Source organism: Xenopus laevis, chromosome 9_10S (assembly GCF_017654675.1).
Source record: "Xenopus laevis strain J_2021 chromosome 9_10S, Xenopus_laevis_v10.1, whole genome shotgun sequence".
Classification (NCBI taxonomy): domain Eukaryota; kingdom Metazoa; phylum Chordata; class Amphibia; order Anura; family Pipidae; genus Xenopus; species Xenopus laevis.
The window spans coordinates 34,523,757-34,585,096 of NC_054388.1; the positions used below are offsets into that span (position 1 = coordinate 34,523,757).

At 42.3% G+C, this 61,340-nt stretch overlaps 2 protein-coding genes and 1 long non-coding RNA gene across 4 annotated transcripts; 2 read left to right on the forward strand and 1 right to left on the reverse strand.

Annotated features, from left to right (window-relative positions):
• Window positions 1-3,425: 3,425 nt before the first annotated feature.
• Window positions 3,426-7,002, reverse strand: LOC121398859. Its single transcript, XR_005964551.1, has 3 exons — window positions 6,580-7,002; window positions 3,863-3,894; window positions 3,426-3,743 (listed from the first exon to the last, which is right to left on the reverse strand). It is a non-coding gene; the product is annotated as an uncharacterized LOC121398859 (long non-coding RNA).
• Window positions 7,003-7,270: 268 nt separating this feature from the next.
• On the forward strand, window positions 7,271-17,675 carry fam83d.S (family with sequence similarity 83 member D S homeolog). 2 transcript variants are annotated; one of them, XM_018238416.2, is made up of 4 exons: window positions 7,274-7,828; window positions 12,963-13,130; window positions 13,366-13,490; window positions 14,181-17,675. In XM_018238416.2, the coding sequence occupies exons 1-4, from the start codon at window positions 7,379-7,381 to the stop codon at window positions 15,121-15,123; spliced, it is 1,686 nt and encodes a 561-aa protein (XP_018093905.1). In that variant the 5' UTR covers window positions 7,274-7,378; the 3' UTR covers window positions 15,124-17,675. The 2 variants fall into 2 exon arrangements, with proteins under 2 accessions (XP_041434245.1, XP_018093905.1); XM_041578311.1 differs by lacking the exon at window positions 12,963-13,130 and having other exon boundaries at window positions 7,271-7,828.
• An 11,768-nt stretch (window positions 17,676-29,443) lies between these two features.
• dhx35.S (DEAH-box helicase 35 S homeolog) lies at window positions 29,444-57,582 on the forward strand. Its single transcript, XM_018238417.2, has 22 exons — window positions 29,444-29,578; window positions 30,958-31,085; window positions 31,546-31,638; window positions 31,870-31,947; window positions 32,870-32,974; window positions 33,143-33,204; window positions 34,737-34,806; window positions 35,412-35,471; window positions 35,864-35,976; window positions 37,280-37,376; window positions 39,646-39,804; window positions 40,039-40,249; window positions 41,671-41,795; window positions 42,968-43,022; window positions 43,379-43,474; window positions 44,836-44,930; window positions 45,444-45,521; window positions 51,780-51,909; window positions 52,667-52,748; window positions 54,244-54,315; window positions 55,106-55,217; window positions 55,650-57,582. Exons 1-22 carry the CDS (start codon window positions 29,548-29,550, stop codon window positions 55,692-55,694), a joined length of 2,097 nt encoding a protein of 698 aa, XP_018093906.1. The 5' UTR covers window positions 29,444-29,547; the 3' UTR covers window positions 55,695-57,582.
• The last annotated feature ends 3,758 nt before the right edge of the window (window positions 57,583-61,340 follow it).

Consider the following 61,340-nt stretch of genomic DNA (forward strand, 5'->3'; position numbering starts at 1 on the left):
TGTTTTCAATAGTCGCCAAAAGTTGCCTAAAAATGCATCGCCCGTGTGCATTAGCGCAGGCGACTTTTCATTGTAGCCTATGGGGAAAAACGCTGAGGCAGTTCGGGGAGATAGTCGCTCAAAAGACGAGGCGATTAGTCGCCAGGCGACAAAATCTCCCCGAATCTCCTCGTGTGGACTAGCCCTAAAGGGGGTTGTTCACCTTTGAGTTAACTGTTAGTATGATATAGATGAGATTCTGAGCCAATTTGCCTTTAGTTTTAATTTATTATTACTTGTGGTTTTTGAGTTATTTTGCTTTTTATTCAGCAGCTCTCCAGTTTGCTATTTTAGCCATCTGCATTGATTCGAATAAAAGACTGGAATATGAATAGGAGAGGCCTGAATAGAAAGTTGATAAGCAATAACAATAAATAAGTAGCCTTACAGAGCACTTTGTTTTTGAGATGGGGTCAGTGACCCCCATTTGAAAGCTGGCACGAGTCAGAAGAAGGCAAATAATTCAAAAACTATAGAAAAGAAAAAATAAGGGCAATTGAAAAGTTGCTTAGAATTTGCCATTCTATAACATACTAAAAGTTAACTCAAAGGTGAACCACCTCTTTAAAGGGCATATTATATTAGCTATATGGAATACTTCCCATGTAAAACTAATTATCTATTGAACCATAACAATAATCCATTGAATAGGTCTGTGTAATTGCATAGGGCTGCTGTGTGGGTTCCCATGTACATCAGCTCTCTCTGACACTAAAGCTACAGGCCTCTGGTTGTTGTTAGCAGGGCTTCTGAAGAAGCAGAATAATAGTTACCAATACATTATATTTAACTGCATGCCAAACTGATCATGTTCTTATCGAATACCCATAGAGTTTTTGTTAGAGTTTGGTATAATCCTATGGATAGTAAACTCCAAAGAAATTAAGCAAATCAGCGCTAAAAAAAGCTCAGGAGATTGAGCACGTAGCAAATCAGGCAGTATGCAAGGGAAGGAAGAAGAGAAAAATAATATATAGTGTACTAAGTTACATGGGGCAGATTTACATAGGGTCGAATATCGAGGGTTAATTAACCCTCAATATTCGACTGCTGAATGTATATCCTTCAACTTCGAATATCGAAGTCAAAGGATTTACCGTAAATAGTTTGATCGAATGAAAAATCACTTGATCGAACGATTAAATCCTTGGAATCGTTCGATTCGAAGGATTTTAATCCATCGATCAAACGATTTTTCTTCGCCCTAAAAAATGTTAGAAAGCCTATGGGGACCTTTCCCATAGGTTAACATGGCACCTCGGTAGGTTTTAGGTGGCGAAGTAGGGGTTTGAAGTTTTTTTGTAAAGAGACAGTACGACTATCAAATGGTCGAATATTCGAACGATTTTTAGTTCGAATCGTTCGTTTCGAAGTCAAAGTCGTAGTCGAAGTAGCCAAAAAAAAACATTCGAAATTCGAAGTTTTTTTTCTTCTATTCCTTCACTCGAGCTAAGTAAATGGGCCCCTTAATGTTGTAGTTTAACAACATCATACACTCCCAATTTTATTTAGCCCAGAGAAGCAGCTACAGGCAAAGCTACACTGACAAATTAGATGTGTGCAGAGATTATTCGTGAGTACCCATCAATCACTAACTCGTGGTGCATCTAAAGAGTGTGAATTGTCATTTATACACACTCTGGGCTAAATATGATTGGAATGCGAGTGTATGATGTTGTAAAACTACAACATTAAGTAACTTACTACACTATGGGGCAGATTTATCAAGGGTCGAATTTCAAGTTCATGGGAGTTTGTAAAAACTCCCATAAACTTCCATGAACTCAAAATATGGGGGGAAAAAAATCTCATTTTTAAATTCGGATGAATGGGATCGACCCACAAACTTGATTCGATTCGAGTTTTTTCAAGTTTTTTTGTTTCCAAACAACTTCAAATTGATTCCTGGACCCTCATAGGCTAAAACAGCAATTCGGCAGGTTTAAGGTGGCGAATAGTCAAATTCAAGGGCCAGTACATGATAAATTTCGAAATTCAAATTCGATTTTTTTTTAAATACACGAATCGAATTTTAACTATTCCCTAGTCGAATTACACTAAAATAAACTCAAAAATTCGAAAATATTTTTCTCTTCTTCCTTCCCTTGCATACTGCCTGATTTGCTACGTGCTCAATCTCCTGAGCTTTTTTTTTAGCGCTGACTCGCTTCATTTTGGAGTTTACAGGGTATACACTCGAAGGGGAACGAGTTTTATACAAGTCGGATCAAAGGAGAACTACAAGGACTTTGGACAAATTATTTAAAGGAAAACTATACCCCCAAACAATGTAGGTCTTTAGAAAAAAACATTGAATAAAACAGCTCAAATGTAAAACCCTGCTTCATGTAAATAAACCATTTTCATAATAATATACTTTTTTAGTAGTATGTGCCATTGGGTAATCCTGAATAGAAAATAGCCATTTTAAAAAATAAGGGCCGCCCCCTGGGATCGTAGGATTCACGGTGCACACAAACAAACCATACATGTTAGGTCACATGAGCCAATTAACAGACAGAGTTCTGTCTTTTGCTTCCACACTTCTTCCTGTTACAGTTAGGGTAGAGCTCCACAAGCGTTTTTGGTCAGATTGACGCCCGCCAACAAAACGCACGTGACAAGTCAGGTGGCGTCGCATGCATGAAGATATAATTGGACTGAATGAAAAGTTGGAGATAACAACTACATGGTCCAACTGTTGGATGAATACGCTGCTTTCTGCGTCCACATCTGACAGTTGTGTCGAATTGTTACCTCCTACTTTTTAATCAATTATATCTTCACGTGTGCGACTCCATCCGACTTGTCCTGTGCGTTTGTCGGTGGGCGTCGATCCAACCAAAAACACTTGTGGAGTCCAGCCCTAAGGGGCAGATTTCTCAAGGGTTGAAGTGAAAATTCGAATGAAGAAAATTCTAATTTCGATATATTTTTTGTGTACTTCGACTGGAGAATTGTCCAAATTCGATTCGAATTTGAAAAAAATTAGGAAATCCTAATATCGAAATATGCCGAATTGCTGTTTTAGCCTATGGGGGACCTCCTAAAACCTATTTGGAGTCAATTGGTGGACTTTGAAAAAACTTTTGAATTTCAACGAAAACGGCCTATTCACCGAATTTTATTAATACATTTCGGTTGGTCTTTTTTTATTCTAATTTCAAAGGTTTTTTTTTTTTATTCGAAATTCAACCCTTGATAGCTCTGCCCTTTAGCGTTGTATTATTTCTGGTCAGGTGATCTCTGAGGCAGCGCAGAGACCAAAATGAAATGGTGGTTCAAGGCAAGAGATGTAAAAGGGCAAGATTTATTTAAACATATATACCAGTATGGTAAGATTCTTTAATATTGTATAGAAATACACTGGCACTCAAGGCAATTGAAATGCAGGGTTACCCCTTGCTATTTATTTCGTGCGAACGTGCAACGTTTCGGGGCGAACCCCTTTATCAAGCATACCACAAAATAGAAGTGCAGACATTATAACAGGTATCCAATTGTAATATAATTAGCATACATAATTGACCACCACCTCCTCCCCTTTGCTTGCCCTGTGTGTAGTCCAATCAGAAAAAGGTAAAAAAATTAAAATCCAATCCAAGGTGCTGTCCAAAAAAGATCAACAGGGCTAGCAATTGTAGGTCAAAAAAGGTTATCCAAATGTGATTACTCACTTCTGTGTATTAAAATACAATGTGTATCTAAAAGACAAGATAAAAAAGATACATAGTAGCTAAGTTACAGCCTAATAGTTAAAATTAAAACAAAGAATCTTTTAATATAGTAACAAACTGACCCTATTACAGATAAGGTAATTTACCTGTCCCTGGAGAATATATAAGATTTTCTTATCTGTGGAGAAACAAGAAAGAAACAATTTAGTACTAATCAGCTTCTTAAAATTTGAAAATACAGAGTATTCATATATAACAAGATAGGTTGTACTCCTCATTTAGACCTTTCGGACTTCTGGACTGGAGTAACCAAATCCAGAAGCATTCTCTTTGGAGTAAGAAGCGTTTTTTATTCTGACCTTGTTGAACTACATATTACCTTTTCTAAGATCTACCATCTTAATTGTGCCACACGATGGCCCTGTGTAAAAAAATGTTTAGCCAACAACGTTTCCTTTCTAGATTTTATTGTATCCTTATCTTCTCAGGTAATTGTGGGACCTGTGGTTTGTAGTTACGTATAGTACATTTATGCTCATTGAGCCTAATTTTTATTGGTCTAGAGCAGTGGTCCCCAACCAGTAGCTCGTGAGCAACAGGTTGCTCTCCAACCCCTTGGATGTTGCTCTCAGTGGCCTCAAAGCAGGTGCCTATTTTTGAATTCAAGACTTGGTTTTGGTTGTATAAAAAACAGGTGCACTGTCAAACAAAGCCTCAATGTAGGTTGACAATCCACATAAGGGCTACCAAATGGCCAATCACAGCCTTTATTTGGCATCCCAAGAACATTTTTCATGCTAGTGTTGCTCCCCAACTCCTTTTACTTCTGAATGTTGCTCACGGGTTCAAAAGGTTGGGGATCCCTGGTCTAGAGGTTTGACCAATATATGTAAGCCCACACGGGCATTTGATACAGTATATAACGTCACTGCTCTCACATGTAAAGCACCCCCTAATGGTGTGCTTTGAACCCTGTTGTGGGTGTGTTACGTAGTTCCCCTGTATAATGCTGTTGCAATGCCCGCAATTCCTACATGGGAAGGTACCATTCGATGTTATTTTAACAAGTGTATTAACCCTCGGTTGGCCATGTTTCTTAGGTTTGATAAGGTCATCAATACTTTTCCCACGTTTGTAGGAAAAAAGGGGAGGTTGTTGAAATAAGTGACCATACTTAAGATCATTACTTAGTATACTCCAGTATTTCAAAATTATATTACGATATAATTTAGAATTACTATCATAAGCCGATATGTATGGTATTCTCTGTATTTTATTGGGAATTACAGTTTTTTTGGACAGTAGTTGTTGTCTGGGCATACATTTTACCTCCTCTCTGAGAGACTCCAAATTGTTTTTATCATAGCCTTTCTCTAAAAATTTAAATAACATTTTATTGGACTCTGTTTCATACAACTCGTTAGATGTAATGAGTTTTACACATAAAAATTGGCTTTTTGGCAAACCTTTAATAAGCCCTGGTGGGTGGTAGGACGTGGGTCTCAACAGATTGTTATGATCAGTGGGCTTAGTGTATACGGTAGTAACAAACTTTCCCTCAGAATATGTAACATTGACATCCAAAAAATGCATTTCCATAGAATTGACCTCCATTGTAAATTTTATAGTTGGATGTATATTATTAAGATATGTGAGGAACTCATCCAACTCATCCCTGGACCCAAACCACAAAAAGAACGTATCGTCAACATATCGCATATAAGCGTGAATATGCTGAGAAAATGGTTCATTGGAAAAAATATAAGTCTGCTCAAAGTGATCCATGAATATATTTGCATAGGCTGGTGCCATGTTGGCACCCATGGCACAGCCTCACATCTGTAAATAAAAATCTCTTTCAAACTGGAAATAATTCTTTAGTAAAACAAATTCCAATAGCTCACAAATGAAATGAATCATGTGATTAGGTAGAGACCCCTTAGTAAGATATCTACGAATACTCTCAATCCCTTCCTGGTGCGGTATTAACGTATACAGATCTTTAACATCTAGTGAACACAATAGAAATTCACCTGCTGGCATATCAATGTCATGGAGTCTATTAAGAAAATCAGTGGTGTCCACTAAACAGGGTTTCAAGGTGGATAACACCTCCTGTAAGAATGTATCAATATATATATCTAAAGGTTGCCACATTGACCCGACATTGGACACAATCGGCCGTCCAGGTGGATTAGTAGGGTGTTTGTGAATCTTGGGAAGAAAATATATTTTGGGGATTTTAGGATGTGCAGTACTCAATAATTGATAGATGTCATCACTGATTATTCCTTCCATTACAGCTGAATTTAAAAAGATATTTAGTTCATTTTTGAACTTGAACGTGGGATCAGAATTTAATTGTCGATAATGAGTGATGTTATCTAATTGGCGTTTAGCCTCCGCTCTATAATCACAAGTATTAAGAATGATCATACCCCCACCTTTATCAGCTTTGGTAATGGTAATATTGCTGTTTCGCTGTAAAGTACTAAGTGCAATTTTCTCATTAACCGATGTATTTTTTATATGTTGTTTAGAAACTTTGTGCTTTACTTTATTCATTTCTGAGGCAACAATTGATTCGAACGCTTCAATACAAGGGTAATTACCTGGAGGAATAAAATTACTTCTAACCCCCAACTTGCTTTTAAGGGAAAGTGTCCCCACATCCTGTTTCGGTCTATCCTGTATGTCAGCAAAAAATACTTTAAGTTTCAAACAGAGTGTAAATTTAAACAAATCAATGGATGCTGAAAAGGCCGGAACAGTAAACGTAGGAACAAAACCCAAGCCTTTCTCTAACACAGTCAATTCGGGTTTGCTCAGTTCATGATTAGAGAGGTTAAAACACAGACGTTACCTGCGATAATGTCTTTTGTACTTGCCCCGGTGTCTGGTGCTTCGGCTTCCGATGTCCCCTTCGGATCTTGCGCTGCTTTTGGCAGCTTGACTTGGTGAAGCCTTTATTCCTTTTTTCAGGTGGTGGTCAATTATGTATGCTAATTATTACAATTGGATACCTGTTATAATGTCTACACTTCTATTTTGTGGTATGCTTGATAAAGGGGTTCGCCCCGAAACGTTGCACATTCGCACAAAATAAATAGCAAGGGGTAACCATGCATTTCAATTGAGTGCCAGTGTATTTCTATACAATTGTCCTTTGGGGGTTGCCATACCCTCTTACATTGTGCACCAGGCCACCGGGAGAAAGGAGGAAGTGTGCTCAGCTTTACCTTGTTCCAGTTCAAGATTCTTTAATATGTCATAATTTGATATAAACCATCTGTTGCCTACGTATTCTTTTGGGGGTATAGTTTTCCTTTAAAAGACTTTTTTTTATTATCCTATAGAGACAAACTGACACCCAGGCAGCAGCAGCAGCAGCAGCAAACACGTGGTTGTCCTGCCCCTCCTGTAGTAGTAAGGGAAAGCTGTAATAGGTCACTATTGACAGCACGGGGCGTGTCTAGCTCCTTCCAGTCGAATCATTCAGTGGGGGTGTGTTTGACTTGACCAATCAGCGCGCTCCCCGGGCTTGTTTGGATTTAAATGCCTCATAAGTACACTCCACAGCTCCTGTACGCTAGTGTTCCCGGAGTAGATTCCGGGTTAGTAGGCTGTGTGTAATAATAATAATAATAATAATATTAATAATAATGGCTAACAACTCTCAGTGCCTGGATGATCTGCCTTTTGGAGGTCGCTGGCCCGCGGCTCCCCCGGATCAGTACAACGAGGCTCACCGGCTGGGGGTGGAGGAGCTGATGTCCGGGGGTCCGGAAGCCATGCGCGACTTTCTGAAGCGAGAGCGGCTGCCGAGCTTCTTGTCAGAGCCGGAAGTGGGGGAGATCCTGGGCTGCGCCTCGGTGATCCCGTGCGGAGATGACGAGAACTCAATGTCCGCCTCGGTCGATTGCTCGTCCGTCACTTATTTCCCTGATCGCTCGGACTTGGAGCCGCCTATTCTGGAGCTCGGCTGGCCGGCCTTCAGCACCGGCTCGTACCGCGGGGTGACTCGGGTGGACGTGCACTTCCAGCCCAGTTTCGAAAACACCATCTATATCTGCAAGGAGGCGGCCCGGGAGCTCATTAAATCTGCCCGAGAGGTGAGGCTGCTGAGCCCTGGGGATCAGCTGGTTGGGGAGCTGCTGGAGAACTAATGAGAGAACTAGGCAAATGCTAATTTTTTTTTTTTAAAATAAAGTAAAACAGTAAGAGTAGCAAATAAGTGTCTGGAATGTTCCAATAACTTTTCTAGAGGACATTATAACATTTTCCATGTGAGTTTGGACATATTTCTGTAGACATGAAAAAGTGCTTAACAATACATTATACATAGTGAATAAAGTACCCCTCTCTTGTAAAATATGAGGATATTAGAAGTTACCGAGGAGTTTCATGACTATTTTTATACAGGTCATCGAACTCCGAGATAACTTCTAATATCCTCATATTTTGCAACAGGGGCAGCGCCGATTCTGCCCAGATGCCGCCCCCCTCCTCTCCCGCTCCGCGCTCGGAGCGGGTTTCAGGCGGCAGTATCGCTAGTGCATTGAGCGCTAGAGCGCTCTTTGCACTAGCGGAGCCGAATTTCCGGGTTAAAACCCGGAATTTCGGCTCTTAAAGTTACAAGAGGTGGCTTTTTGCCGCCCCTTGTAACTGGCCGCTCGCTGCCGCCTGAGGCAAGGGTTTCACCCTGCCTCATGGCAGAAGCGGCCCTGAACTCTATTTATTATAATACACATGTTTCAGGGAGTCATGTGACAGAAATGAAATAAGAACTCACCGTTTATAAGGATATCATTTACAAGATATTCATGGCTTTTGTGTATTTTATATAATACACAAAAGCCATGAATATCTTGTAAATGATATCCTTATAAAAGGTGAGTTCTGATGTCATCAGTTATAAACGGTGAGTTCTGTTGTCATTTCTGTCACATGACTCACTGAAACTTGTGTATTATAATAAATAAAGTACCCCCAGTTGTAAAATATGAACTGAAAAAAGCAGAATCCTGTACGAATCCCAAACCGAATCCTGGATTCGGTGCATCCCTAACTAGAAGTCACCAAAGAGTTCCATGACCATATAAAAACACGAGGCCAAAAGTAGCCTTTTAAAACCCGCCACTACATTTTAAAAACAGCCCAATTTGGCGGTAAACCTGGCAACCCTGAACAGCACACATCCAGCATGATACTAGGATAAGATCTATTCTCTGGGTTTAAGAGGAGATACACCCAAATTTGTTTTTTTTTTAAGGAACAGTAACACCAAAAAATGAAAGTGTTTTAAAATAATGAAAATATTACATAGTGTTGCCCTGCACTGGTAAACCTGATCTGTTTGCTTCAGAAACACTACTATAGTTCTCATATAAACAAGCTGCTGAGTAGTAATTGCGGAAATTGAAAAAAGGCTACATTGCACTGGTTAAATAGTGGATAACAGATAACACCATTATGTTCTACAGAGCTTATCTGCTGTGTAACCTGAGCCTTTTCCCCATTGCGTCACAGCAGGTTTTTTATATAAACAATAGTAGTTTTATATAAACACAGCCGTTTACTAGTGCAGGGTAACACTATATATATATATATATATATATATATATATATATATATATATATATATATATATATATATATATATATATATATATATATATATATATATATATATATACTACTTTAAAACCATTACATTTTTTGATGTTGCTGGTCCTTTAAGCATTTTCCAATATATGTTAAGCAGTTCTATTGGTGTAATTGCTATTAAAAGAAATTTTTGTTTATCCCTTCTCTGGTTTCTGCAAATAATGTAGCAGGACTGCAGTCAGTTCCTCTGAAGGTCTGTTGATCTGTTGCAAAGTCAGAGGTTTTTGTGCCAGTGGTCGGACTATTAGGGAAGCAGAGGCACAAATGCATCACTTGTTGCTGTAAGGGTGGATAATAATTCGACCCCCGCCCTATTCAAGGGAATGGGAAATGCTACAATTGTGCCTTGTCTTATGTAGTTACAGACACAAAAGAAGCAAATTGTGACTGTGTTGTAGTTTTTCATCCATCCATTGGGAATTGGTATCATTCCTGTCACCTCTATAACTCTTAAGGGGGACAAAACTCTGAAAATTGTCCAGTGTTCCATTACCCTTGAGCTTGTGTCCTTCCCACGTGGAGAAGAATTGCTGCAGCTCCTTGCTGTAATTGGGGATTTTATGTTTGTCCCAATAGGGCAAACTGCTGTATTTCTAGCTGCTACTAATTAAATTTATTGACATTTGTTGAACTATAACTTTCCGCATGCTCTGCTCTCTTATACAACTTCCCTCTGAAAAGTGATCCAAGTTTGCATTTTATGTAAAAATCTCTCTAGCTTAGCCCTAAAGCTACACACATGACAGCTGGGCTCAGTATTCTCTTTTTTGGCCACAAGTCTAAATGTTAAAATCTGCATAAGCCCCTCCCCCCCATTCCTGGGCACCCCCTCCAAAAACCTGGCCATCTCCAAAAGTTTACAATGCCCCATTTCTCCCCTCCCTATGAGCATATAATGCCGTCTTGTTTGCTCTGTTCATTTAACGGCTTTGCTTGAGGCAAGTGCCAGAGGCACTGATGCATGGGTGGGATACAGAGCAAGCAGGAATGGGGGGCCTGTTGCTGCAGGTGGGACACAAAGCAGGTTCTGTCATGAAACAAAGTGAATTGTGGGTGTCTTGTATGAATTCTCCCAGCTTTGTCTGCAGTCCCCTTAGGGAAGCCTGTAATATAGAAGGTATGCTCTCAGTGCTTGTGGGGGGTTAATATGGCAAGTATTTTCATATCCACAACAAGCCCCCCCCCTCATAAAAATAACTCCTTAACCCAAAATAATGGCTGATTGGAAATAATACAGGAAAATAGCATGCCCTTCAGATTCTAGAGGATGACCCTAGAGAGCAATTCATGCTCTAGTAGCCAATGCCTTTTGGCTGTCACATTGTTCTGCATCCAGGAGGAATTTGTTCCCCCCACCCTAATCCAATAAATCGACAACCATAAAAGTAACTGCCGCCACCAAAGCCTACGAATGTCCAAGTATTACTAACACCAAATGAACCGTTGTAACATGTAATATCCAGTTATCAAACCCTGGACAGTACATGTGTTGCTGCCCACCTATGCAGCCTTATCAACTTATATACATTCTTCTGTATATCTTTCAGGCTTAGGCATCTCCTAGAGCTGGAGACCTGTGGGCCAGATTGGCCTTCCAAGGAGTTATTAAAGCAACAATTCTGCTCAAAGGCACCATAGACTTCTTTGTATGATATCATTATTTTAATATAATGCCTTGGACATGCAGTATGATCAATATTCAACCACCCTTATATCTAATTCTATTCTAATACCAACCACATATGCTTTGCCTCAAGCCTGGCCAATCACACTCAGGTGCCAACGTCACTGCCTATGGTCCATTACGGAAACCCAATAATTGTTATTGAACAATAAGGAGCCAACTTCATGCCACGCTGAGGTGGCCTACCCAGTGCAACCCCCGACCCTTATATGCACTCCTACAGGGGAAAGGAAGGAGGCATCACTAGTGTAGAGGTTACAGTTGTGCTCTCTGCACTTCTGGTTTCAAAACCGGTATTTTAACATCAGCTTTCTGAGGCCCCTGGTAACCTGCTTCATGGCAGGAGCTCCCTTGGTAATCCGTCCTCTTTACTAACTGAGCACCTTGGATGCCTGAATTGGGTCTCAAGGCCTAATGCAAGCACAGGCATTTTTGTTACTGGTTTTATAGCTACTGCTTTAGGGTTAGTTCACACAAGGAGATTCGGGGAGATTTTGTCGCCTGGGGACTTATCGCCTCTTCTTCTGGGCGACAATCTCCCAGAACTGCCTCCTCTTGTCTTCCCATCCGCTATAATGAAAAGTCGCCTGTGCTAAAGCACACACGGCGAGGCATTTTCTGAAGTCGAACCAAGTTTCCTTGACTTTGGGCGACTTTGAAAAACGCTGTGCCGCGTGTTCGTGAACTAACACTTATTGGAATATGTCAGATAACATATATTCTGCAGATCTAGTGACTCTATTCATCCAACCTACAGTTTAAAGTCAAAAGCCTTCTGTGCAAGAACTACAACCATTGTATTGTATATAGCTTATCTGTTCTCTGCTGTGCAGTAGTGTGCCCCATTGCTCTGTTCAACTTCAATGTCTGTTCCCATGGCTACACAGTAGCTTATTTATATACATTATAGTCTGGTTACTGAAGCAAACCCAGTTTTTTTAGTGAATCAAAAGTTATGTGCAAATATTATTGCTACTGAAAGCAGCTGACTGTTTCTAGGCTCTGCACTGCTGGAAATAATATAATGGAAGTCAGCTGATTTACAGACCTAGAGCAGAACAGTTTTTTTTTAATTGGTGGAAATCCCATTTAAGTTCTCTCTTAAGGTGATTTGGATATTGAAATATGTTTTGTTTTTTTTTTTGTATTGCAATGGTTACAAACCTCCAGGCCCAAAACCCGCCTTTATAAAGACATGAAGGTTGCTTTGGTGGGGACTACTGTGTGTGTGCATTTATTATTATGCCATCGGTGGTTATATTTAACAATTAAACACCCGTTGCACTGTGAGCATAGCATCTACATTACTGTATTCCCTGGAGGGACTGCTGACAATGCTGGGAAAATGAATTGAAAACCCAGTAAGTCTGCCAGTTGTGTTTGAACTTGTCCTGCGGCTCTGCAGATGCTTCTCTTTCCCTCTCTTTCTGCCATTACATTAATAATACAAGCATTTGAGCCGACAGGGATCAGTATATTCTTAAATATTTCCACCAAACTGAAAACAATTTGAAATTATTAATAAATGCACTTTTAGCAAGTCAACATCCATAATTCTTTGATTACATTAGTTCCTTATTCATGGCTTGGTAGGCGTAGGTTATTCAAACTTTTTTTTTTCATATTTCCTGCAGAACCTTTTCATAGTCCTGGAAACCAGAGCTTTAATGGCAGAATATACTATATTAATAAGAGGGTTTAATTTGTCAGTAAAAGCCATGGTAAACAGCTGCCCAGCTTTTCGTTTTCGACTTGGAACATGGGAGCGCTAAACATTTACCTAAGGAGCTAAATCCACCAGTCCTTTGGATGGGCAGCCCTGGCACATATAATACTGAGTACTGGATGTAGACCTATTTTTTGTATTTGTACTGAATATTGCCCTTAATTTACAGGTCATTGCCTTGGTTATGGACTGCTTTACGGATAATGACATATTCAGGGATATCCACGAGGCTTGCCGGAAACGTAGGGTCCCCGTCTACATTCTGTTGGACCAGACACAAGTTCCTCACTTCCTTACTATGTGTTGCAATCTGGGTGTTTCCATTGAAACAGAGCCGGTAAATAAGCAGACTGATTGGTTCTTAGGTTGACAAATAGTGAAATGGAGCCGGGGAATGCAGTTGGTTACCTTGCCAGTGTAAATGTCATCCAGATTTCATTGCTAATCATCCTAATAGCCATAGTTCTGTATAGGTATTATTTTTGGAGACAAACCCTTATTGAGTGGCAAATATGTATACTAGGCATTCTATAGCCTTGCCTTGACATTGACTACTGCTTTGTTCTTTGCAGCACATGAGAGTCCGAACATTAACTGGGAACAATTATTATACACGTTCCGGCACCAAGATCGTTGGGAAGGTGCGGGAGAAGTTTTTGCTGGTAGATGGAGTTAAAGTGGCAACAGGAAATTACAGGTGTGACTTGGAATGCATAATTGCCTGATATGGAGTTAAACTTGATGGAAATACTCTTAAAGGAACAGTAACACCAAAAAATTTAAGTCTTTTAAAGTAATGAAAATTATAATGTACTATCATGCTGCACGGGTAAAACTGGTGTGTTTACTTCAGAAACCCTAAAATAGTTTATATAAACAAGCTGCTGTATAGCCATGAGGCAGTCATTCAAAGCTGAAAGAGGAGAAAAGGCACAGGATACACAACAGATAAGCTCTGTAGTATATAATGGGATTCTTCAGAACTTATCTGTTATCTACTTTGTATCCTATGCTTGAATGGCTGCATGCATAGCTACACAGCAGCTTGTTTATATAAACAATAGTAGTCTTTCTGAAGCAAATGCATCAGTTTAAATCAGTGCAGGACAACACTGCATTATAATTTCATTCCTGGACTGTGAGTAACAGAACCTCATACTGTATGTCACCCTCCAGCAAGCTAGGGCTTCATATTGTACACCAATACATTTCTTATCCTCCTGGTGAATATGTTTTTGAGGGAAGAATGGATCGGTATTGTCCTTTTATTAGGTGGGATTAGCCTAGTGTAAGTGTAAGAATACAGTAAATGCATTGCACAACACTTGTGTATCTGGTTTTTGGTGGACTGACAAATATTATTATCATTTTTTTATTTTTTTTTCAGCTTCACGTGGACTGATGGAAAGCTTAACAGTAGTAACATGCTTGTTTTGTCTGGACAAGTAGTAGAGAAGTTTGACTTGCAGTTCAGGGTTCTTTATGCCCAGTCTAACCCAATCAGTGCCAAGCTTCTCACAGCTATAAGATCCCGCGCTGTTTGCCTGGACAAACTTCCCTATAAAATGCCTCCCTCCAAAAAACCTACAATAAGCAGCCTTTTGCGCATGGATCTGGCTAAGCTTTCCAGCACCCCAAAAAAGCAATTGGATGAATCCAGTGCCAAATACAGAAATGCTATTGCCCTGGACAAAGCTGCAGAAGAGGAGTGGCTCCAGAATTGTGACATTATCTCAGGGCTCAAGGAGACTCAGAATGTAGAAGTTCAGACAGAGCCATGGGAGGGGGAGAATCGTATAAAAGGGGTGGATGTCGGTGTTCAGACTTCAGTAGCTGCTGCAAGTGCTGCCACACAGACCTCTGTATTCACAAGAATAGCTTCCACCCAAACCATAATGGTCTCAAGATCAATTACCACTCAGACAACAGAACCTGCACAAAGTACAACCCAGGCACCAGCACCTGCTTCTACAGTAGCCCGACTCTCTAACGCCTCAAACTATTCTTCATCCTCATTTTCTTCTGCTTCAACAACCAGTACTGGCTCAAACTGTTCTATGAAGTCATCTGATTTCTCTGTCACTGCCTTTTATCAGCCCGAGTATACTCTGGGAAATTGCTTGAAGAAACTGACCAAGGAGAGGCAGTTTCACTACTCCACCATCCGCTCTAAACTCAACAATATGGTGTCCATATTGTCTAATCGAAACCGTGTACCTAATTCTTACATGACCAACGATGCCCTGTGTTACGGTCTACAGAGGAGAGATGTTATGCACAGTAGTCTCCTCAATCTTCGAGATGGGGTGCGCTTTTATCCTAACATGTGACTAGGGGTTTATGCCAGGTGTAAGGTCTATTATTAAACCTTTCCAGTGTTTTATTTATGTGCTTTCACTACTGCTTTATATCTCTTTGAAGCACTTTACTTCTTTCCAGTGCCTTAAAATGAGTAGCATGTTGTCTTCTCCAGCGTTTGGGCAATAGAATATTTTTGACAAAAAACGCTCCCCTTTTATAGATATTTCTAACGTTCTTTACTCATTCCCCTTTGAGGGAAAAGCCTAACCTTAGGCATAAAAAGAAGAGGCAAGTTGGAAATTGCATTACTTGTAGGAACAAGTTCAGACTCCTTTTCTATTGTAGATGGATGTGAAGGGAATTTCATGTCACCTGCTGTTTGAAACACCTCAGTGATTGCTTTGAAAAAAAGGCTTCCTTGCTCCAGTATCAAACCAGTGCCTTGTTTATGTGTCTTCAATGATTAAGTGATTGACATGTTTACAGTAGTCTCTACTCCGTCTGCTACAAAACACCCACAGTGAGTATCCAGCAGTATATAGACTAAATAACAGTTCATAAAATTAGCACCTATTGGCTTATCTATGAGACTAAAATCATTGCCATCTTGAATGCCATTTCATCGGTCTTAGGGTTATTTTACAGTTTTCCTGCGAACCATATCAATGCTCAACAAACAGCCCATACTCCAATTGGAGAACACAAGGAAAGACCATTTGTTTTTGTACATCAATGTAATTAAATTGGACATCCAGCAGTTTGTGCACCTGCTGTTTCCCATAAAGAAGTTACCAGTTTTGCCATATTCTTCCTATTAAACTTGATCAGATCAAAACACATGTACTTGCACAGACAAGACAGACGGATATAGAATGCCATTTTGTGCCTGCCATGTAGGAATGTTTGCAGCATTACTAAGATTTCTCTTCGACGACTCGGATAAATTGACACTCTTCACCCCCGTCTTTGTTTAATATGTATTTTAACATTGGCATCAGTTTTATTTGACTTTCATCAACTATTTATTTTGAGTCCATTGCTGCACCTTCTGAAAACAAATGCGTGTGGGTGGAGAACACCACTGAATAATCAGACAAAAAAAAAAGCAAGCAGTGTCTCGGAGAAAGAGTTTATGTATAACGAACACCCTGCTTGACGGCGCTTATACCAGAGATGAGCATAGTAGTTACTATCTGAGATGTTGTACATCACTACAGTATTTTGTAATGTATATATTCTTTCACTACTTTTTCCAGTCTTAAAAAATTGGGTATTTAACCAATCGGCCAGCAAAGGTGCACAAAAACACCGACCTACATTCTTTTATCAATTGAATATAGTTTGCTTGGGCTATAACAGCATGTTTTTTTTCCCTTAACCCTAGACTTGCCAGTCACAGTGGTTTGCTCCAGGACCATTGGTTGCTTGGCAACCCACATTTCTAATTGACTTTACTATAACATGGAAACATAGAATCATAAATTCTTTCCGGCGACATGGATTCTGCATTTTTGGCAGGGAAACATATTTTATTAGTCCCTTAGTAGTGTTCCAAATATTTGTCATGTATATAAATTTTTTTTTACCATAGAATATCCTGCAGTGTGAATAAAGCACTAAGGAGTATTTTACTTACACTATAACATCTGCACATTTAGCATTTCTTTACTCAATTTTGGGCAGCAATGTGGAGGGTCAAATCTGGTTGACCCAATTGATTGGCTTACAGATCAATGATTAGATTGTAATAGGAACCAACCTCGTGCTGGGGAAAAAAAGGGTGCAAGGTGCATCTGAGGGTGCAGACCAGCCCTGCCTTAGGGCAAGTGGTAATAACAGGGCCCTGATGTGGTCGGTGGCTTCTGCTGCTTCCTATATTGCACATCTAATGGATATGGGGATGAGTGGGGGAGGTGTCTAAATTCCCCCCCCCTTCCTACCCTCACATTCAGCCCTATATTCTTTGGAGCAGCCACTAGTCTCTGTTCTCTGAAATGAAACAGAGACCTGAAGAAAGGCAATATGCATTGCACCAATTTTATTTTTTGCACACTGCCTAGGAGATCTTAAATTACCCCTATTATTATTCTTTCTTTAATTTAGAGCTAATAATTACGTGTAAAGTAGCTCACCTTCTTGACTGTAAAGGAACATCATTATTGATGTTGTTTGTGCAGTCTATGCAGATGATATTCCTGCTAGAAAAAGAGGTTAGAAATGGAACTATCTTCTTAATAATAATCACCAAATAATTAATCTACTCAAAATTCATGTCAGCAAGCAGGATGTGCTAAAACAGCAATATACAGTGTATATACGGTTACATTCAACACTTTGAAAAAAAAATACAGACCCCAAGTTTGTGTTTTATGTAAACACTTTTATTTCATAAACCTGTAGCGTAGCCGGCATGGTGAAGACTTGGATTAGGCACTTTTGGGTGGTTCAGGTTTATGGGTTTGTTATGTTTGCTATGTAAATATTATCTAGTAAAAATGTTTTAATTTCCTGCATGTCTCGGGATACAGTAAATTAATTTGTGTTTGTTTGGGAAAAGGTTTATTAAACTTCTGATTTTAAACCAGTTTTGTCTAATTTTATACAATGTGAAATGTTTATTTTCTCTGTTGGTTCCTCTAAATCTATTATCCCTTTACAGATATGCCTGCTGTATATACAGTTATAGAAGTTTTAAACTGATGAACACCTGATATTTTTTATATAAATATATGTGTGTGTGTATAAAAGAGCTGGGCCCCCCTTGATAGCGCCAAAGTTGTGGCGCCTCTTCCAAAGTTCGGAACCGTGGAAAAGCCAAACAGCCCCGAATCGGCGAAAAGACCCGAAGACATGAAAATAGACAAAGTTGACGTCCTGAAGCAGCCACCAATTTTTTTTATAAAACTTGTAGGGGGCCCTGACCACCAATGTTTTGGTAAAAAATTTTAATGGGGGGGGGCCTAGCGCAATTTTTTATTTATAGGGGGGCCCTCACCACCAATGATTTTTTTAACTTGTAGCGAGGCCCTGATCACCAATGGGTTTTTTTAAAAAAAACTTTTATTTGGGACCCTGGCCGCCAATTTTTTTTTTTAATTATAAGGGGGTACTGACCACCAATAGGTTTTTATAAATTATGAGTGCGGGGGTTTACCATTTAGTGCTGGTGTGGACTTTTTACTGTGGTGTGGGCAGGATCTAGGTGGGGCTACCATTTTTGCTGTTCGGGGCCCCATGATTTCTGATGGCGGACCTGTGTGTGTATGTGTATATATATATATATATATATATATATATATATATATATATATTCACAGTCCATGAAAGCACTCACAGCGAACGCCATCCAGCGTGTATCAAAGCATTATTTATTGGTGCATGGTGTATCAACGCGTTTCGGCTCACCTATATATTACACAATTTACCACAGCTCTCCAACATATAGCCCCCTGGGAAAACCTGTTTTCCACAACTGAACTGTAACTAATAAAAAAAAAAACACTTTTAGTTACAAAGTTTGTACAAAGCATGCATAAGCTGACGCGCCCCGTCAAGGCAGTGTCCATACGTCAGTCCTATCTAAGTGAAAAAAGTATTATCTTTGGTGGCAGAGATCATGCTAAATAAAGAGAAAAGCGGGTATGGTCTTTCTCCTCCCAAAGATAATACTTTTTTCACTTAGGACTGACGCATGGACACTGCCTTGACGGGGCGCTTTAGCTTATACATACCTTGTACAAACCTTGTAACAAAGTCTTTTTTTATTAAAGTTACAGTTCAGTTGTGCAAAACAGGTTTTCCCAGGGGGCTATATGTTGGAGTGCTGTGTTAAATTGTGTAATTTGTATATCAAGCCTGACCACGTGCACCTAATGAGGTAAGGGATGAGCTGCATTTCATTGTGTTTTATATATTTATATATATATATATATATATATATATATATATATATATATATGTATAAAACACAAAAGCTATGAATATATTGTAAATTATATCCTTATAATACACAAAAGCCATGAATATCTTGTAAATTATATCCTTATAAACGGTGAGTTCTGATGTCATCAGTTATAAACGGTGAGTTCTGATGTCATTTGTCACATGACTCACTGAAATGTGTGTATTATAATAAATAAAGTACCCCCAGTTGCAAAATATGAGGATATTAGAGGTTACCTCGGAGTTCCATGACCTGTATAAAAACCACTCGGCCTTCGGCCTCGTATTTTTATATGGTCATGAAACTCCTCGGTAACTTATAATATCCTTATATTTTACAAGAGGGGGTACTTTATTCACTATATAATACACAAAAGCCATGAATATCTTGTAAGTTATATCCTTATAAACGGTGAGTTCTGATGTCATCAGTTATAAACGGTGAGTTCTGATGTCATTTCTGTCACATGACTCACTAAAATTTGTGTATTATAATAAATAAAGTACCCCCAGTTGCAAAATATGAGGATATTAGAAGTTACCTCAGAGTTTCATGACCTGTATAAAAACGCTCGGCTTTCGGCCTCGTGTTTTTATATGGTCATGAAACTCCTCGGTAACCTATAATATCCTTATATTTTACAAGAGGGGGTACTTTATTCACTATATATATATATATATATATATAACAGAGGCTGATTTACTTACATAGGTGAATTTGAACCTGTACATTTACCGAACACAGGCAATCAGACACTGGTCTTCATTTTCATTCGTAGCAGTCTGCGCAACATTAGTGATTGGTTAAATTAAAATAACACTTTAACACGTTTCCAGGAAAATGGTTAAGAACTGATGTGCATTCTCCCTTGTTCTCATAACTGCCCCCCCCAACTTTGCTCTGTGACAGGGCCATATATTCAATATCTAGGCACCCAAGGAGCCTTGCCTAGTCCAACAGCTTCAGTTGGCCTGCCCTCTGGTTATAAAAATAAATAAAATACAAATATAAAAAAATAAAAATAGACTTTTGAATATATGCAGTGCTGCGCAATATGTTAATACTAATAATATGCCGGTTAATTAGAAGTGGAGCATTCAAAGGAGGACGTTTTGAGTAAGGCCCTTATTAATGAGCAATTTTAATATTACTCATTATAGAATAGGTCAATTTACTGATGTTTTTTGGGCCCCAAAATTGAATTTGCTGTACGGCCCACTAACATCTAGTTATAGCACTGGCTGTACTGGGGAAGAAGGCAGGATGTACTTGAACTTGGCACATTGATGCTAGCACTGCATGCATATTCTTTGCACGGGCGGTTCTGACTTCTGGGAAAAACAAGCCAGCAGATTAACAGACCTGTCTGGGAAGCAGGAGAGCTGACTTCATGTCGCGATCGCCGCCCGGAGCAGATCCAGGAGCTCCGGGCGGCGCGTCCTCTCCTGCCGGCGTCGCTCCCAAAATGGCGGCGCCCATGGCCGCCACGTGGGTAAGCGGCGCCGGCGCGATGACGTCAGTGCGCCGACATCGGCGCAAGGGCGTCAATGGCGCCAAATTCAAAATAAAAAGACGATCTAGACGCCAGAATGGCGCCCAAGTATAGGAAATCTTCCCCAAAGTATTTCCTGGGTTCCCTGTGTGCTATTTTTGCTATCCTGTTCCTGATTATTATCTTTGACCCTTGCCTGGACTTTGGACTTTTGCCTTTATCTGCCTGCCCCTGAACTCTTGCCTGGATTATGATTATTCTTCGATTAACCCCTTGGACACCGCGACCTTGTTCCCTCAAGAAGGCTTCCTCCTTGATCCTGACAACCTCCCTGGAGGGAGCTCCCGGCTCCCTGACATTATACTTGGGCCATGGATCCTACTGAGGAAGCTACGCCTGATGTCGGACGAGCGCTCCGCGGACTGGCATCCCGCATGGAGGAATATGAAGCCCAGCAGTACCACATAGCACAGGCACTCGATACCCTTCTCTCCCGTGTGCCTCCAGCGCCTCCTGCTTCCCAAGCGGCTGCAAATCCTCGGACGTCTCATCTAACACAGGTTTCTCGTCTGGTGAGCCTCGTATTCCACCTCCTCCTCGCTTCAGTGGGGACCCACAGGCCTGCAGAGGTTTCGCTACACAGTGCCAGATCCAGTTCGAGTTTCAACCCTCACACTTCCCCAATGAACGTTCCAAGGTGGGGTATGTGATGTCTCGTTTGGTGGGCAAACCGCTTGAGTGGGCAACATCTCTTTGGGAGAAGAATTCTCCACTGACTTTTGATGCCAAGGCTTTTCTTCAAGCATTTCGTACTGTGTTTGATGCCCCGGGTCGGGTCACTAATGCTCCTTCTCGTCTCCTGCAACTCCGACAGGGAAACCGCAGCGTCAGTGACTATGCTATTGACTTTAGAACTTTGATGGCTGAAACTTCCTGGAATGACGATGCCTATAAGGCCGTATTCTATCAAGGTCTGTCTATTCGCATTAAAGATGATCTTGTCTCCAGGGAGTTCCCTGATCTGCTGGAAGATCTGATTGCACTATCCATTAAGGTGGACACTCGTCTCAGAGAGCATCAAGTAGAGAGGGAGCATTGTAAACTATTTCAACCCGTGTTGGCACCTCGCTTCCAGAGACCTCTCTTGCAAACTCCAGCTGCTCAAGCTTCTCCTTCTCCTCCGGAGGAACCGATGCAGGTTGGAAGGGCTCGTCTCTCCGAAAAAAGAAAGACTCCGTAGACGAATGGCTGGCTTATGTCTGTATTGTGGCGGACAGTCTCATTTTGCGAATTCTTGTCCGGTGAAGCCCACGAGTTCTGTTCCCCGAGGTATATCTAGGGTAACTCATGTAGGGGGCACTACTCCAAAGTCTCAAGAGAACACTCACAGGTTTCTCCTTCCTTTACAGATTCGCCTAGCCACTAAGACTATTGTTGGCTCTGCTTTCATTGACTCTGGAGCTGCTGGGAACTTCATGGACGCTCTGTTCGCCAAACACATGGAAGTTCCCTTATTCCCATTGTCTACTCCTCTCCGTGTCACTGCCATTGACGACAGACCCCTGGAGGCTGAATTTATCTCCATGACGACTGGGGAATTGCCTGTGCAGGTTGGGACGCTGCATAAAGAAAGACTTTCGTTCCTCATTATTTCCTGCCCATCTGTTCCAGTTGTTTTGGGTCTCCCTTGGCTGCGCCTGCATAATCCCTCCATTGATTGGTCCGCAGGACAGATTTCCCGTTGGAGTCCATTTTGTCAGCAGCACTGCCTTCCTGCTGAACCCCTCCAGAGGGTGAATATCTCTCTGTCGGATCTGAAGACTCTACCCTCCTTTTACAAGGAATTCGCTGATGTATTCTGTAAGAAGTCTGCAGAATTCCTTCCTCCACATCGACAATATGATTGTCCTGTCGATCTCCTGCCTGGAACCATGCCCCCTAGAGGTCGTACTTATCCTCTCTCTCCAGCGGAGACCACTGCCATGAAGCAGTATATCCAAGAAAATCTCCAGCGGGGGTTTATTCGCCCTTCTACTTCTCCTGCCGGGGCTGGATTCTTCTTCGTGGAAAAGAAGGATGGAGGCCTACGTCCTTGCATCAACTACCGGGGTCTTAATAAAATTACCGTTAAGAACCGGTATCCCTTGCCCTTGATTGCCGAACTCTTTGACCAACTGAAGGGGGCTAAAATCTTCACTAAGTTGGATCTCCGTGGGGCGTATAACCTTATCCGCATCCGGGAGGGTGACGAATGGAAGACAGCATTTAACACTCGGGATGGGCACTATGAGTACCTTGTAATGCCCTTTGGTCTCTGCAATGCCCCCGCTGTCTTTCATTTGTGAACGACATTTTCCGGGACCTCTTGGGAAAGTCTGTGGTCGTGTACCTGGATGACATCCTAATTTTCTCGAAAGACCTCGAATCTCACCGCTCCCAGGTGAAAGAAGTACTCTCTCATTTGAGGAAGACCTCTCTCTTCGCCAAGTTGGAGAAATGTGTCTTTGAAGTGTCTAAGATTCCTTTTTTGGGTTATATCATCTCCCCAGAAGGTTTCGAGATGGATCCCGTTAAGGTGTCAGCAATCCAAGAATGGCCCCTTCCCTTGAGCACCAAGGCTATACAAAGGTTCATCGGATTTGCCAACTACTACCGGCAATTCATCAGGGGGTTCTCTTCCCGCATTGCACCTATCCTTACTCTCATCCGAAAAGGGGGCAATCCCAGGTCCTGGCCTCCAATTGCCGTAGAAGCCTTTCAGTCCCTAAAAGACGCATTTTCTTCTGCCCCAGTCCTCCGTCATCCAGATCCTAAGTTGCCCTTTTGCATTGAGGTGGATGCATCTGAGGTAGGTGCAGGGGCTATCCTATCCCAGAGACATTCTACTGATGGGAAATTGCACCCCTGTGCCTTTTTCTCCAGAAAGTTTTCTCCTGCAGAACAGAATTACGATGTAGGAAATCGAGAACTCCTGGCTGTCAAACTTGCTCTCGAAGAGTGGCGTCACCTCCTAGAGGGTTCTTCAATTCCGGTCACGATTTACACTGATCATAAGAACTTAGAGTTCATACATTCTCTCAAGAGACTGAATCCTCGTCAGGCCAGGTGGGCTCTGTTCTTCTCCCGCTTCAACTTTGTCTTGACCTTTCGTCCTGGCTCCAAAAATCGGAAAGCCGACACTCTGTCTCGAAGTTTCACTCTGGTGGATCGTACTCCTGAAAGACAAGAGCCTATTATTCCTCCTGTCAAGATCATCGCTTCACTGTACCCTCAGTTTGCTGATCAAATCCTGGCTGGTCAATCTTCTGCCCCTCCTGATACCCCCATCGGATTGGCTTTTGTACCTCCTGAGCTTCGTCTGTCTATTCTGCAACAGACTAATAGTTCCAAACAAGCGGGACATCCTGGTCCTGTTAAAACTCTTGAACTCTTACGGCGTCTTGTCTGGTGGCCGACAATTCGTAAAGATGTCAAAGACTTTGTTTCTGCTTGCACCGTTTGTGCCACTTCCAAGTCCAGTCATTCTCGCCCCAGTGGGTTACTACAACCATTGCCGGTTCCCTCTCGTCCTTGGACGCACTTGGCTATGGACTTCATTGTTGAACTTCCTCCCTCCAGTGGGAACACTGTGATCTGGGTTGTCATTGACCGCTTTAGCAAGATGGCCCACTTCATCCCTCTACGGAAGCTTCCATCTGCAGTGGAGTTGTCACAGTTGTTCATCCAGTTCATTTTTCGCCTGCATGGCTTCCCGGCCGAGATCGTTTCTGACAGAGGGTCCCAATTCACTGCAAAGTTCTGGCGTTCCCTGTGCAAAGATCTGGGTATTAATCTTCATTTCTCCTCAGCTTATCATCCCCAGACGAATGGAGCGGCTGAGCGAGTGAACCAAGCCTTGGAACAGTTTTTGAGAAACCACGTTTCCCTTTGTCAAGATGATTGGTCTGATCTCCTCCCGTGGGCGGAATTTGCTCATAACAATGCCTGCCACACTTCCACTGGAAGGTCCCCATTTATGTCGGTGTATGGTCAACATCCTCAAGCCTTCCCACAAGACTTTGTGTTGTCCAATGTTCCGGCCGCTGATGACCATGCAGCCCACATGTCTGCTATTTGGGCCACAACCAAGTCCAACCTGGAGAAGAGTACTCTGGTTCATAAGACGTTTGCAGATCGTAGACGTAGACCCTCTCCTCCCTACAAGGTCGGTGATAAAGTCTGGTTGTCTTCCAGGAACATTCGGTTGAAGGTACCATCTCCTAAGTTGGGTCCGAGGTTCGTGGGTCCTTTCTCCATCTTGGAGGTGATCAATCCCGTGGCTGTCAGACTTCAGCTTCCTCCTGAGATGCGAATTCCCAACGTGTTTCATGTTTCCTTGGTGAAGCCCGCTACCTCCAATCGCTTTTCTGTTGTCCAGCCTCCTCCTCCTGCTATCTCTGTGGATGGTCAACAAGAATATGAAGTGGAGAAGATCCTTGACTCCAGAATCTCCAGGGGATCTCTTCAGTACATCATCAAATGGAAAGGCTTTGGCCCTGAAGAAAGTTCCTGGGAGAGACGCTCTGATGTCCATGCTCCTCGTCTGGTGAGGGAGTTCCACTCCAAATTTCCCCAGAAACCAAGTCCTGGTGGTCCGGAGGCCCCCCGTGAGGGGGGGGTACTGTCGCGATCGCCGCCCGGAGCAGATCCAGGAGCTCCGGGCGGCGCGTCCTCTCCTGCCGGCGTCGCTCCCAAAATGGCGGCGCCCATGGCCGCCACGTGGGTAAGCGGCGCCGGCGCGATGACGTCAGTGCGCCGATGTCGGCGCAAGGGCGTCAATGGCGCCAAATTCAAAATAAAAAGACGATCTAGACGCCAGAATGGCGCCCAAGTATAGGAAATCTTCCCCAAAGTATTTCCTGGGTTCCCTGTGTGCTATTTTTGCTATCCTGTTCCTGATTATTATCTTTGACCCTTGCCTGGACTTTGGACTTTTGCCTTTATCTGCCTGCCCCTGAACTCTTGCCTGGATTCTGATTATTCTTCGATTAACCCCTTGGACACCGCGACCTTGTTCCCTCAAGAGGGCTTCCTCCTTGATCCTGACAACCTCCCTGGAGGGAGCTCCCGGCTCCCTGACACTTCAGCTCCATCAGGAATCAGAATTAACAGTGCAAATACTGCTTTCTATTGCCGCCACATTTCCAAATAACTTTACCTATTCCGGAACAGAGTTTAAAATAACGTTGTCTTTACCGTGACAAAAAAAAAGTTTGTTTTGGTTTATATCTGCTTTGTGTGAATTGGAGTCAACTGGGTTGTGTTGGTTGCAATAATAACACAAATACTATAATTACTTTATTTACCTGTTATGACAAGACATCAATATGTATTCAACCACAGCTTACAATTGAGGACATTTTCAGACATTTTGGTAAAATGAACTGGCAACATGCTTTGCCTATCCCACTTTATAACACATGTATACGCGTGCATCTTCGTTTTTGCGCATGTGTGTCCTGGTTTGCGAGCAGAAGGCGGGGCATTACGTGGCCCGCTGGGTTGCCGTAGGCCAGGGTTGCCAGGTTTCCAGTCAAATTGGGCTACTAATTTAAAGCCCAGGCGGGTTTTAAAAGTACAAACTAGCCAAGGTACAGATTTGGGCTACCAGCCAAGATTTTTTGTAGCCCAAGGGCCAGATGTGGTGAGGTGAAAATGTGTGAGGGCCGACCATTCAGCCTGACATCCATTCTGACGTAGCTAGCTTATAATGAGGATCATTCACTCCTGGAGATGGACGCATACACGGCATTTAGGAAGTGGAGAAGTGGAGTCTGTTTGGACTTATTCTCCACGCCTCATTTAAACAAGTTATTGTGTAGCCGTAATATTTGGGCATATGATTAGTGAAATGATCGTCTATACTGCTGCCTGTGTACTGAAGGTGTTAGCAATAGACACGTACTGTCACATAGTGACGCACCGCTTTCGCATACGTCTTTTTTTTTTAACATTTATTTTTATTGATTTTGTGTACTTACACAGAAAAAGAAAAACATTGCAGTAATTACAGATAGGTATCTTACTTTTGGTTTTGTCTTATACAGTAAAAAATAAAACAGTATTCTTCAATACAGACATCTATATCCAGGTTGTTGCTATCTGTTACACAGTATGAATTGTTAAAGGTTAATGCCCTTATTAAACTATCATGCATTTAAACAATAAACTGTTGTCGCTCTTTAATGAAAATATAAATGATATTGTATATAGGAATATAAACATATACATTCACTATTCCTTAATCTTGCATCATCAAAAGATGTCCAGCCACCCAGACAGACCAAATCTTGTCAAATTTTTCCAGACAGCCTCTTTTGTAATATGTGATCTTATATAAAGGAAGATATTGGTTGACTAGATCAAGCCATTGACGGACTGCAGGTGCTAGACTTGATTTCCATCTCATTGCTATTAATCTTTTGGCCTGTATGAACAAAAAGGTCAGCATATGCTTTTCAGCTGTCGAGGGGGCAATGTCTCCAATTTGATTAAGGAGAAGGGCTATTGGGTCCACAGGTATGTAGAGGGCAAGGGATTGACTTGTCTCCTCTACTTTTTCCCAGAATTTATGTATTGCTGGGCATTGCCAAACCATATGGAAGAAGTTAGCAGGAGTGAAGCCGCATTTTGGACATACGTCTGGTATGTCTGAGTTGATCAGGTGTAATCTATGCGGAGTGAGGTACATTCAGAGTAAAAATCTGAACTGTATAATTTTGTCTCTAACACTAATTAGTGGGACATAGACTAATTCAAGGGTTTCTAGCCAGTTTTCAGCATCAATTGTAGGGACGTCTAGTACCCATTTATCCCTTAATTTCAGTAAGGGGTTGGTATCAATTTTAAGTAATGCCTTATAGAAGAGTGAGAGCTGCTTGTGCGAGCTACTCCGGTAAAGCATTTGCTCTAACGGATTGGGTGATATATCAATTACTGCCTCCCCAAATTCAGCCTGTATGACATGTTTCAGTTGCAAGTACCGGAAAAGCATACTATGAGGAAGGTAAAATTTTCCCTAAAGATCAGTGAAAGGTAAAAGTTTGCCCTGATCAAAAATATCCCCAAGGTATTTAATACTGTGTAAAGCCCACAACTTAAGGTCCGGGATATTTTTAAAGTGGGACCAGGGGTGCTTCACAATGAGGCAAGTTGAGGCTGTCGCCTCAGGTGGCAGCGCCCCACTAGGTACCAGGGGCAGCAAAAATGCTGCTCCTGGTACTTTAAGAGCGAATTTCTGGGGGAGGGGGGGCAGCAGCAAATGCTGCTGCCTCAGGCGGTGGAGGGGCCAGGATTGCCCCTGGGTGGGACAAATGTGGGTTAAACCAAAGAGGTTCATATTGAGAATGCTGCATAGAAGCCTTTGGGTTCGCATACGTCTTTAGTTTACTGGCACGTCAGTAGTCTATTGCACCTTCAGCCCTAAAGAAGTATGCGAGGGTGGTGCGTCACTCTGTGTCAGTACGTGTCTATTGCTAACACCTTCAGCACACAGACAGCAGTATAGACCAAGTGGCAGATCATTTCACTAATGTTCCCAAATATTACTGCTATGGCTACGAGATTCCTGATTGCACAGTGCTGGCGGGCCACATTATTATTCATTTCATGACAGAGGCTGAGGGCCAGTGTAAATTTGAAAACGGGCCACAATTGGCTTTGGACATGCCTGCCCTAATGTGCCAAGCTTGTGTCCCAATGCATGTTGTTTTTGTTTACAATTTGCCGACTGCCAAGTTTAATGTAAGTTCAATGTAAGACTACAATACACGGCTGACTTGTGTAGAAGTTACCAGATTTTACCCTAGTCTCCTGTCACTCTTAAAGGAGAAGGAAAGCCCCAGGGCGCAAAACCCCTCCCCCATCCCCTGTGTTGCCCCCCCCTCCCTCCTCCCCCCTGGCCTACCTGTCCCCCTGGGCAAATGCCCCTAACTTGTTACTCACCCCTCTGCGCAGGTCCTGTCCACGGAGTTCACAGTCGCCATCTTCTCCCACACGCGTCTTCTTCCTGCTCTGACCGGCGTCTTCTGGCGCATGCGCAGTAGGAACAGGTACGGTACAGCTCTATTGCGCATGCGCCGAATGTCACGAAGTGAAATCGGAAAACTTCGTGACATTCGGCGCATGCGCAATAGAGCTGTACCGGTACCTGTTCCTACTGCGCATGCGCCAGAAGACGCCGGTCAGAGCAGGAAGAAGACGCGCGTGGGAGAAGATGGCGACTGTGAACTCCGTGGACAGGACCTGCGCAGAGGGGTGAGTAACAAGTTAGGGGCATTTGCCCAGGGGGACAGGTAGGCCAGGGGGGAGGAGGGAGGGGGGGCAACACAGGGGAGGGGGGAGGGGTTTTGCGCCCTGGGGCTTTCCTTCTCCTTTAAGCATTCTTGCGTCTTCTAATGACTTTTCTCAATTTCAGACAATTTTGGGGCAAAAATCTGCTGCCCACCAAAATGTCCTGTTTTACCAATATTTAATATGTATTAGGGCCTCATGGGGTCCCTATACCCCTCTGTATTTACACCCCTGGTGATGGGCAAATCTATCCCATTTTACTTCATGGAAACATTAGCAAAGTCAGTGACAATTTGAAAAAGGCGTATTTTCACATGAAGTTTAGATTTATTTTTCACTTCATATATTGGACTTTTTGACTCTTGTCTAGTTTTGTGGCTGTTTTTGAAAATTAGACCTAGCAACCCTGCGTGGGCGCTCAGCCGGCAAAGGGAGCAAGAATGAGGCAGAACGTGCATAAAATTGAGGGCATTTACGACGGAAGAAACACTACAGATAAAGTAGAAAGAAGCTACAGTGGGAATACGGAAAGCATTTTAGGACATCTGGAAGCTATTGCTAAGTTACCGCCTTCTAGTTTGACTCCTGTAAACGTCATGACGAAAGCGATAACCATCAACCAATCCCATATATCGCTTCTGCGCATGCCTCTTGCGCTATTCTGCGCTTCTTGAGCCATCAACAAAGATGGCGGCGCCGGTACGGTTCTGGAAGCCGGGTAAGGAGGCTAAACACCTACTGACTTTCTTATAAGGTGTATTGGAGGCTGGAAGAGTTTCTTTCGGTTTTATTGGGGGTAGTGCATTCTTAGTACCTATTCTCCTTACCTACGCCTTATGTCTGGCCTGCAGGAGGGAGACAGACACCGGTGACTCTGTATAACCCGAATCTCTGCTGAGTGTGGGGAGTCTTCTCTGTTTCCTATCGATACCCTTAATTAATGAAATAAGTGTGTGAACATGTAGAAGCCAATCAGACATTAGCTGTCATCTCACAAACTTGCCTTTAAGTTCATTCCATTCACTACAGTGGCTGATTAGATGCCTTCATACATTTTTGTTTTGCTCCCCAATCACAAAATTAGTCTGAATGGGGGATTAGAAATCCTGTGTGAGGGGGAGAGTGCATACTGAGCATATGTGCTGGGTTGTCAAATATAGTGGGATTGTGCCCAAACCTTTAGTATCTCTTACGGCTCTTAACATAATTATATTCCTAGTAGAATAGCTCAGCGGCTTTCACAATATTTACAATGAACTATTTATCCTTTTGATGTTTTATTAAGTTTTTTTTAAATGAAGGGTTATTTGGGTTAATGACTAACTTACAAGTCTGCAGCGCAGCAACTTTTGGAACAACTGCCAATATCTGGCTTTCCTGGGAGCTGTAATTCAACATAAAGCAAACACTGGCCATCAATAATATCACATCTTGCCCAGGTCTGGACTGAGAATCAAAATAGGTCCTGGCATTTTAGGTACACAGAGGACCAAACAGCTCCCCACCCTCCCAATAAAGTGACTGTCTGTGACATTTTACAGCAGTCCCTCAGATTGAGAGTCTGGGTCTCATCTTGCCTTGCTGTCACCTCTGTACAGGTGCTGCTTTCCAGGGCTCAGGGCAGTTGTTGCCAAACCCCCCCCCCAAAGCTGTTGCCTATTTACCCCCCCCCCCCAAAAGCAGTTGCAGAAGTTTAGTTCCCCAGCACAGACGGGTCTATTAATCAGCTGGCTTGTCTTACCTTGTTTTAACAGTCTGAGTTGCCAGGACAGAGAGTAGAAAGGGACAGACAAATGCTGCTTTCAATAGCAATACATATACGAATAACTTACAAACCACAAAAAAAATTTGCAGTGAATGTATAATGCAAAGTTGCATAGAATGATGTTTTCTTTTATTAGGAACAATTACTTTGAAGTGGGTAGTATTTGTGTTGGATCACGTGTATAGCCTGAATTGGGAATGACCATACATAGAATATTTAAAGTGTCCTTTTAAACCAAATATTGGAAACTATAGGATAATATTAAAATTGTGATGTGTATCCAAACTGGTAGTGGTTACTACCCTCTAATGAACTGCATGTTTCTGTTGTAGGTACTGAAGGCCCAGGCGCCAACATTGCTGAAGAGAGGCAGAGTAATTCTGAGGTCTCCTCTGTCATCTATAACCCACACACCTCTCTCTCCATAGAGCATCAGAGGCAGAAACTGCCTGTGTTTAAGGTATTAACACTGCTTATATCGTAAATGGATTGTTTATCTTTGAATTTACTTTTTGTGTAATGTAGAGAGTAATAATTTAAAACACTTTGCAATTGGTTTTCAGTTTTTTGAGCTTTTTCAGTTATTTGTCTGTCAGGGTCAGTGACCCCCACCTGAGAAAGGAGAAAAAAAACTTGTTGAAGATTGAATAGGACATTCTATGACATAGTGAGCTAACGTAAAGGTGACCGACCCTTTTAAAGGGACATTATACTCTGTTATATAAAATGGAATACGTTATTGTACAATGGATCTTGTATGTCTATATATTTGTGTTTGTTCACATAAATCAGAAAATTATTCAGCTTGCATAGTGTCTGCTCTTGTTTCTTTACATCAAGAGGATGTTCTGGCATATGATCTCAAGTATTTATTTTATTATTGGTCGTCAGTCATTGTAATTTTGTGTTTCTATCCCTAGCTGAGAAATCACATCCTGTACCTGGTGGAGAATTACCAGACTGTGGTGATTATTGGAGAGACGGGATGTGGGAAAAGCACCCAAATCCCACAGGTCAGTTCCGTAATTCATATTCTGAAGAAAGTGGCTGGTTTCTGTGGCCAGGGGGCTCTGGTATGTAACGAGATGTGGACGGGGCCTGGACTTTTTTTTTTTTTTGATGCGCATGTCGCTTTACAACACAAGATGGCTTATTGAACACTACCAGTGTGTGTGCGCCTAGCTATAGGGATGACATTGCTGTCTCAGTGTCTGAAATATATGTTTTTGCTTTTCCCCCCACAGTATCTGACAGAGGCCGGATGGACGGCAGAAGGACGAGTAGTGGGGGTTACCCAACCACGAAGGGTAGCAGCAGTTTCAGTAAGAATACTTTACTAGTGTTCAATGAGTATACCTACATTTTTGTTGTACCACCTCTCTCTAGTTTTCCTTAAAGGAGAAGGAAAGCTACCAAGGCAGTTTATTGCCAATAGATTAGCCACAATAGTGCAAGCTTTAACACTATACTTATTCTGCAGAATGCTTTACCATCCCTGAGTAAACAGCTCTAGAAGTTCTCTGTTTGCTTAGGATAGTAGCCACCATATTAGCTTGGTGTGATATAACTTCCTGCCAGAGTCTCTCCCTGCTCACTTATAGCTCTGGGCTCAGATTACTGCTGTGAGGGGAAGAGGGAGGGGGAGAGGAGCTAATTGAGCATGCTCAAGCCCTAGCCCTGGAGATTTAAGCTGGAAACAGGAAGTCTGATACAGAAGCCCATGTGTACACAATAGAAGGAAAGAAATGCAGTGTTTCTTTTGACATGACTCAGAGCAGCATTACTTTGAGGTTTTACTGGTGTAAAACCTCAAAGTAATGTATTTATATATATATATTTATATATATATATATATATATATATATATATATATATATATATATATATATATATATATATATATATATACCTTTCTGATAAAGCTTACTTAGTTTTAACCTTTCCTTCTCCTTTAAATTTATTGTTTAATATGATGTAAACTTGGTATTGAAATGTGTGGATCAGCCTACTGCTTCCTCTATAAAATGTCTGTCTGATCTAATCTAAATCTCATTGTACCAAAAAGGCCAGATAAGAAACTGCAGAATATGACTGTTTAAAATTGCTGAGTAATAACCTTTAAACTAAGCATCTCTCAAACACTGGGCACTTGTTTTACTGAGCAATACATTTAGTTATGATTCAGCTCTAATCCTTTGTTTCTCTTATGGGCTGCTCGTAATACTTTTTATTTGTTTTCTCCAGGTAGCAGGACGTGTGGCAGAGGAGCGCGGAGCTGTGCTTGGGCATGAGGTTGGCTATTGCATACGCTTTGATGACTGTACCGATCCACAAGCCACGCGTATCAAGGTATGATCAATAGTCCCATTCACTTACCACAAGAAGCAGGAATTATAACTGTCATGCTCTGAACCTTTCCTATCTAGCATTGTACTTTAACTCTTTGTATTATGTCTTGCATCCTATTTGTATTTTGCCCTGATATTGCTGCCTCACTGCCTGTTTTTCTGTTACTAGTTTCTGACAGATGGGATGCTTGTTAGAGAAATGATGTCTGACCCTCTGCTTACTCGATACAGGTAGGCGAAATCTCTTTCTCTTGGGCTAGGCTTCTCCATTGATAAATTAGTTGGGAGCGTAATACCAGTCAATGACTGTTCTGTATTGCTAATAATCTTATATATTTTTTTAAAGTTTAAAGGAACAGTAATACCAAAAAATTAAAGTGTGTCAAGTAATTAAAATATCATGTACTGTTGCCCTGCAATGGTAAAAGTTCTGTGTGTTCTTCAGGAACACTACTATAGTTTATATGAACATGCTGCAAAAATGAAAAAAGGCAGAAGATACATAGCGGATAACAGACAGAATACCATTATATTTTTCAGGGCTTATCTGCTATCTGCTATGTGACATTCCTCCAGCCTGAATGGCTGCTCCCACGATTACACAGCAGCTTGTTTATGTAAACTATAGTAGTTTCTGAAGCAAACACAGAACTTTTACCAGTGCAATACATTATATTGTAATTACTTTGATACACTTTCATTTTTGGTGTTTCTGGCCCTTTAACGGTATAGTGCTGAATTTCTCATCCTGGAATGATTGATAGTAGGAGCATTTATTTGAACTTGTTGAACATTGTTGAGGTCTTATCTGTCTGTCACTGAATTTCCTGGATTAACAAACAAATATGTTTTGACAATATGTACTATGGAAACCTGTATTTATAATGTAGCAGTAGTCGGCTCTCCTTCAGCTAAACACAACATCGTTGCATACTCCGTGATAAACAGACTTGTAAATGAGAAGAATCTCAGAAGTGTGCCGTGCACAGGGAGCAGAACTGGCTGCTGGTTTATATTCTCATTGGTACATGTAGTGAGGACAAGCAGTGCTCAGGAATAGCGTGTGCCTTTACAGATTCAAGGTAGTTTGCTATTTTAATGATCTGCACAAGGATTAGCAAAGTTATTCCTGATATAGAAATTGCCATACAGTCCCACTAGGTTGGACACACCCCAGTGATGCCACGTTACACCCAATGGATTGCTAGGCCATTTCTTCCTCTTACTTTGCGTAATTGCATAATTAACTCAACAGGTGTCTTGTGGTAGCTGAGAAGTTAGACCGTGGCTGTGTAGACAAGTGGATCCAGTAATATTTTACCTTAAAGGAGAACTAACCCCCCCCCCAATCTTGCAGGCATTGCCCCTCTCCGCAATGTGCTTTAGTGTTAAAAATTCCTACCGGTTGACATCTTCGTGTAATCTTCGGGTCTCGATTTGCATGCGTAGTTGAAGCCGATTCCTTGACTTGGTCTAATAGAGTGTGATGGCGAAGAAACCCGTAGACTACACGGAGATCTGGAAGATGGCGACCGGGAGCTCCACTTTAACACTAAAAGCACATTGCGGGGAGGGGGGCAATGCCTGCAAGATTGGGGGAGGGATTTAGCTCTCTTTAAAACTGATAAGGGAAATACATATAGATCTGTTTGATTAGACACATGCAAATAAAATTAGGCATAGTGCTCTTTAAGTAATCACCAAATTTTAAACACACGCATGGTGCCATGGCTAGCCTGACTTTCACTTCTCTGATCCAACAGCGTGCTCATTTTAGATGAAGCCCATGAACGGACTCTCTACACAGACATTGCTATTGGCTTGCTCAAGAAGGTGAGATGTTTTTTCCTAACTTGATTCAGTCACTGATAAGCCCTTTTGAGCAGGTGATCTCGTGATTTACTCCATTCTATAGTAAATCTTCTGCTTAGGGGTTTGAGGCCAGCACCATGACTCATACAGGGACACGTAGAGTCATGTACATTCTACTGCTTCAGATTCACATCTTTGGTGTTCAGAATGGATTTTGAGGAACATCAATGTTGGCTTACGCATGTATTATGAATTTACAAAATGCTAAGTATGGGAGAAAGCTAATCTGTCTTTCTAAAGGGAGGTGGAGGAGGCGCATGAAATATGTGAAAATGTGGCAGCATGTAGCAAAAAAAATTCTAAGTATTTACTCAACAGCAATTGTGAATTTGTCATCTCACCTCCCATAAATCTTGTTTCTTTTTTTTTACTCTACTGAGTGCTTTTATAATATGGCTTAGTGTGAATTATGGCTTTCTAGAAGCCTTAGCTAAGCACATTACAAATGTAAAATATAGTACATTATCATTATTCTATTTAAAGGCAAAAGTAATTTAATTACAGCAATGGATCATTGTATGTCAAAGAAACCCTCTTATTTTCCTGATTTTGTATTGCTTTTACAGGTTCAGAAGAAGAGAGGGGACCTTCGCCTTGTGGTAGCATCTGCAACACTTGATGCAGAGGTAACTGCTACAATACAAATTGTGCAAATTAACCAATTAAAACAAATATCTCATAAACGACTATAGTTTACACGCCCTAAGTACTAACCCATCATTCCGTTTGAATGTGTCACATGGTATGACTAAAACAGTGAAGGCAAAATTTCTAAGATGTAAAAAGTCTTAGACTTTTGTAATGTAATTTGAATGTCACATGATACAACTGAACAAGTATCTCTACTATTCGGTCACCTCTGATTTGTCATGTTGTAAGTATAGTCCTATACTTACAGCAATACTGTTTATTCTTTTTCCTTTCACTCCTTTGCCTTTTCTTCATTTGTACTTTGATAGCAAGAAATCTGAGATGTAATGCCTGACATTCAGAGATTTAATGCCTTTCCACCATACAGAAATTTAAGGCGTTCTTTAACCAGAATGACACCAGTGATCCCAGCAGGGACACATGTGCTATCCTTACGGTAGAGGGGAGGACGTTTCCTGTGGACATTTTCTACACACAGAGGTGAGTCTGTCTTAGTTTTGTCTTAGTCTGTCTTCGTTTATATTGATACCACCTAAAGGGAATTCCCTTCGTAGGGTAAATGTATCAAATTGCTTTCAAATTCTCTTTCACCTTCTATAGTATATTCTATATGCAATTTTCAGACTGGCTCACAAAGAAAATGAAATCCTAGGCTTCAGACAGCTCTTTAGTCTCTGGCGGTGTGGTTGTCAGACTTTTCTAGTTTAAAGCGATACCGACACATTCCTATAAAAATTATAGGAAAAAGCCCCCTTCAAAGCCGCCCCCAGCCCGGCAAACCTTTGTAAAGCTGACCCTCTGACTCTCTGTCTCTGGGGGCCGGAGTGATCCTTCCATTGGCTGAAGTCCTGTTTTCATTTGTAATTAGCTTATGGGAGGATCGCGCCGACCCCAGCCTAGCATCATTGAAACAAGGCAGAAGATCCATTAGCAGTGTTAGGCGGGTCGGCTTACCGACGATTTGCGTGGTTTGGGCAGCTTTGGGGGGGTGGCCTTTAGAAGAAAATATTCTGCGTGCAGCACCTCCTTGACACATTCCTATGATTTTTTTATATGAGCGTGTCGGTATTGCTTTAAGCCACCTTTTGGCTATAAACTTTCCCCCAAAAGTTAATAATAACGTTGGAGATATAGCAAAATATCTTTGTTTTATGTATCAGTTACAGAGTTATTGACAACAACATTTTCATCAAAGCTTCCATCCCAAATCATTCAGGCATTTTCCCAGAAAAGTCTGGGACTTTAAACAGTAGAACCCTCTACATATATACAGATATATTGATTGGGCAGGCCAATGATGTGTGTGTGTGTGTGGGGGGAGCGTTTACAGGCTGATAAGTTTACTACTCTGAAGGGGCCAAGTTGTCAGCTTCTTTCAAGCTGGGTATGGCCAACTCCGCTCTCCAAAGGCTGCTGGATCCGGAGGCAGCTGTGCACGCCGGACAGTAAGAGTAGTTAATATAGGAAAGCTTAAGAAAAAGAAAGAAGGGACAAGGCAGTAAAATAGGGAGACAATCAGAAATAAAGATAGGGAGAGGAGCTGCAGTGTAAAGGTACAGTTAGGCGAAACAATTTAGGATTATCAAAAGGGGGGAATATGAGCAAAATAAAGATTATAGTAGATTGAAGGCAAAAGAAAAGAGAGAACAATATAAGAAGCTAAAGAAGAAAGGAGATTAGTGGCCCCTTTCTGTTTGGGTCCAGTTATCCCAATCTGACTGCCTGCCTTTTTTTTCTTTTTTTGGTTTGGAGTTTTGACATATTCTCTACTTCTTATCCACAGCCCTGTTCCAGATTACCTGAAGTCTACAGTGCAAACGGTGATGAAGATCCACCAGAGTGACCTTGACGGTGACATTCTGGCCTTCCTAACTGGCCAAGTAAGAGAATCCGTATAAGACCCTCCAATCATTTATAAAATTTTTTGCTGCACAGTCACATTTTTATTAGTGAAATTTCTTCTTTTGGAAATCTTAAGTTGAATCATGGAATTCCTGAGATAGCTATAAGGTTCCCCCAAGGAGCAGATGATTTAGATTAACATCTTTTAGTTTACTTTTTCATATTTCTTACATAAGAACCTAATTGCTGTGGGATGTGAAAATGGTCATTGTGACTCCTAGTGGATGAAAAAGGAAACAAAAATGCTGCTCTCTAAGTGTTTTAGATCAATGCTTTAATAATCCTTGTTTTGCTTTTTTTGCTTGGACATCGTTGCTCAGATGTCCCCACAGTATGATTTGCAGAGAGACCAAAATTGTGGCAGCAGGATGCAATTAAACTAGGGGGGATTTAGCAAAAGTATTAACCCTTTCACTGCCAACAGATTTGAGCATTTTGTGCTCTTTCAGTTTTGGGGCCTTTCCTGGGGATGGGGGGGGGACTTTCAGTTTACCCAGGTAAACCATATATTGTTTTTTTTTTTTTTTTTTTTTTAGGACAACCTAAGCTTTCAAAATATGCTAGAATTATGATGCAATTCTACATTTTGATAATGGCTTCTATAGATGTAAAAAATGAAAAAAATATTTTTCCATAATATAAACACATAAAGTAGAAACATATTTTATTTTATGCATAAAAATACAACTGATTTTAAAAGGCCCCATGTCTCACGCGAACACGGCAATTACAAATGTATGTGTTTTATGAAGATTTCTGACTTGTCAAAAACTCCAGCAGTACACTACCAAAATTCCAAAGTGCTGCTCCAGAACCCTGCATTTTTCAGATTTCAAGGACAAAATTCCACTGACCGTAGGTTTACTCTAGCAAACCATACATTTTTGCAAAAAAAAATTCTGACGAATGCAAAATAAGTACATTTGTCTTTCTACTCCAAACTACCCAGTCACAACACTTTTCTAAAGTTACAGGGCTTTATAACATTTTCTGACTTTTTTTAAAGATCACATCAAAGCTTCCAGTTTGCAGCATCTATTTCCCACATATCATTATTATCAAGATAAATCACCCTAAATAAGAGGGCCAGGGGTCCAATGAACAGTTTGATGCCCAATATCCATAGGTTTACCTAGATATCTGGCCTCAAGGGGCCCCAAGAGGAAGACACCCCATATGGTCTATCATTTCTGTCATTTCAGCTGCTGCAAAAGCAACACATTTACAGCATTTTATATGGGGTAAAACTACTAAAAAGTAAGTTCATCCCAGAAAGTCACATATTTTGGCAAAGTACACATTACCCTGAATCCAAAATGGGTAAATATGCCTTTCTACTCCAAGGTCCCAAACTGCAAAGCTTTTCTAAAACTGTCGATTTTGATGAAATTTCAGAAAATCACCTCAAAACTTCCAATTTACAGCGTCTTATCTCCCACATATCATTAGGTACAAAGATAAATCATTCTAAATATGAAGGCCAGGGGTCCACTAAACAGGTTGATACCCAATATATATAGGTTTACCTAAGTCTAGGGCCCCTAAAAAGAAGACTTGGTATTATGGAAACTTTTATTGCCAGTCTGGATGGACAATGACAGGGGCCACTTGAAGTATGATAATTACAGGCCAATATCAATAATAACTCCTTCGAAAAAGGGCTTTTTCTTTTTGGGACTTTGTACGTCTTACACGGGTTGGATGTATGTAACCACGTAACTCTTGCCTAATTGTGATTTCACTAATTATGGGCTAAATCTTATATTTATGCTGTTTCTCTCACTGATCATTATTATCATTGACAAAGGGGATTTTACCCCAAACTTTACACTTTTGCAAATAAAATTGCAAGGGTTTGCCCTGCTTGAACTTGCTGTGTGTGCCGATGTATTGTTAATTTCAATAATTACTGTGGGGTGCTGATGTCCTATCACTGTGCACCAGACAGTAGGGACAGACAGGGAAGTCGTCTACAGCATATTTATTTATGTACTGATCAAGCTCATCACTCCTGAAGAAAGGAAATGGACTGACAAGTTTCTTCTATTTATGATTCTCTATTATTTAGTAGTTGAGTGCCACCTACTGGATATCAACTAATTACACCAAGTAAGATGGGAGCTACTGTCCCCAGTGAGACAGAACTAAAAAGATTGCACATCTGTGTATTAGAGTATAGTGTGTACATAGACTTATCGACAGAATTAACTATATCATTTATGATCTTTTCTAATTCTTGCCTTGTAGGAGGAAGTGGAGAGTGTGGTGTCCATGCTTGTAGAACAGGCCCGCATCCTCTCTCGTACTGGCATGAAGAAGCACCTGCGTGTGCTTCCCATGTATGCAGGACTCCCAACTTCTGAGCAAATGAAGGTGTTTGAGAGGGTCTCCCACAGTGCCAGGAAGGTAAGGCTGGAATGTGAAATCTGGTTTTCATGTTGTACATGCTATATAAATGTGTGTGAGAAGTCAGCATGATGCATGTTGCTTGTCTTAGTCTGCAGCCTATGGCCTCTTCAGCTATTGCTGAACTACAGCACCCTAAGACACACAGACATCCCTTACTGGCCTTTATTCCTTCTGGTGCAACCCTTGTTTATTGATCGCCCCATATGCGCAAGTCTCCTTTGTCCCTCCCAGGTGGTGGTTGCAACGAACATTGCAGAGACTTCCATTACTATAAACGGGATCTCCTTTGTGATAGACTGTGGTTTTGTCAAGTTGCGAGCATACGACCCCAAACGTGCTGTGGAGTCTTTGGTGGTAGTTCCTGTATCACAGGCTTCAGCCAATCAGAGAGCGGGACGAAGTGGCAGGAACCGTTCTGGGCAGTGCTATCGGCTGTACACAGGTATTATTCATGCCTCATTTTCTCACTGCTTCTGTGTGGCTTGTGGTCAAATCCCATCTACCTGCTTACTCTCTGCTCCTCTCTTGTGCTTGTTGTCTACTGCTTCTGTCTATTTCTATGAATGTAGCTTCCTGTCTTTCTTGTTCTTGCTTTCTTTTTTCCCTATAGGGATAGAAAGGGAAGAGAGATAGAAAGAAGTAGTTTGCTTTAAACAGGTGTAGAGAACCTAAAAGCGAGAGAAAACCATAATCCTACAGAGAGGAGATAATAGCAAGCCAAGAGATGGAGACAGGAATGAGTAAATAAACAAGTCCAAGCTAGCCTAAAGTAAGACAGGCATATGTAAAGATTTTAAGAGATGCAGGCAGACACTGTGTGCATTAAAGTATACTGTAGTGTTACCCAACACTGGTAAAACTGGGCTGTTTGCTTCAGAAACACTACGTTTTTATAGGTAAGCTGCTGGTGCGCAATTTCGTAGGGTGGGTGAACCTGGTGTGGGTCATCGTGCACCCAGACCCAAACATATCTAGTTACACCATTGCAAGTCCATACAGTTTTAGCATTACATATTAGGCAGGAAAATATAGTATATTTCATTTTCTCTGCTTATCCTCCATGCTGTGTAGCTTATGGTCCTCATTTACTTGTTCTTCCATCTTCATGTTATTCCTGCTGTGTGTCATCAATGCCTTTTTAATCTTCCATAGATTTTTATTTTTTCTTTCCCACCGCTGCAGCCTATTTAAACTACTTAACACTTCTCCCTCAGGACAAACTTGTCCCTCCCCCATTTATTAAAAACCGGTTAAATCCGTTTGTTGTTCTTCACATGCTCTATCGTGTCCCTGTGCCCCACATAGTCTCTACCCCATGTCTTGGCACACTGATGGGCGACTTTTGAAAACTGAATGTCATGAACCAATCACCTCTTTCCCCACTATTTTAAATGAAAACAACCAGTTGCATGCCTCGCCACAAAAAAAAAATATCCTCAGGGAGTTTGGAGACAGAGTAAGTGAACAGTCTTTGTAATGCTGCATAATGAACATGCTGAACATTATCCTATTACGTGATGTCCTGCTATTAAACTGTGTCCTTAAGCTTTTTTTTCTGGCTTTTTCTCATAATGATTACTTGGCAGAAGTTTAAAAAGGTACAAAATATTGGGAAATATTGGTTTCTGACACATAAAATAACTGCTTTCAGATTTTCTTTGTTCACTGTCACAGTAAAAAAAAAATAAAATAAAAAAAAAAACTTCTTTTGGATGAGTCATTTTCCTGGCTATAATTTCAGTCAAACCTTCATATTTTTCAATACCATGCAGGACATTTCTTGTCTTCAGATTTATTCCTCACCTGACTTTTCAGCCTTGCCAATAACATGTATACATCTCTTCTCTATATTTTTCTGCTCAGAGGAAGATTTTCTAAAGCTGCCTCCTTCCACGGTACCAGAGATGCAGAGAAGCAACCTTGCTCCTGTCATATTGCAACTTAAAGCACTTGGCATAGACAATGTGCTTCGTTTCCACTTCCTTTCGGTAAGAGAGGGTCGTTTTTGGGACAATGGCAAGCCGTGTCATTCCATTAGATCAGCACAACACTGAGACCTATAGCAAGGGTGACAAAGCAAACAGGCAGAAAGAGGTGATGGAATTACGCCACACAACAATGTGAAGTCAGAACATCAGTCCATGCAGGCGCTTGCACTATTAACTCTATCTGATTTGCCCCCTGCAGCCAATGCACTGCCAGGGAACACTTAGTATCACTCGTATTACATCTGTGTTTTAACAAATAAAATATCCCCTTCTGTAACATATTAGAAGTCACTGAGATGTTCTTTTACAATATAAAGCTGCAGGCTAAGTTATACAGGGAACTCTGAGTATCACTCATGTATTATAAGGGATAATGTACCCCCTACTGTAAGTTATAAGGATATTAGAAGTCACTGAAGAGTTCTGTGACCATATAAAGGCACAAGGCTGCAGGCTGAGTTATACAGGGAACTCTGAGCATCGCTCATGGGTTATAAGGGATAATGTACCCTTTACTGTAAATTATAAGGATATTAGAAGTCACTAAGGATTTCTGTGCCCATATCAAGGCACACGGCTGCAGACTGAGTTATACAGGGAACTCTGAGTAACACTCATGTATTATAAGGGTTAGTGTACCCCCCTACTGTAAATTATAAGGATATTAGAAGTCACTGGGGGGTTCTGTGACCATATATAGGCACAAGGCTGCAGGCTGAGTCACACAGGGAACGCTGAGTATCACTCATGTATTATAAGGGATAATGTACCCCTACTGTAAATTATAAGTATATTAAAAATCAGTGAGGAGTTCTGTGACCATATAAAGGCACAAGGCTGCAGGCTGAGTTATATAGGTCAGGAACTATAAAATATAAGGATATTGGACTGAGCAGAAGTTCCATATATGTGTTAAGTCAGGATGGCAGCTGGGAGGTGGCTGGTTACAAGTTTAGTGAAGAGAAAGCTAAGAATCCAGGAGACGGGTAGAGAGTGCTCCTGTTAAATAATAATAATGTGAATCACAGAATTCTGATTCCAGAATTTATCTTTTCTACAAATTGTGATTGTTAGTTCTTAGATTAGTTGTTTTGTTTAAAGGTTTGTAAAAATATTTGACATGTTTTATTATAAATAGAATAAATATTGTGATCTTACATTTTTCTTGCCAGCCTCCACCCGCACAGTCGATGGTTCAGGCCTTGGAGCTCTTGTATGCATTAGGAGGTGAGAACCCTTTAATCTGAGCTGAGATTCATGCAGAGGGAATGTCTGCCTTGGGGCTGACTGTGCCCTGCACCTGGCACTGGATAAAGAAATAATCTAACCTAAGGTTAAGAAATTTGGCTCATGCTATACGAGCGAATGGAGAGCTGGGAAATGTCTCTCTGCCAAACTGAAGTGAGCTCTTTTTTTCACTATTTAGGAAATATCCCTCTGAACTCTGGTTCACCAGGTTTAGATCAATTGTTTCAAAAGAGCCCCTTATTTCTGTCGCTTGACATTTGATTTGTATATTTGTTAGATATTGTGTGTCAGTTGTTGAAGTCAATTTCTTGTCAGTGAATGAATTTGTATTGCAGGGCTAGACAAGCATTGCCGACTAACCGAGCCTCTAGGGGTGCGTATGGCTGAATTTCCTCTTAACCCAATGTTTGCCAAGATGCTGCTTGAGTCTGGTAAGTCTTAAATGAAATGTAGTGTCTCTCCCTAAAAATGAATATCTTTAGTGCAAAATTCTTCTTTATGGTGTTTAAAAAAAAATGCTAATCTGCATGTGATAACCTGCCTGGAGTTGAACCAGGGACCTTGTATTCCTGTGCTGTCTGCATTACCACTGCTCTATGTGAGCGAACATAAATGCATGGTAATTGCTAGTAAGCATGGCTTGTTTCGCCTGTTGCCAATCTGGCCCCAAGTGATTTGTGTAAGCCATTTGACTGGCTATAAAACCCCTTTATACGCTGCTGTAACTCATTGCCCATTATAGGTCTATCAGTAGTTCCTGAGTGCGATCTGTTGTTTAAAGGAGAAGGAAAGCTCCAAGACAGTTTATTTTCAACAGATTAGCCACAATAGTGCAAGCTAGAACGCTATATTTATTCTGCAGAATGCTTTACCATACCTGAGTTACCAGCATTAGACACTGTCTCTGTTTGTTTAGGATAGAAGCTGCCATATAAGCTTGGTGTGAGATCACTTCCTGCCTGAGTCTCTCCCTGCTCAGTTACAGCTCTGAGCTCAGATTACAGCCAGGGATGGGAGGAGGGAGGGGGAGAGGAGCAAACTGAGCATGCTCAAGCCCTGCCCTGGAGGTTTATGCTGAAAACTGGAAGTCTGATACAGAAGCCCATGTGTACACAATAAAAGGAAAGAAATGCTGTGTTTCTTTTGACAGAGGACTCCGAGCAGCATTACTTTGAGGGTTTACTGGTGTATTTATATAGACCTTTCTGATAAAGCTTACTTAATTTTAGCCTTTCCTTCTCCTTTAAGCCATGTTTGACCTTGCCTGTCCCTGTTCCCTTATCGTCTGCCGCCTGTCCTGACCCTTGCCTGAACCTTGCCTGAACTTTGACTATTCCTTTGGATCCTGCTTTGTACCTCTATGTCGGTGTCTTTGGACCTGGCCTGTGACCCCGACTACTCTTCTCGTTTGGTATTGGCTCGGCCTGTCTCACAACCTTGCTTCCTGTTCTTCGTTCCTGTACTATGTGCGGTTCCCTTGCCTGTCTAGAACTCTCTCCCTGGTCCTCTCATGTTAAGACCTGGCAGCACCCGAGTAGCGGAGGGCTCCTCCCAAAGTGAAAGGTTGCGCCGGAACCTTGTGGATTGTTCTGGTTTTTGGGAAACAAATCGTGGCAGACTCAATCTGAAGGGGTCATCTCTTGTGTATGATCAGAAGATGAATGTTTTGTGTATGCAGTATGCTTCAACTAATGACTGTGTCCTATTACCGCCCTGTTTGAGCGTAAATAAAGAAGAGATTAGCACTACTTTTAAACAGGTTATGTTTTGTATATATAATTTCTCTCCTCAGGGAATTTTGGTTGTTCAGCTGAGATCCTAAGCATTGCCGCAATGATGCAGATTCAAAATGTCTTTATCGTCCCACCAAACCAGAAATCGCAAGCGGTGAGTGCAGAAGGTCAGACTGAATCAGACATTCCTGTTAGGGAGAACTTCAAAAGTACTGAGGTAGACTTCTACCCTTGAAAATTAAAACCCTTGTATTGTGTTACAGACTGACAACAAATGTGTTATCAACCCAGTTATACAAATGCCTTTCTTTTTCTATAATTAGTGGAAATTTAAAATAACACAGCCTGACCTGGCTATTATTCTTATGTAGCCACTAGGGTGATCTGGTGGTATAAACGTAAACCCATACTGGAATTCATATAATGCTCACCTCTGATTTAATATCAGCATATGGGCTGAGCACTTTCCACAGATTGATTTGAAGGTCGGTACAAATTTGTTTTTCACTGTGCAGTGGTAAATATCAATTTAAGGATTATGATAGGACAGCTGCATTATCTACATGACAGATACATTTTGAAACTGTAAACATTCAAATTATGTGTAATGGGTTAAGAGCTGTGTGTGCAGTGCTTTGTACCAAACCTGTTCTCATTGCGTCCCCAGATACGAGAACACCGGAAATTTGCAGTGGAGGAAGGCGATCATCTTACCATGCTAAACGTGTATGAAGCTTTCATCAAAGTGAGTTGAACTTGTCCGTTTAATTTTGATTATTTGTTAGTCACATGTAATATTTGTGAAGTGGAAATCTGGCCGTCCACCTCCTGATCTCCATGGAGAATGACATTTCTCAGGCATGGTCCTGTCTAAAAGTGGACATGTAATCCAGGAAAACAATTGAAACATAAACTGCTCCAGGCAGTATTTTTAAACTGCAATGTGTTTATTAGCATCTGAGGCACACTTTATGTTTCGGGCCCTTTATATTGATAAAGGGCCCTGACCGAAACATGTAGTGTGCCTACACTGCTAATAAACACATTGCAGTTTAAAAATACTGCCTGGAGCCGATGATTGTTTTCCTTATTACTGTACATTAAGGTTTAACACAGACACCTGAATCTGCAGCCATAAGGAATCAAATATTGGGGTCTGAATAAAAAAAAATACCTTTTCTCTTGCCTAGATTGGGGAACACAGGCACCATGGGGATTAAGTCCTGTTGCTTGGAGAATGGACACTAAAAGGTTAAAGGAGCTCCTCCTCCTGCACTGGGCTTAATCCCCTACCTACTTCCTATTAGCCTCAGTTTCCTTTTAGTGTCCTCAGAAGGAGGACGGACATTACTGGCAGGGAGCAGTGGTACAGATCTTATTCAGGTGCCATGCCAGAAATAGGGGTCTGTGTTTCCTTTCCCGAACCCCACCAGCTGAGAGAGTCTTCTCTACTATTGTGCCCTTGTTGCCTTCCCGCTCTACGGAGGTCTGCAGGCTAACGCTCGCTCAACACCCCGTGGCTACTGGCTCCCGCTCTACGGAGGCTGCGCCAGTAGCCTGACCGGGGCCACCGCACCATACAGGGCACGGAAGGCTGGTACTGAGGGTAAGTACACTTTCCCTCACCCCACCCCCCGTTCCATAGAAACCAACGATACTTTCGCTCCCGCCCCAACGCACCTTCTCTGAGCCTACCCCTTTCCTGCATAGCGCTACTAAGCCAGACAGGGAGGACAAGGGGCGGACGGACCGGCAACCTCTGGAAAGAGGGAAGGAGTGTTGGGACATTACCCTTACCGGTTCAGAATTTTCCCTTCCCGCTCTTCGCCACGCGACCGCCATCTTGGTTAGGGATCCGGGTGGCGGCCATCTTGGTTAGGGATCTGGGTGGCGGCCATCTTGGTTAAGGATCTGGGTGGTGGCCATCTTGGTTAGGGATCCGGGTGGCGGCCATCTTGCTTATCGCGCATGGTGTTCCTATGCATCTCTTCCGGCTGTGCAGCATAAACTCCTGTATGTGAGTAAATTCTACTACCTACTAAGCCCTTGAGGATCCGGATAGGGGGATTATGGTTACAATATTCCCTACACAGTTCCCTCTGACACCCCCACAGACAGGCAGACTCCGGCTTCTTACCGGCTTCTCTCCGGCCTACACTTTAAGGTTTTGTCTCTTGACTGGCAGAACAGAGGAGACGCTCGTTATTAAGCCACTAACCACGACATGCATTCTCCCCTAAGTACAGGTTTTGCATGTGCATCTTGCATGGCCAAATTTCCACCTTCCTTTTTGATCCACTTACTAAGAGGGAATAGGGGTGCCCAAGTCTGTGGATATTGTAAACCTGGTACCTCTGCCAAAAATCAACCTACCTCCGGCTCAGAGACAGCTACGGCTAGCCAGTCGAGCTCGGACTTAGAAATGGTGCGAGCACTATCTCTTCTTAGCAGGACTCCCAAACCTAGCTATAATACTGGAGATCTTGGACAGAGTGTCGATCACCTGTCAGCGCAACCCCATGAGACAAGCTCCTCAGCTTCTGTCGCCACACGCCCACACCCCATATATCCCCATGGGTTCAGGAAAAGAAGGCCAAACTTTTTCTGGGGAGTACTCCGACCAGGAACAGGAGGCCCCTAGATCCCCAAGGGAATTAAAAAAAAAAAAAAAAAATTAGGGTTATTGTTTTCCCAGTTTACAAACAGCTGGATGACATCACAATGTAAAGCCCCAGATCGCAAGGTTCTGCCTTCAAGTGATTCACACAGAGCCTGCCTACTTAGCTCTGTCGGTAGAGAGCAGGGCTCTGGTCGATAACCTGGTCCAAAGAGTTGTGGTTTTTTCGTTTCCCACCTCTGTAAAAAAAAAAAAAAAAGCTCAGCTCTGGTCCGCTGCGCTTTAACGTTGGTGGCATACACACAAATGCACAGAGTTACTCCTTCCCGCCTGAATCTACTGAGCTTGAGCCCTCACCTCCACAGTCAGTACTGTATGGTAGACCCTCCTGTTTCGAGTCTATCCAAGACCACAACATACTGGTAGCAGACATGGGCATCCATCAAGGACTCCATAGACATGCAAGGCTATTTTCTCAGCAACAGGAGGGGCCATGCACCCCACCTTCACTACGACATAGGTATCGAGCAACGGAGGTCGAGGCGGAGCAGGTGGCATAACTCATTTGGTTTGAGGACCCCTCCACAGACCTTTGACTGTTCCAGATTGCAGACGCAAGGGCTTACATTGCGACTCAGCCTTAGATGCAGCTAGATAATCGCCAGAGCCTCAGCATTGTCGCCAGCTGTTCTTGGCTAGAGACCTGGTCTGCAAACCCCGATGGCCTACTCTAAGACACTTGGAAGGGTGCGTACAGGCGGTCTAAGATCCTTGGGTACTACAGATAGTATCTCGAGGCTACCTAATAAAATTTTCCAGACTCCGCCTTAGAGAGTCTTGGTGTCATCCTTACGTCAAAGAAATCTCTCGTCAGTCTCCCATCGTGGGAAGATAACTGTTTGGAGCAGAACTCAATAAAAGGAATTCCCCTGTAACAGGTGGCATGAGCGCCTTTCTGCCACAAAATAGACCCAAGCGTTCCATCTAAGAGAATACAATTCTCCGGCCCTTTCACCGAGGCAGAGGGTACAAGGCGCAGACCTCCATCCCAGCTACGCAGGGTTCCCTTTAGTCCGCTTAAAGAACAGTCGGTAGAGCGCCCTGCTCTGGTTGATAACCTGGTCCAAAAGGTTGAGGTTTTTTTTTTCGTTTCACACCTCTGCCAAAAACTCTGTTCCAGAGCAGCTTCGGTCCGCTGTGCTTACGCTTACACAAAGGGGAACCAAGATGCTCAGTCTTCCTGGGCACCATTCGCGACTTATCCTATCTGGAGTAATACGACTGGTCCCCTTCCGAGACAGAGGTCGAGGTCTCTACTCAGATCTCCCTGTCATACCAACAAGGACGGGTCTTATCGCCCTATTCACACTTAAGGGAGGTAAACCATCGTGGGAGAAAACACCATTTCAAGATGGAAACTGTACAGTCTGTACTGTTGTCTGGGAAAGAGGGAAGTCTACGGCAGTGATCGAAATCTAAGACGCATACCTTCATGTGCCAATACATCCCAGCCACTGTCTTTCCTTCGTTTTTTCGCTGCAGGAGGACGCTGGCAATTGGCCTCTTCCCTACGGGCTGTCTCCTGCTCCAAGAGTCTTCACGCAGATGGCGGCAGTCCTGGCGAACCTAAGTCTCCAGGGAATGGAGGTCATGCCATACCTGGATGACCTACGAGTTTAGACACCTCTCAACTCTTACCCACAGACCACATCCAGACAGTGGTGGAAATTTTGACCAGACTGGGATGTCTCATCTCTTACCAGAATTCGGTACTCACCCCTTCCCAGAGGACAGAATTCCTGGACCTAATTTGATAGGAAGAGCGTTTCTCCTACCAACAAAGCTATTCTCCTTTGGCACACAACTGCTGACGATCCAGGGAAACAATGTGTACCGCTTCGTGTAGCCATGAGAGTGTTGGGACAAGACCATGCAGACACTAGTACTAAAGCAGCAGCGGAGGAATCGCAGGAAAATGGATCGCAAGATTCTGGTAGCAGACTATCGTTCCTTCGACTACCCAGTTCGGGTGTCGATTGGTGGTGGCTCCGACCACTGACTCTTCTAGCAGGGAGATCGTTTCCCAACCACTTTTGGACGGTCATCACCACAGACGCCAGCCTACAGGGCTGGGGAGGAGTCCTCTATGTACAGGGCAGATGGACCTCAATAGAGGGGTCACTCTCCATCAGCATCCTAGAACTGAGGACAATGTGTCTATCGCCAGTTATTGGACGAGCATCTCCTCGATATATGTGCAATCTGGCAACATGACGGCTGTAGCCTACATAACCACCGGGGAGGCAAAAGAAGCCCGTCAGCTCCTACAGAGACGCAGCAGATCCTACTCCGGGCAGAGAAAAACGTGCTGGACATCTCCGCAGGATACACCCCAGGAGGGACAACTGGGTAGCAGACTTCCTCATTCGCAAAACACTGGATCAAGGCGAGTGCAGTCTACATCCAGAAGTATTCCACTTATCGTAGCGCATTGGGGCATTCCAGAAGTAGATCCGATGGCCTCCTGCCACTACAACAAACTACCAAGATCATGGCAAGAATATATATATATATATATATATATATATATATATATATATATATATATATATATATATATATATATATATATATATATATATATATATATATATATATATATATATATATATATATATATATACGGGTTCCAGTCCTAGCCTTGCTTCCTAGGGTACTTTCTCAACAGATCTGGAGTTCCACGGAAGGCTATACCTACTAGGAAGCCTGTGTCAGCCCGCAATTACCACTGAGTATGGAAGACCATATCCTGGTGTGTGAATAGTTCCAAGGATCCACAAGTTTCAGCGAAGGAAACTTTACTAAGAGGGAATAGAGAAGGGCCTAGCCCTTAGCTCCTCGATTGTACAGGTTCAACCCTATTCTTCTTTCCCACAGCAACTGGTACTAGGCCCAAACGACACAACGTGTTACAGGGTGCCCTTACACAGGCCCCACCTTACCATCAAATATCGCTCCTGGGGATCTTAATCTTGCGCTATCAGCATTGCATGATCAGCCGTTTTGAGCTTTTAGAGTCAATCCATTACCTATCCCGACTGTCTAGACAGCATTCTCTGGGCCATCAATTCAGCTGGCCGAGTTTCGGAGTTAGCAGCCCTAGCATGTAGACTTACATTCACTATACTCCACAAGGATAAAGTAGTGTCAAAGCCGACCCCTGATTCTGAGGTGGTGTCTGAGTTTCCAGACTAATCAGGAGTTAGTGGTTCTCCTCCTATTCGCATCCCTTGATGGCGATGGACAAAGATTGCACACGCTGGACGTTGTTTGAATACTACAGGCACACTTTCTACTACTACTAAGTTTCTCCGGTGGGTAATCACCTATTTATGCTTCCAGAGGGACCTCGGAAGGGACTACGTGCATCCAGGGCTTCGATCTCCAAATGGATCAGGTCAGCCATCCTCAGGGTATACACGGAGAAGGGAAAACCTCTACCCTTTGGGATCCAAACTCACTCTACGAGAGTCCTCAGCACTTCTTGGGTGGTGTTGCCACCAGGCTTCCGCTGACCAGGTTGTAGGGCTGCAGTGTGGTCCTACGTCCACATCTTCTCCAGGTGTCACAGATACACAGACTCTCCTCAGCAGAAATGAGCTTCGAGAGGAGGGTGCTTCAGATTGTGATTACCTGAGCGTTTGAGAAAACAAGTCCCACCCTCATGGGTAGCTTTGGGACATCCCCATGGTGCCTGTGTCCCCCAATCTAGGCAAGAGAAAAATAGATTTTTGTACTTACCGTTAAATCCTTTTCTCTTGTCCTACATTGGGGGACACAGGCCTTCCCTCCCTGTTTTATTTGGCTAATTGAATTAAATTGAATTATGATGACTCTGTTACCACAAGTTCTCCTTAGGGGGGAAGGAGTTCCTCCTCGGTTTGCAGTTTTTAGTTAATTGTAGGGTTGTCCTTCCTTCTTCGGCCGAAAACTGAGGCTAATAGGAAGTAGGTAGGGGATTAAGCCCAGTGCAGGAGGAGGAGCTCCTTTAACCTTTTAGTGTCCATTCTCCAAGCAACAGGACTTAATCCCCATGGTGCCTGTGTTCCCCAATGTAGGACAAGAGAAAAGGATTTAACGGTAAGTACAAAAATCTATTTTTTTTTTTTACTAAAGGTGGACATGCACAAGATGTTCTTGTCAGATATGAAGCTTTTCCTTAGTACACCTTACATCCTAGACAAGAAGTTGCACTATGCACCTTCAGAAAATAAATGAAAAGCAAAATTGCCCCTCCTAGAGATCTGTTTTTATTGCTTCAAAAACTCAAAATATGCTGGTTTGGGGCAGTGCTGATTTAAATGTATCTTCTCTTTACCCTTATAGTTTAACAAGAGCTCTCACTGGTGTCAGCAGCATTTCCTGAACTACAAGGGGCTCATGAGAGCAGTTACTGTCAGGGAGCAGCTGAAGAAACTTCTGAGCAAGTTCAAAGTTCCCAAGAATTCCAGTGAAGGTGAGGAAGATAAGGTGGAAGATACCAGAAGCTTTTTGGGGTTGCGGCAAAAGGGAAGGAGGAGTAGGATGCAATAACAAGGGAAGGGTTGAGACAAGGAAGTAGCTGTGGCTGGTTTGGAATTCCATGACAGTAGGAGGAGGAAGATTTTTGCTCAAGTAGGTGAGGCTTGGGTACCATGGGCTTGACTGGCAGAGGGAGATCAGAAGTAATGAGATCAGCCTTGGGGCAGGAAGAGAAGGTGGTGATGGAGAAGTAAGAAGCTGGTAGCAAAATGGAGTTGGGGCAAGAGGGGGAAAGCATGATGGGAATGTCAGGCTGAAAGAATACTTTGGACGCAATGCCTGCTTATTTACTGATGGAAAGACACTAAAATAAGCTTTATGGGACATAGACACACAAACTTGCATCATGGGTCATCGTGTTTATTCCTCCCGTTGCAGTGTGACGTAGGCAGGATACTATCTAACATTATTGTATATATGGCTTTTGCTGAACTCCAGATCGATCTTCCACACTGAGTCTCTGTCCTCTTCAGAATCCCTTTTTCAATATTTGAGATACAGGGAACTGACGGTTCTTCTCAAAATGATGAGACCAGGGAGAACTGCTATAGAGTATTTAAGGTAGAATCCTGAGACAAAAGGAACTTTTAGATGAAGTTGGAATATCACCATGTGTTTAATCGGAGAAATTCCTTTTTTTTCATTGCTGTGTTGCAGTTAAATTCCAGTATGGTTTTCTTATTCTTGTCTAGGGGATCCGGACCCCATCCTGCGCTGCATTGTAGCTGGGTTCTTTGCTAATGCTGCTAAGCTCCATTCCACTGGAGTCTACAGGTATTTGTGGGGAAAACGTTTTGGTCTGTGAGGATAGATATAGATAGATAGATATTTTTGCATAAAGACCAGTACTCTAAAACAAAATGGGTTTAGTAGAAACTGTGATATAGTGTGAAATAAAGTTTTTACAAGCAAAGTCTGATTAGAGTACTTCATATCACAGTTTCTACTAAACCCATTTTTGTTTTGAGAGGGTACTCTGTTCTCCCAGCAGACCGTAAAGTTGGCCAATAAAAGTTTACTGACTAGGGCCCTGCAGAATAAGTAGGCAGCGTATCTGCCCATGGGAGGTCCTACCTGATCAATATATGGGTGGAAATCATGAGGAATCAATCAGATAGTATGTTAAGGCAGTGCTCTCCCATCAGGTCTCCATCAGCCACTTGTGACCAAATCAGGAGTTCCCCATGAATATCAGCCAGGTATCAATCATGCTGGTTTGAAAATTCCATAGGGTGAGGACTGTATCAGTGTTAATGCGGCCTACTCCTGATGGGTCTCTCCACCAATGTTGGAGGCCATAATGGGTAAAGATCCACCCGTTTGGTTACCTCACCAAACGAGGAGACCTTACCATGTATAGTTGTGTTTAGAATAATAGCAGTGTGCTTAAAAAAAGTGACTTAAGCTCAAAATTCTTATAACTTTTATTTCCATACACACAAATACATTGGGAACACTGCACATTCTATTCCAAATCAAAACATGAAGAAAACTTTATCAAATTAGTGTTATTCATTTACAGAACCAGAAGAAAACTTTCACTGTATAAACTGAAAAATGTTTCTCGATTTTGCTTTCCTTTGAATCACTGAACGAATCTAGTTGTATAATATAATATTAGTTCAAACACTGCTTTTATTTGGAACAAGCCTCAATTAATGTTTGAATTACACAGAATGGGCAGCATGTCATGACTGTTGGGTCTGTTAGTTTTCTATTACTCTACTACACCTACTAATAAATGTGCAATATAGAAATATAATTTCTACCAAAAACAGTGATTGATCAGGTTAGTGATGTTGCACTGCTATTATTCTGAACACAACTGTATGTGCAGTTCAATTCTGTGCTCTGCACTATATTCCCAGGTTTCTGCTCCCCTGGTTACAAGAGGCCAATCAGTGAGTCTGTGCCACCCACCCCCTACTCTCCTGAGACAAGTGTCAGGCAATAGTGATTTGCAGGCCAGCCCGGGAGTGGGTCGGACCGGTTTGGGCCAACCTTGCACCCCTATTTGGGGGTCTCTCCAGCTTCCAGATCTATAGGCAGGAGTCTGTCTTCCCCACCTCCTTTATAACGTCATCGGCGGGGCTGGTTGGCGCAGGTCTATAAAAGGAAGGCGGAAGTCAGGTGCGGGCGGGCGTGGATCCGCAGGTTAGGGTCAGGTGTAGAACGAGTTTTTCTCGACCCGCATATCGGGCAACCCTTCCTCTGTATCCTTTTTATTCATTTGTCTGCTCAGTCTTATTGTTTCTTCTCTACTTCACAGGACAGTGCGAGATGGGCATGAACTGCACATTCACCCCACGTCGGTGCTGTACGCAGAGAAGCCTCCAAACTGGTGAGATCCCATATCCTATCTGTGTGTCTGTATCCTTATGCTGCCCAAAAATGCACCCGTATCTAACGTATTACACTGTGTGATCATGTGTCCCTGGGCTGGACCCAGGATAAAAATCTGCTTTGCCAATCATATTTACTATGATCATATTTTACTCTCTGTGACTTTTTGTTGATCACTGTAGTGAGTCGGATTCCTTCCCAGAGGCAGGTATTCCAGCAGATAATCACTGTCACTTATGCTTTGTGGCACCATGGGATTGGTTGTTATTTGGAGCATTCTGTGCAGCCACAAAACTGTACCATTTAATTACACTAAAGCTGGCCATAGACGCAAAGATCCTATCGTACGAATCGAGGATTCGTACAATTTTTGGACCATGTGTGGAAAGTCCTGTCATTTTTCGTCCGGCGGAGATCGGTCGTTTGGTTGATCTGACAGGTTTGATTTTGTCCCGACCGTCCCGCCGGAGCCCATTGCGCTCTCATCGTAATCCGATCAGATAACCCCCGATATAGCCATGCCCGTTAGTGGCATATCGGCGAAAGATCGGCTCGTTTGGTGATGTCGGAACTTTGCGTCTAAGGCCACCTTAACACATTGCCTCTTCTGTTAGAAAGCATCATGTATTCTCTTTTAGCTTGTTTTCATTCTTAAGCAGATCAGTATGAACATCCCAGGTTCTTGATTGGCAACTGCCATGCACCTTCTGCTAAAGGTTGTTCAGGTGTTTTGAAGTCTTTAACTCTATATATCTGCCCAATATTGTGTTTTATTGTGCTTTTCATAGGGTACTCTTCAGTGAGGTGGTTCAGACCAATAAATATTACATACGAGATGTGACAGCTGTTGAGTCAGCATGGCTTTTGGAACTGGCACCGCACTTCTACCAGCATGGGACGGTATGTCATGTGCTCATTCACTTCCTATGTTCTATACACACATATACCAAATAAATAGTGCTTTTACCAGCAGGTGTCAGTATGCTATACATGCACAGTGGTATCTTCTATATTGGGAAGAACATGACTGCAGTTTACACCTCTGTGCAAGACCAGTGGCAACTAGGGTTGCCACCTTTACTGAAAAAAAAAATACCGGCCTTCCTATATATTTATCTTTTTTTCCTATTAATAACATTGGGATCAACCATCATTTTTACCGGCCAGGTGGCAACCCTAGTGGCAACTGATGACAGAAACAAGCATGCCAGCCTCCATGCTGTGCCTCATGCACCCACACTAATCACTACCTAGCAGGGGCACAACTATTTGCAATGGGACCATAACCAGGAAAGCAGATCAGTTACATATTACTATTTTTTTTCCCACCAGCACCTCTCACATACTTCTAAACGGGCCAAAATAGACAATTTGTGAGCTCCCCTTCCCCTTTGCACAGTCCTGCTGATAAAGAGGCCGCCAACAACCACTGACATCTTCTCATCTTGGCTCTTCTATGGAACTGCCCTTTGCCAAAACTTCCTCCAGTAAGAAGGATGCTTCGTAACCTTCACCGCTCTGCAGGATGGTTTCTTTCTGAGTCCAGCAAAAGTCATAAACGTTCTTGTACCTGAACTCTACACGTCGGTGACATTGTGCCCACCTGCACTCCTAGGCACATCAAAGCTTCTATATACAGTATATAAATATGTGTGTATAACAGAAAGCACTTTTATTTTTTTAAGTTGTAAATGATGAACGAAAGTGGACACGGCCACATGAATGATACCGGTATAACACTATCTCACCACTTTAGTGCCGTAACTGTGTCTGCTTGGCACGGTTACACCATCTTTGCTATGCACTTCTGATGCTTGTGTCACCATCTGCCCATTGTGTATCCTGTATCTTACACCCTGTTTCAGCTATTCCGTATAAGGTTGACATGCAGACCCCTTATGGATTGCCCTTTTCTGCCTAGTAATGTGTAGGCGTAGCACAGATACAGCTTTTTCACCCCATATGGGCACAATGCCAGCCTTTAGTAGAACTAGCTTTAGGGCAAGGGAAAAAGGGCTTTTACAGAGGGCCTCTCAGCCAGAAAGTGTACTTGGTAAAATTACAATTTGCTTTTAATATTTGTATCTGGAATTTACAATCTGTGGAATGCTGCTGAGAGTTGGATTTTAACATGGGTAGACTCAGATTTAGGAAACTCTTTCTAGGGCCCCTTTTCCCTAATTCCGGCCCTATAGCCTTTAAAAGACCATTACTGTGTATTATAGCCCAGACCTATCTTGTTCTTGTAAATAACTGTACATCATCAGAGCGATCTAATAAACACATAGGTATCTCTTGTGTGTGCGAGGTTCTTGGTCTCAAGGCATGCAAAGGACATAATGTAATAAAAATGACAAGAGTTTGCACCAGCTCTTGTAATCCATAACAACTAATAAGTAGGTCGTCTTTTTTTGTTGCTAGAGCTGTAAAGAAAAATATCCTTTTACAGATAAGCTTTTAATATCCCGTGATTTAAAAATAACATCCATGTACCTCTGGGCAGTTCATAGTGTGTTTGCTGTATGGTTCTGTGCTTGCCTTCATACCCAAACATGTGCTTATTGATCTTTTTAAGGGTAATACTACATGGACATTTTTGGCGCAATCCGACACGCGGCAAAGAAACGCCGGTGTCAAATTGCATGCGATGGAAATAAGGTAAGTAATGGAAATGTCGGATGAAGTCGCAGATGTTGATCCAACGCAACACGGCTGTAGGATGCAGACGCTGTTGCGTTAGATCAACGCTGCAACACCATGCGACAATGCATTCACTTACCTTATGTCCGCCATATGCGATTTGACGCCAGCGTTTTGTTGCAGTGTGTCTGATCGTGCTGAAAACTTCCATGTAGTCCTACCCTTAGTCTCTTAAACTCCCCTATTACTTTGTTCCATTCGAGACAGAGACCAGTGCTAAGCACAGGATTAATAGCTATTGATGAATAAAATTCCACATGTTGTAATGTGCTGGAACCTTTTGTACCACATCATAATGCAAATGTACATGCCGTTAGCTGTAGTTATAGGGGACACATACTTACCAGTATAACTTAATATAGCATAATACTGCCTCGGGTATTCTTCTGAGCTCTTCTGTAATTTATTTATTTTACATTTCATGATATTGGCTATTTTACACTGCTAGTATCATGAATGTGAAACAGGACGGTCTCCTGCTGTGTCCATACAGAACGGCAAATGCCTAAACAGTTGGCAGTGGCTCATTCAGCTGGGGTTATGGAAAAAACGGGCAACCATTTTTTTTTTTTTTTTACACACATTCCACAGATTGAATGGAAACAATGATAGTGTCTCTGTTCTCGCTGGGCTTGATAAAGGGCTGGTAGAGCCCGAGACGTTGCCGTGTTAATTGCACAAATAAAAAGTTGAAACCAACAATCGGAGTGTTGCTGCAGCAATTGTTTTCATGTGGAATAAACCTCTGCAGAGAGGATTACAGCGTGCATCTGATGCCTCAAACAGCGGAACAGTGTGCGTGTGGCAATTTATTCTGACTTTATTGTGCTCGCTGGGCTCGATACCCACCCCCTTAGCGCAAGGCTAGACATGGCGTTTTTTTAAAAAGCTCCATCTGGCGTAAATATGCATAAACTGCACTATCAGTGAAACTAATGGAAAACACACTATGGCAATTCTCACAGGGTGCTTGCAAGCCAGTATTGGCGTTTTTCAGCAGAAACGCCAATACGTCATGAAACTACCAAATCGACAGACTCTATGGGATCTGCACGTGTGAAACCACACTTTATGTAAATCTGCAGCGTATTTTAAATATGGCGTCCAAATTCCTGTGAGATAAATGACGCATATATGTTTTTACGGCGTATTGATAATCATTCTTGCTCCATTTTGCATGTAAATAGCTTTTCTATTTTTAAATAACTTTCCTATTTCTAGCCAGCTGAATTATGGGGAAAGAGAACAATTAGAAGTGCATGTTGGGAAAAGAAACCTACGTGCTGAAAAACGCATGCTGATGGTCGCGTGTGGTTTCAGTGGCGTATTTATGCCCGACCAAACTTATAAAAAACCCAACGTCAAAATGCCACGTCTGGCCTTGCCCTTGTGCACAAACAGTCATGTAATCCTCACCTTGTTCCATAGTGAAGTGATTGATTCTGGGACTTGAAATTCCTCTAATTTCCAGAGAATCTGCACATGAGGGCTTGGATCACTCTTTGGGGTAGATTTATCAAAGAGTGAAGTTAGAGATCTCCATAGTCCACATAGTGGAACACCGCCTCTCTCAGTTCATTTCTATGGGATTTTTAAAGGCGTATTTATCAAAGGGTGATAGTAAATATTCACCATTTGATAAATACGCCTTTAAAAATCCCATAGAAATGAATGGAGAGAGGCGGTGTTCCACTCTGCGGACTGTGGAGATCTCTAACTTCACTCTTTGATAAATCTACCCCTTTGAGCCTAAGGAAGATCAGGTCCCAGTTAGCACACAAACTAATGAAGTACTGTGTCAATCTGTGAAGTCTGGTATGTAGGAAGTTTTTATGGGGGGGAAAAATATACATATATGTCTGGATAATGTTTATGTTCTACATATCCCAATTGAATGCACTCAAATCAAAGAGGAGGGTATATTTTTCCTTTAATTTAGGAATGCTCTGCTCAGTTTGATTGGTTATTGTGACCACGAGTGACAGTTCTGATTAGTATGACTGAGTGGAAGAGCAACTGTGCCTCACAAGCAATTTGTGGCTTGCTCTATGGAGCAGGCTAAAAATAGGTTTCATTGTCTTGTATGAGGCAAGCCACACTACAAACTGCAGGACAATCTGTCTATAAGAAACGACACAATCCGCTTTCAGTCATCTACTCTTGAGGATGCATGTCCCTTAAGGTGGCCATACACGGAGAGATCCACTCGTTTGGCAATGTCACCAAACGAGCGGATCTCTCGCCGATATGGCCACCTTGAGGTGGGTGATATCGGGCTGATCCGATCGTGGGCCCAAGGGCCCAATGATCGGATCCTAAAGAATGGTAATGGGCGGTCGGATCACGGGACCGTATCAACGAACAAATGCGGCTGCGATCCGACTGGATTTTTAGTCCCATCCAATTGAGATCTGCCCGACTTTTGGCCAGATCTTGATCAGGGAAGCCCGTCGGGGGCCCCATACACGGCCGACTCGGCAGCTTTTATCGGCCTGTGTGTGGCCACCTTTAGAAACGTATTTATCTAAGAGGCTTAGGTCTAGCCTTGATCATGTCAGACATAGTTACATCCATCTGCAGAATATAGTAAATGTTCTAGAAGCCAAGTGAGGATGGTGATGCCACGCTGAAATGCAGAAGTATCATGGTCGCTGTATGGTTAATGTGTCTCACTGTGCAGCACGGTCCATGGCTGGTGATACATGAAGGGAATTCAACATTATCCCACGAAACAAATATTTTGAAGTTAATTCTGGCTGCTGCTTTCACCAGTGTGAGTGTCTGAAGATACTGATGTGACTGCAGCCACGTAACTGATTTCTTGCTCTTACTGGAGTCCGTGGAACAATAGTATATGTTTCCAGGTAACAGTGGCTCTTTCCTATTGTGGGGGACTACCCTATAGTGATAAATAGTGCTTTGATCACCAACACTGTTAATGAAGATGTACCAAACACTTTTGGGCAGGGTTCTCTTTACCTTGGTTGTAATTTTTATGGGAAGAGTTTGGGGGGGGGTGTTCTAGGTTATACAGAAGGATAGTGGTCTGTCTGAAGTCTCCAGTCCTTACTCTTGTCCATTCTTGAAGGTCTACATGTGGGCGCCCCTTTCAATCAGTCGATCTTGATTTAGGGTAATAATTGCAGCATTACCTATCCCTTTCATGCCAGTATTACACATGTGTAGGCATGGTCTGCCCTGATAGGGATTGAACAAAATATAGCCAATGATTCTGAACAGCTAACTACACATATAAAGGTCACCTGACTTCTCTTTCTGTAATTGGGACATGTAGTTAAAGGAACAGTAACATCAAAAAATTAAAGTGTTTTAAAGTGGACCTGTCATCCAGACATAAAAAGCTGTTTAATAAAAGTCCTTTTCAAATGAAACATGAAGTCCAAATTCTTTTTTTTATTTATAGATGTTGTAAACTCATTTAAAAATCTCAGCTGTCAATCAAGTATTGCCTGGCCCTCCTCTATGCAAAGGGTTAGAAAACACGGGGGCCCGTACACCAAAATTTTCAGGGGCCCCGCCTGCCCCAAGCCCCGCCCCAGATCCCGCCCACGCCACACTACAGTTAAAAGACCACACAGATATCAGTGCTAAAAGGTAACCCACACACACACACACAAGTTATAAAAAGCTATTTTTCATGCCCCCTTATAAGTTAAAAAAAACTGTGGTGCCAGGGCCCCCCATAAAAACAAATTTAAAAAATTGGGTGTCAGGACCCCCCTACAAGTTAAAAAAAAACATTGGCGCCAGGGCCCCTCATAAAAGTTTTTTTTTTAAAAAAAAAAACATTGGTGGCAGGGCCCCCTTACAAGTAGTTAAAATTGATGGCCTAGCCCCCCCCCTCCACAAGTTATAAAAAGCCATTGGTGATCAGTGGCCCCCTGCAAGTAAAAAAACAAAAATTGGCCAGATCCCCCCAAAGTTTTAAAAAAATTGCTTGCCAGGGTTTTGTGTCTAAGGGGGGGGGCCATGCTTCACTTACTTGATTAGTCAGGCCCCCCCTGCTTTCACTGTGCTGCCAGCTGCACAAAATAGGACCCAGCAGCTCTGTGCACTGAAGCTTTTCTCCTATTAAGATTTCCTGTACTCCCAGACTGATGAAAACAAGATTCAAACAATTTATACAGTATAATTAGAGTTCATTTTGTTTGTCTAACATGAAAAAATAGGATTTGGAATCATTTAACATTATAAAAATATAATGCAGTGTTGTCCTGCACTGGTAAAACTGCTGTTTGCTTCAGACTACTATTGTTTATATAAATAAACTGCTGTGTAGCAATGGGGACAGATATTCAAAGG

Coding starts and splice junctions, on each gene's coding strand:
- fam83d.S (XM_018238416.2), top strand. CDS start 7,379: ATGGCTAACAACTCTCAGTGCCTGGATGATCTGCCTTTTGGAGGTCGC. Junction 13,131..13,365: donor TTTCCATTGAAACAGAGCCG/GTAAATAAGCAG, acceptor TGTTCTTTGCAG/CACATGAGAGTCCGAACATT. Junction 13,491..14,180: donor GTGGCAACAGGAAATTACAG/GTGTGACTTGGA, acceptor TTTTTTTTTCAG/CTTCACGTGGACTGATGGAA.
- dhx35.S (XM_018238417.2), top strand. CDS start 29,548: ATGGCGGCGCCGGTACGGTTCTGGAAGCCGG. Junction 34,807..35,411: donor CTATTGGCTTGCTCAAGAAG/GTGAGATGTTTT, acceptor TTGCTTTTACAG/GTTCAGAAGAAGAGAGGGGA. Junction 54,316..55,105: donor GCAGAGAAGCCTCCAAACTG/GTGAGATCCCAT, acceptor TGCTTTTCATAG/GGTACTCTTCAGTGAGGTGG.